General features: G+C 44.0%; 1 protein-coding gene across 1 annotated transcript; it reads left to right on the top strand.

The window, feature by feature from the left end:
* Positions 1 to 8,697: 8,697 nt before the first annotated feature.
* Positions 8,698 to 51,859, top strand: LOC112224755 (SRC kinase signaling inhibitor 1-like). Its single transcript, XM_042306287.1, has 18 exons — positions 8,698 to 8,746; positions 9,383 to 9,696; positions 20,916 to 20,942; positions 30,042 to 30,243; positions 33,229 to 33,358; positions 33,596 to 33,767; positions 36,912 to 37,870; positions 37,993 to 38,082; positions 38,612 to 38,652; positions 45,001 to 45,161; positions 45,443 to 45,618; positions 45,795 to 45,925; positions 48,056 to 48,203; positions 48,514 to 48,811; positions 49,045 to 49,372; positions 49,466 to 49,599; positions 49,766 to 49,918; positions 51,093 to 51,859. Exons 1-18 carry the CDS (start codon positions 8,698 to 8,700, stop codon positions 51,249 to 51,251), a joined length of 3,672 nt encoding a protein of 1,223 aa, XP_042162221.1. The 3' UTR covers positions 51,252 to 51,859.
* The last annotated feature ends 6,991 nt before the right edge of the window (positions 51,860 to 58,850 follow it).

The raw sequence follows: 58,850 nt of genomic DNA, 5'->3' as shown, positions 1-58,850 counted from the left end.
CACCTTACATCAGTGGGAATTTGGTTTTAATATAGAATAGGGGATATCATTACTACCCACACTTTCTCCTTTTTGTTAAACAAGCACAACGTGAGTCCAAATACAGCATCGTTATCTATTGCCTATATCTACATAGGTAAAAATGTAACCTTTGATTGACACAGTGCTAACACTTTCTGCCAGTTTGATTCTGTTACAACCTTAAGGCTCTATCGCTCCCCCATAATCATGATGAACTACAAATTAGATGTGGTTGTCTATCAACATCACAAGACATTATTAGTGTGTCATAATGTGTTGTGTTATGTATTGTTTTATCGTATGTAATTGTGATTGGACCTCAGGAAGAGTAGCTGCTGCCTTGGAAGGAACTAATGGGGATCCAGAATAAATACAAACTATGTAAAAATAAAAAAATGTCCCACTACTTAGCTGTGTAACCGCACTACAATAGTGGGTGGGCAAATACCATTCTTACATCTATTAGCATTATATTTGAGTCGACGACCAAGACAAACAAACGCAATATTGACAGTAAACCAACATTCCCAAAAATATGCTCTCATCAACAGTGACTGGATGTGTATGTACGAAGTAAACATCCCTTTCGTAAATGTGGACTTACAAACAATCTCTGACTACATAAACATCCCTAATTGAACGGGCATGTGTGTTTCACCTTGGAGTGGATGTGTAAACAACATGCATGTATAAATCCGACAAAAGAGTGGATGTCTAATCGAGTACACGAGGGTACACAAGGCGTTTGCGGCACCGACAGCGAGGGGGACACCGAGACGCATTGAAAACCAAAAAGAAAAGTGGCAGAGAAAGAAAGATACAGTTATAGTCATTAATAGAGAGAGAGAGAGAGAGAGAGAGAGAGAGAGACAGCTCTCTGCATCCTGTGTTATCTGGCGAAAGGTGGAGGCATGGGAGGATCATTGTACTGGAGGCTCATGTGCGAGTCTGAGATACAGTGAGAGAAGAGGGGGAGAGGGGAGAAAAAAATAGGCTGATTTGCAGCTTGTCCCTGAAGACGGGGAAAGGATTATACTCACAGAGAGAGAGAGAGAGAGAGAGAGAGAGAGAGACACACACACACACACACACACACACACACACACAGTCTCAGCAGCACAGTCACACACCCTGCCTACCTCCAATCTCCAGCTCTGCACTTTGCACTCCTCCTTAGCTCTTCATTGGCGCTCGATACACACACACACACCACACACACACTCCACTGCCATGTAGAGTCTCTGCAAAGAATACACCGGCACAGGACCAGTCAGGTACGATCCATCCATTCCTGCTGCTCTATAATTGACAAATTCCGCATCAGTGGACTGAATGAGTGGTGCTGAAATGAGCCATGCAGGGCAGTCAGCTCAGCTGCGTACAGTAGCAGACCTTCTTCTTGCAAGCTGCATGCACCAAGATTATCTGGCTTTTGCATAACCCAGGAAGAGAAGCAGAGGGAGAGGGGCTGGATGCTCGAAGTGAGGTGGAGCCCAAATCCTCCAGTGCTCCACTCTGCTGCCCAGGGAGAGAAGTATGCGGCAGCCAGGCAAGGCACATCAGCCTTAACCCGGATTGACCTTGATAAGTTAATGGACTATTAGACACCATGTGGAGCACTAGACAAAGTCTCGCCTTCTTAAACGGCACAGTTAGCCTATTGCCAGTCCATTTCTCAAGTGGCTGAGGCAGCCACGAATATGAATGAGGTTGTAAACTAATAGACATGTCAGAGCAAGATGCAAATGGTCATGTCGTTTGCATGATCTATTAATCTTGTATGTTGTTGTGAAATAGCCATGTAGACAATTTTTGAAGGGGGGAATTCTGATGAGCATGTTGGATGATGCCCTCTGGCTTTTTACGCTGATGGCTTCTGATAATATCTTACTTTATTTTTAGCATACTTCGAGGTTTTGCTTCGTATATCGGAAAGAGCTGCAGCTTTGGTGATATATAAGGGGTTGTCTATACAGCCCAGAGAGAGTATTGCTGACTCCAAATCAATTTGATGCTTTTGAAGTTGATGTATTTTCCAAATTCCCCGACTTACAGAATCTGAGACTTCCGAATCCTTTTGATATCAGTTTGTAAATCCCCAGATATCTAGAGCTTTCTTTTCTTGAAAACAACTTTCAATGAAGTGGTGGTGTACTATTGCAGCAGAGAATGTCAGCTCCAAATTGAGGGGGAATTTGCGTTTCGTTGTCATTCCTTTGATCCAGCTTTTAATTTTTTTAAAGAATTGTTTATCTTTGATATAATGTCACCCATCTCGCAGAGCACTTAATTATGTTTTCGCTATGATGGCTTAATTTCTCAGTACATGTGTTCATCATCTAGTATGTTTATAGCCAGGTTCCCATCAGAATACTCATAAACACTGCAGTTAAGGTCAACTTGACAGACATAGACCACCCTTTTGATACACTCTCAAAGCTGTCATTTCCCTATTACAAGATTATGTATTTTTTCAAAGCTGATGAGAGAGGGGTAGGGCTGGTCTGATTGTTGTCTGTCTAGTCTGGCTGTGGTCTGTCTGTGGTCTGGTTGTCGTCTGGCTGTGGTCTGTCTTTGGTCTGGTTGTGGTCTCTGGACTGGTTATGATATGGTTGTGGTCAGTGGCTGTGGTCTGGCTGCGGTCTCACTATGTTCTAGCTGTGGTCTGGCTGTATGGTCTAACCGTGTGGTCTGGTTGGGGTCTGGCTCAGTGGTCTTGCTGTGGTCAGACTGTGGTCAGTATTTATGGTCAGACTGTGGTCTGTATTTATGGTCTGGCTGTGGTAGGGCTATGGTCTGGTTGTGGTCTTTCGGCGGTCTGACCGTGAGGCTACAGCAGGTTGGTTGTGATGGAAACTCTGACACCCAGAGCTGACCCAGTGGACCACACACACACACACACACACACATTTCTTTCTGTTTAATTGTCTGCTAGACTGAATCAATTTCACATTAGCCTTCCTTTTCCACTGCGCATCAGTCTTTTTAATTGCTTAGCCTACTTCACTTTCCATGAAGCAGTTGACTTATGACCATTGTTGAATATTTATGTAAAATGTTGCCAGTTATGAACTGCTGGCGTGTGAATGCATCCCGTTTGCAGTCAAAGCAATTATGCTTAAGCAAAATGAGTGGATTCAGCAAATTGCTAAAGATTAACCAAAGAAGTGCCGTCATGCAGTGATCTTTACGGTACATATGCTATCCATAGAAAATGTTTCCCTTGGTTGGCATAGTGTAGTATACTGATGTAGTATGCTTGTGTTATGACCCCAAAAACAGGGCTATTCGATTAGGGTCTTGCAGGACTGAAACTCTCCTGGTCGCGATCCAATCAGGGACCGTGACTGAACTTTGTAGCTAACGAATGACATCCATTTATCAATTAACTGGCAAGCAGTGAAGAAGCCAGCAATACTTCAGTCCTGCAGGGCTGGTAATTAAATAGCCCATCTGCTCCAAAATAATGCACGTTCCTCACTCCAAGGATGCAATAATATTACGTTATTTGTGTACCATAAGGTATTGTATGCCCTAAGTAGGCCTCTCTCATCACGCCTACTCCTCGTATTTGTTTTATTGAACCTATAGTAAACCCTTATTCATGACATTGTGTACACGCTCCACCCTAATGCTGCTTGGTTGCACCTCATTCACAGAGCTAGCTGCCTGGCTGAATCCCAGTCTTAATTAGTCTGCATTAATAATTAGACTGCGTTAATAGCTCACAGACTATGACTCATCCAGCCCGGGCTTTCAGTCAATGACACACATCACTCAGCAAGAACCTGTGTCTGAACCCAGAGGGAGAGAAAGTCTCCTCACTTCCAAGCATAGATCCTAGCCTGGGACAATGTTCGCAATAGCAAATGACTGTGGCCATGGTTAACACAGTCTGCATTGTCAAAACCTAAAAATGACACGCACCAGCTTAGTGCTGTATAAAACTGTATAAAACTGTACAGGTACTGTATAAAACATATTCCAAAACATAATCCAAGGTATAATCATAAAGTGAATTGAGGTCCATACGATATGCAATGGAATATCGTCATCATTATGTAATTATCATTTCAACCTTTCTATCTGAAGTGACTCATGGGAGGTGGGGTTGTTATTTGGCCCCCCATGTTTTCTTGGCAAAAAAAAAAAAACACCCAAAAATCGGTTCCCATGTATTCCCATGCATAATAAGAGATGTGATCGTGTAAGCAAGGTTTGAAACAATTATGTTTTAGTCAAATATTATGAAACTCTTTGAATTGGGGTCAATTCGCAGTCTACAATTGATCTGGAATTATGTTCCAGCCCCCTCGACCATCCGCTCAAGAAAAAATTGGCCTGCGGCTAAATCTAGATGATGATCACTGATGTACAGTTTCCGCTGACAAACGGTCACAAATTTGTCTCAGGTCCTCCCAGTGACACTTCACTGAACAATCTGTTCTTGATTGTAATTACAGGGTGTCATGTGCTTAGCTCTGTGACAGGCTGTCGGCTGATGGACCGTGGTAAACTGTGGTACTGTACTGTAAGATGTGGGTGGGATCTTTAGAAGAGAAAGTGGTATATGCTATGAATGTACGGTTTGGGCCAGAGGCCATTGGAATATGAATGAATTGTGGTGGAGAGAGAAGGAATAGAATGAGAGGAGGAGAGAGCACAGTAATGAGAATCTGCAGTAGTGTTTGTTTGTGTGTGTGTGTGTGTGTGTGTGTGTGTGTGTGTGTGTGTGTGTGTGTGTGTGTGTGTGTGTGTGTGTGTGTGTGTGTGTGTGTGTGTGTGTGTGTGTGTGTGCGCGTGTGCGTGCGTGCGTGCGTGCGTGCGTGCGCATATATATGTGTTGAGGACATTGAGTTTTCATGGTGAGATGTTTATCTCTGGCAGAACCAATTCCCCCTGCTGGGAGCACAGGGACACACTCAAATAATATATTTTTCATAGAGCACCAATATATTTCAATATTTTGTCCCTAAATGGATGCACACAATTTTCGTGCTCTTCATAATTCTGAATAATACATGCAGACAAACACGACTGCCTGTACTTGATGACAGATTTGTTTCAATATCCTGTACTCTGGACCCAGCACCCAAAACATTGATAATCTATTATTTTCCTATTTGCATTACTAATGGTTAACATGTCAAACCCTCCATTCACATTGACTAGAATTAAACAGTGGAGTCGGTAGGGTTCAATCCCCTATGTTTCCAGTGCTATTCTGAGGGGTCAGTCATGCTCTTCCAGTAACCAAGCTCTTCAAATACAGGAAGAGCTAACTGAATTCTAACTGTATGCAGTCCAGCTGTTGGGTGGAAGGAAGCAGTGTATCGAAGCCTGGTCCCAGATCTGTTTGTGCTGCCTTGCAAACATTTGACAAGACAGCACAGACAGATCTGGGACCAGGCTAGTATGTCCATGGTTCAGCAAGAAAATGTTTGAGCCAGAGGCTGTCAGAAAGCGGAGATAGCTGTGTGATATCAAGTTGTGAAAGTAACATGGCTGACATCAGTGACCGTCGACCAACTCAGGGAGGGAGTAAATGAAGGAAGGAAGGTTGGTGAGGGTAGCTAACAACATCTCCACCCCACTGATCCTCAACACTGGGGCCCCACAAGGGTGCGTTCTGAGCCCTCTCCTGTACTCCTTGTTCACCCATGACTGTGTGGCCATGCACGCCCCCAACTCAGTCATCAAGTGTGCGGACGACACTACAGTGGTAGGCTTGATTACCAACAACGACGAGACGGCCTATAGGGCGGAGGTGAGGGCCCTCGGAGTGTGGTGTCAGGAAATTAACCTCACACTCAACATCAACAAAACAAAAGAGGTGATTGTAGACTTCAGGAAACAGCAGAGGGAGCACCCCCCTATCCACATCGACGGGACAGTAGTGGAGAGGGTAGTAAGTTTTAAGTTCCTCGGCGTACACATCACGGACAAACTGAATTGGTCCACCCACACAGACAGCGTTGTGAAGAAGGCGCAGCAGAGCCTCTTCAACCTCAGGAGGCTGAAGAAATTTGGCTTGTCACCAAAAGCACTCATAAACTTCTACAGATGCACAATCGAGAGCATCCTGTCGGGCTGTATCACCGACTGGTACGGCAACTGCTCCGCCCACAACCATAAGGCTCTCCAGAGGGTAGTGAGGTCTGCACAACGCATCACCGGGGGCAAACTACCTGCCCTCCAGGACACCTACACCACCCGATGTCACAGGAAGGCCATAAAGATCATCAAGGACAACAACCACCCGAGCCACTGCCTGTTCACCCCACTATCATCCAGAAGGCGAGGTCAGTACAGGTGCATCAAAGCAGTTACCAAGAGACTGAAAAACAGCTTCTATCTCAAGGCCATCACTAACATTGAGTGGCTGCTGCCAACATACTGACCCAACTCCAACCACTTTAATTATTTAATGTTATTAAATAATTTAATAACCATCTACTGCATCTTGCCTATGCCGTTCTGTACCATCACTCATTCATATATCTTTATGTACATATTCTTTATCCCTTTACACTTGTATATATAAGGTAGTAGTTATGGAATTGTTAGGTTAGATTACTCGTTGGTTATTACTGCATTGTCTAAACCTAGAAGCACAAGCATTTCGCTACACTCGCATTAACATCTGCTAACCATGTGTATGTGGCAAATAAAATTGGATTTGATTTGGAGGGATAGGGAGGAAGGTGGAAAGGAGGGAAGGAAGGAAAGAAGTGATTACTTTAAGGAGGGAAGGAGCTATGAAATCATTTTGATAGAACTTGGCCAGAACACAAACTTAACACTCCCAGAGCTGAGCAGAAATAATCAGGAGTCAGTGTGAGGAAATCATTTTTTTTTAAATGGCCTCTGTCACACCTCCCATGTCAGCAGCGACCAAGGTTGTTGTGTTTGCCCCATAATGAGAAATGTTTGGCCACAGCCTTGAGCCAAGCCATTTGGAATTTGTCCAGACTCCTGGTTGGCTGAAATACGACGGCGCCCGGGCAATGACTATCACTCACCGCGTCTTACGTTCCGCTTTAACTCTAATGAACACTAGCTCCGATGATGAATCTTCGGCAGCCTCACAAACTGTACCGGGATGACGACACTTTATGGACGAGATAGGTCGAGGAGAGAGGGAGAGTAGGAGGGGTGAAGGAGAGCGATGGCCTCCCCCTACAGTGACAAAGTTGACATAAAAGATTCAGTGGTGTGAGTAGGAGAAATTAAAAGGATGTTCGTCACCAGTATTAATGGTGTAATTAACGTTCCCGTAACATTTCTAATAACAGGTGAGGAAGGGACCTGTGTTGGAGGTGACGGGTCATTAAGAATCCCACTGCTGTGGGTTATACTGCCATGTCAGGGGGTGGAAAAGCACTGGGGAGGTACAAGGTTCCTTGTATATAGATGGATTGAACTGGTTTCATTGCAAATGTCATTTGTTATATTAATATGATTTGAATATCAAATTAAAAGTGAATATGCCATCTATTCACATCACTTTAAGAATAGAATAGAACTGTCAATACTATTTTGTCCAATTGATGTGAAAATATGCCTTTGGGCTTCACACATGTTCCATTAGAAAACCTTCAGCCTACGATAGATTTTCCCTGTCTCCTCTAACAGATCTTTTGCTGCCATGGCTGCATCATGGAATCCCTGGATCCCTGCCCTACTCCACCACAAGATTTACATCTGAAACCAAATCAATCATACCAAACCCTGCAAAAAGCATCATCACAGTTATTGCTATGTACTGAACGTCTTCTACGTTTAAACAACAAAAAAATAGACTGCTGACATGCACGATTTTGGGGAATTGTGGACTAATGAACGAAATGCTGAAGAGTGTTTTTGAGTGAACTATCCCTTTAAACTGGGTGCAGGGCACCAGCCCTTGACTGTATTTACCTTAAGAACATGTGTGGCGTTCGGAGAACTTTAACAGCTGTGTGGCTGTGGCTCTCTAACCTTGAGATAATCACATGTAGAGTTGCCCCGCCACAGACTAAGTAATGGGGCTAAACTGCAGAAGATCAATATGGATCCCTCTAAAAGCGTGTTCATAAGACATTTGATTTACTGTATGGATTCAGTGCTTTCAGCTGTTTAGATACTGTAGGCCGACGTGCCAAAACAGAGGGGAGTGCAACACTGAATGGTTGACGGCTCAACGGCTTATGTAACATTTTGAAATAATGCATTGACGCATGCACTGCTATGGTTGATCATGTTATCTGACATGGATCGTTTTCTCCTTTATTTATGAGTTGATGGTGGACTATATTGCGTCCAATTCTGGATGCACAGCTGCGGTTGCAGACGGAGAGTTTGTGTGGGAAGAGCCTGTGTGTGCGCGTGTGTGTGGGACTTCTCTCTCTCTCTCTCTCTCTCTCTCTCTCTCTCTCTCTCTCTCTCTCATGCTCTGCCCATTCAATTCACGGGAGACAGTGGAAAAGCTATTTTCTACGGTCTGGTACTGCCTAGCCAGCAGATCTAGTTACTATGGATGTTCTGAAAAGGGACATTCACTGGGTTTCCCCAGGCAGCTCATTTAGCTCCTTTAGTGACCATCCTTGGTCAATTTATTCAAGCTATATACCTCCATGGCCAGAAGGTGGCGCTCTGAAGGAACAGCTCACAACCAATCACGGCTTCTAACACCGAATGGTCCTGACACGCATGGGTGACAAACTTGCTGTCATCGCCAAGATTTGTGACCTCACCCTCTGACAGTAGTGTCCCCTTGAGGCCCCAACAAGATATGCTTGACTGTTGTGGGCTTTGGCAGATGCTACAGCTGTTGGGGCTATATATATACATTGTTTGTGTGTGTGTATGTATGTGTGTATGTATGTGTGTGTGTATGTGTTTAGCTGAATGAGATTTCCTTTGGCTCGGGGATTATTGGTAGCCAATGACTGGATCATACGTACATGTCAGATGGCTCTGAGAGAGTCCTATCTCTCCAAGCAGCTCCTCCACAGGAGGTTGGTGGCACCTTAATTGGGGAGGACGCGCTCATGGTAATGACTGGAGCGGAATCAGTGGAATGGGATCAAATACATTAAACACGGTTTCCAGGTGTTCGATGCCATTCCATTCGCTTCGTTCCAGCCATTGTAATGAGCCGTTCTCCCCTCAGCAGCCTCCAGTGATCTCCTCCTCTAACACCCAACATACATACAGCAATATCTATCCTGTATTTACCTTTATGGAAAAGTAATGATGATATCAAATATTTTGCATTTGTTATTAAATCTATGTATAACCAGAGCACATTTTCTCACCTTTCACTTCCTCTCTCCAATCCAACCCCTGGCCCATGTTTCCTTACTTTTGACCCCTTCAGGCCGGGATAGAAGAAAGGGTCACAAGATCTCCGCTGGGGATGCCGAGTTCCCGCGGGAGTACCACACCCTGGGCCACGGTGGCACGCGTCGTTTCCCTGACAACAACAACGGGGGGCAGGAACCCACCTCGGGGGACCGCCAACGCCACAACGACATCGCTGCCAAGAGCCTGGAGGCCCTTACGAACCTTCACAAGGCTGACATAGAGCGCCAGCGCGGAGCCTTCATGGACCTCCAGAAGAATCAGAAGTACCCGGCCAGCCCCTGTATGTCTCAGGGCCAGGGCTCACCTAACTGTGGCCGCCAACAGCAGGTAACATCTCAATACTCTCAACACCATGGCCAGAATCAACCCCCCAGCATCTACCCTGATCTCTTTTCACTTTGTGAAAGAATTGGTGTAAAGAATATGGTGACAAATTATATTACTTCTCAATTTCTTTAAGATCTACCTTGGCCATAGCCGTTGCCCATCCCAGGTACAAAAGCAGTTGAGAACCACAGGAGTATCCAGGTGTCAATTCATCAGTTCATCATGACATCGTTGGCTAGTAGTTACCAGAAGGTGTCAGAGGGAGAGGGAGATGGAAACAGAGATTTGAGATAGGAAGGACAAATAGAGATACTGTATATACCCTTATCCCTTGCCATCCCTCTATCCTGATCCCTCCATCCCTCTACCTCAATCCCCTCCCTGAGAATTCTGCCGTCTCTCCACACTCTCTCCTCCATCGGGCCAAGTATCCCTCCATCCACTTCTCTCTTTCCTCCCCAGCTTTTCATTTGCTCTGTGTATTTACCCTGGCGCAGCCATTTATCTCTGTACACAAGCGAGCGAGAGAGAGAGAGAGAGAAAAAGAGGGAGAAAAAGAGGGAGAGATGGAAAGACAAATAAAGAGAGAAACAGGTGGAGTCCGTGGTTTCCATGGCAACCCCCCATTCCCATATAAGGAAGTCAATGATATCATATGGCTGGTAATGCCTAGGCAAGAAGAGAGAGTGGAAGAGAGTACGGATGGCAGCAGCAGAGAGAGGGAGAGAAACAGAGAGGAATGAGTTGTGAGAGAAAGACTGAAACTGGGATTGGGCTGTAGTGGTATAGAGACAGAGAGAGAGAGGACACTCTACTCTGCTTGGCTCTACTTTGTATATAACCAGACCAACACTGCCTGGGATTTACTGATTCCTCGGGGGCTCGTGGGAGAACAGAGCGAATGCCGTCAGAAAATGGAGAGGGGGGAGGAGGAAGGAGAGGGAGGCATGTGGAGCAGCATGCGAACCGACGAACCACCACCAGTCACCAGCAGTAGCAGGCTCGATAAGTAGCAACAACGGTACCAGTTCTCCCTTTCATTATTTAATGGAGACGTGCAGAATCCTGTTTGTTCTGGTGTTACTGTGGGATAGATGACATTCTGCTGCCTCATGTGATGCAGAGAGAGGGAGAAAAGGATAGACAGAAAGGGGTGAGGGAGAAAGAGAACGCGTGCAAGAGAGCTGTATCTGTACCTGACTGCGTGCGTGCGTGTGTGCATGTGACCATGATCAGCAAGTGTCTGTGTGAGTGTGTAGGGGAGACCAGTGCAGGTAAGACATGATGTAATGGGTATGCCTCTCCTCTACTCCCTGCTTTCTGCAGGGATCAGAGGATGGGTGTGTGAGTGTGTGTATGATATGTGTGTGGTGTGTTTTGGCTGGCTCATTCCGGGGTGGTACTGGCATGCAGGTGTTGGCCAGGTGTGGATGTGGTGCCGCAGTGTCTGAAAGACTAGGAGGGGGGACTGTGTGTGTGTGTGTGTGTGTGTGTGTGTGTGTGTGTGTGTGTGTGTGTGTGTGTGTGTGTGTGTGTGTGTGTGTGTGTGTGTGTGTGTGTGTGTGTGTGTGTGTGTGTGTGCGCGAGAGAGAGACAGAGAGAGAGAGAGAGAGAGAGAGAGAGAGAGAGAGAGAGAGAGAGAGAGAGAGAGAGAGAGAGAGAGAGAGAGAGAGAGAGAGAGAGAGAGAGAGAGAGATTAGCTGCTTGGCATGCAGGTCAGGCATGCGTCTCTCTCTCTCTCTCTCAGTACATGTCCATCGTGGGATTCAGCTTGTGTGATTGAGAAATATGGCAGCCCATATGGGCATTGTGTCACGGTGCATAGGGGCTCGGGTTTATTGTGTGTGGGGCAAATGTAATGTTCTGAAACGCCCTCTTGTTAGTGCATATTGGAGGAGAGGTGGGCGGGGGAGGCTGAGGTAAGAGGGGTGAAGACAGAAAGGTGGATGAAGACATGAATAGAAAAAGAGTGGGATGAGGGAGAATGTTTTCAAGAGGATGCATATGCATAAGTCTACTGGTCTGTTAGCGGGTGGAGTTGAGAAGAGTATGTGCGTCTAGCGGTAGGTGGTAGTGAGTATGTGTTGAGTTCAGGTAGACGTGTATGCTGAGTTCCACATCTGACCATAGCACCTACTCCCTAGGGGGTAGGGATTGATTTGGAATTCAGCATATGGTTAGGAGTAGAGTGTTCAAGAGAGATCTTCTTCAAGATGCGAGCAGCGTCCCAGTCCTCCAAGTAGATATACACAGTAGGACACATACATGACATCCAAAACAAACCATGTGAGCAACTATTCTCCACATCATACTTCAATTTCAAGTTTAAGTAAAACATGTACAAAGTAGACACTGATATACAGTGTAGTTATATGGTAATACAAAGCAATAAAACACCATTTAAACAGAAAAACACAAGAGAGGTGAGGAAATAGAATCCCTAAAATAGGGGTCCTAGTGACATTTGTCAATAAGAGCCTTGTGTCGAGGCACGGCCAATAGAATGGGGTCTGATTGGTGGTAGTATGGCCGTGCAGGCTGACAAATGTTCAGGTAGACACATGATTGCTAGCTCCCACTCGGACAGAAGCCTGCAGGACACACAATGCTCTATGTATCTGGGTCACAGGAGCCCGCAGGCCTCTGTTCTGTTGGTTTTTTATCCCCAATTCGTATCTTCCTCCCCTCCTGCCTATGCTCTGCTCTGTCTATCCTCATCCAGCTTTTCTCCTCCACATCCTCTCTCAACAGAGGGTAGGAACTCATTGAATATTTCCTCTCAAACCAGTGTAGGACAATTTTGACTTTGCAGCTTGCCCATCTAGCGGAGTCAGTTCTGCCTCAAGGACATGACTCATCCCAATAAACGTCAACCTGCTCAAGAGCTATCTATTGCAGGATAAATCAATGTTAGATTTTACATAGCTGGCCATAAATGGATGTTACAATTCACTTTATGGGTTGGTTCTGTAGGCTTCTACTACAGATAGTAATGTGATTAGACTATACCTTCATATAAAACAAAAAACAGAGTTTGTCAGATTTCCAGTCATTGCAATTAATGTTATACCCCTTGATCTTCAAGAATAGGACTTGGAAATATGGAAACATAGATTAGCCAAATTGTTTTACCTGAGCGTAAGCCAAAAACGAAGGACTTATTAGCCAGCCCTACTCTGTTGTTTATGATTTTGTTGTCATGGAGGACTGATTGGGCTCATTCCTTCGAGTTGAAAAATAAATGCTGCTTTTGGGAAAAGTGCTATTTGCATGTGAAAAATGAGCGCAGTATTCTGCATTTGCTATACTGTAGGCCTATTGTTTATGTTTTTTGTTGGTGACACTTTGATATCTTGATCATTTACAGCTGTTTAAGTCTATCAATAGTACACAAGTTTGAGCATGTGTCTGTTAAGCATAAGGGAATCAGCACAAATAAGATTGAGAAATAAAAGCTCTACTTGTGGTCTTCTTAAAAGAAACTACTTTTGACAGTATGGAGCACAACACCACGTGGGGTTTAGACAGGATGAACTCCCTTAAACATTTTATTCCACAGGCTGGTATCTGCACTGCAGCTGTTGCAAGAGCACATTTTTCACTAGCTAGGTGTCCTCTAGTCGCAAATATAATGATTGATAGGCAGCTTAAACGTCTTCAATTCAACCATTATTGGGTTCAAATATGCATGTACAATTGGGAACAGCCATCCACAACAACCACAATCTGAACGGTGCAGATTGCTAAATGATAGAGCAGCAGTGTGATTCACCTCAATTCGCTATGTATATCCAACCCAGTATCACAGATTATTGTGAAATAGACACAAATTGCTTATTGGAAATGTGTGATATGCGCACGAAAAAAAAAGAAACAAAAATGGTATACAGTGCATTTGAATCCCAGATAAAAACAGTAGGTTACTTAAATTGAATTGAAGGAGTTTAAGCTGCCTATCAATCATTCTGTATATTTCTGGCCCTTCTTTGGGAACTGTGTTAACCTCCAGACGAGCTTCAATGCCATACAACTCTCCCTCCGTGGCCTCCAACTGCTCTTAAATGCTATTAAAACTAAATGCATGCTCTTCAACCGATCGCTGCCCACACCTACCCACCCATCCAGCATCACTACTCTGGACGGTTCTGACTTAGAATATGTGGACAACTACAAATACCTAGGTGTCTGGTTAGACTGTAAACTCTCCTTCCAGACTCACATTAAGCATCTCCAATCCAAAATTAAATCTAGAATCGGCTTCCTATTTCGCAACAAAGCATCCTTCACTCATGCTGCCAAACATACCCTAGTAAAACTGACTATCCTACCGATCCTTGACTTCGACGATGTCATTTACAAAATAGCCTCCAACACTCTACTCAGCAAATTGGATGCAGTGCCATCCGTTTTGTCACCAAAGCCCCATATACTACCCACCACTGCGACCTGTATGCTCTCGTTGGCTGGCCCTCGCTTCATATCCGTCGCCAACCCACTGGCTCCAGGTCATCTAGGTAACCAGTGGGTTATCTCAGCTCACTGGTCACCATAGCAGCACCAACCCTCAGCACGCGCTCCAGCAGGTAAATTTCACTGGTCACCCCCAAAGCCAATTCCTCCTTCGGCCGCCTTTCCTTCCAGTTCTCTGCTGCCAATGACTGGAACGAACTGCAAAAATCACTGAAGCTGGAGACTCATGTCTCCCTCACGAGCTTTAAGCACTAGCTGTCAGAGCAGCTCACAGATCACTGCACCTGTACGTAGCCAATCTGTAAATAGCCCATCCAACTACCTCATCACCATATTGTTATTTATTTTTGCTCCTTTTCACCCCAGTACCACTACTTGCACACTCATCTTCTGCACATCTATCACCCCAGTATTTAATTTGCCATACTGTAATAATTTCGCCACTATGGCCTATTTATTGCCTCACCCCCCTTATCCTACCTCATTTGCACACACTGTATGTAGACTTTTTCTATTGTATTATTGACTGTATGTTTGTTTATGCCATGTGTAACTCTGTGTTGTTGTTTGTGTCTCACTGCTTTGCTTTATCTTGGCCAGGTCGTAGGTTCTCAACTAGCCTACCTGGTTAAATAAAGGTGAATTTAAAACAATTAAAACAAATGTTTTTGCGATTGGAGGACAGCTAGCTAGTAAAAATGTGCTCTTGCAACAAGCTGCAGTGAGGATCCCCAGCTTTGGAATAAATGTTTAAGGGAGTTCCTCCTTTCTAAACTCCCCTGTTGCCACTGTCACGTCCGTCGTACGAAGGAGACCAAGGTGCAGCGTGGTATGTGTACATTCTTATTTATCTAATGAATGAACACTGAACAAACAAAATAACAAAATAACAAAATGAACCGTGAAGCTATATGGATAGTGCAGACAGGCAACTAAACATAGAATAAGATCCCACAAACAACAAAAGGGAAATGGCTACTTAAATATGATCCCCAATCAGAGACAACGACAAACAGCTGCCTCTGATTGGGAACCATATCAGGCCACCATAAACACACAAATACCGAGACCTACAAAACCCTAGACATACAAAAACCCTAGACAATACAAAGCCCCTAGACAATACAAAAACTAACGTATCACACCCTGACCTAACCAAAATATAAAGAAAACAGAGATATCTTCGGTCAGTGCGTGGCAGTACCCCCCCCAAAGGTACGGACTCACGGGCATAAACCTGAACCTATAGGGGAGGGCCTGGGTGGGCATCTACCCTCGGTGGCGGCTCTGGTTCTGGACGCCCCCTCTTTACACTGATCCCTCCGCCTTTGTAGAACTGGACCGTGGATCATCGCCGGAGGCTTTAGACTGTGGATCATCGCCGGAGTCCCCGGACTGGGAACCATCTCTGGAGACCCCGGACTGGGGACCATCGCTGGAGGCCCCGGACTGGGGATCATCACTGGAGACCCCGGACTGGGGACCGTCGCTGGAGACTCCGGACTGGGGATCGTCGCTGGAGGCTGCCGGGCTAAAGACACGCACCTCAGGGCGAGTGCGGGGAGAAGGCACAGAACGTACTGGACTGAGGCTCCGGACTGGGGATCGTCGCTGGAGACTCCGGACTAAGGATCTTCGCTGGAGGCTCCGGACTAACTGCTGGTGGTGCCGGGCTAAAGACACGCACCTCAGGGCGAGTGCGGGGAGAAGGCACAGAACGTACTGGACTGGAGGCTCCGGACTGGGGATCGTCGCTGGAGGCTTCGAAATGGAGATCGTCGCTGGAGGCTCCGGACTGGGGATCGTCGCTGGAGGCTCCGGACTGGAAACTGTCGCCGGATGCTCTGGACTGTGGAGGCGCACTGTATACCTGGTGCGTGGTGCCGGCACTGGTGGTGCCGGGCTAAAGACACGCACCTCAGGGCGAGTGCGGGGAGGAGGCACAGAATGTACTGGACTGTGGAGGCGCACTGGAGGTCTGATGCGTGGTGCCGGCACTGGTGGTACCGGGCTGAAGGCACGCACCTCAGGACGAGTGCGGGGAACTGACTCAGGTGGCATCGGACGGCTAACACGCTCCTCAGGGCGAATGCCATGCATACTACGCCAAACCAACAGCTCTCTCTCTCTCTTCACTTTCCTCCCCTCGAAGGTTTTTAACTCTCCCCTCCGTTCACTTTCCTCCAATTTGTCCAATAACTCTTCGACAGTCTCTGACTCACACCTGAACATCGCCAACCACTCCGTGTGCCCCCCCCAAAAAAATTATTGGGGTTTCTGTGGCCTACCTCTTTGGTATAACTCCTCGTAACGTCTCCGTTCCGCTTTCGCTGCCTCGATTTCTTCCCTCGGACGGCGATACTCCCCCGCCTGCGTCCAGGGTCCTGCTCCATCCAAAATCTGCTGCTTGGTCCTTTTATGGTGGGATCTTCATGGGAAGAAGTGGACCAAAGCACAGCATTGTGAGCGTACATTTTCTTTTAGTTATATAAATGTTGCCAACAAAACAAGAAACAAAGAAATGACTGTGAAGCTTACAAGGGCTATAGTGCCACTAACAAAGATAACTTCCCACCATAACACCAAAAGGGAAATGGCTACCTAAATATGATCCCCAATCAGAGACAACGATAAACAGCTGCCTCTGATTGGGAACCATATCAGGCCACCATAAACATACAAATACCTAGACCTACAAAAGCTAGACATACAAAAACCCGAGACAATACAAAACCCCTAGACAATACAAAAACTAGCGTATCCACCCTAGTCACACCCTGACCTAACCAAAATATAAAGAAAACAGAGATATTTCCGGTCAGGGCCCTGACCTTAGATATCTCTGTTTTTCTATATATTTTGGTTAGGTCAGGGTGTGACTAGGGTGGGTACTCTAGTTGTTGTATTTCTAGGGTTTGTGTCATCTAGGGTTTTTGTATGTCTATGCCTTAGTGCACATCAGTAGCTTCACGTTTCGTTTGGTTGTTTGTTGTTTTGTTCAGTGAGTTTTGATTTATTAAAATTATGTGGAACTCTACTCACGCTGCGCCTTGGTCCGATCCTTACGATGAACGTGACACCTGTGGTGTTGTGGTCCATAATGTCAAAAATAGTTTAGAAGGGAGGTTGGTCAGGGAGGATGGGTGGGCGTATAACGGGAACGTCTATCAACCCAAAGGTTGTGTGTTTGAATCTCATCATGGATAACTTTAGCATTTTTGCTGATTAGTTACTTTGCAACTACTTAGCATGTTAGCTAACCCTGACCTTAACCCTTTAACCTAACTCCTAAACCTAACCTTTTAAGTACAGCTAGCATGTAAACTAGCCCTAACCTTAAACCCTAACCATACCCTAACCTTAACCCCTAACCCTAATGTTAACCCCTAGCTTAGCTAACATTAGACACCTAACTAGCCTAGCTAACATTAGCCCCAACAAATTGTAGTTTGTGTAATGTATACAAATGCATTATGAAGAAAGACACAAACCGGTGCGCGTGGCACATACTACCATACCCCGTTCAAAGGCACTTGAATATTTTGTCTGGCCCACTCACACTCTGAATGGCACACATACATAATCCATGTCTCAATTGTCCCAAGGCTTTAAAATCCTTCTTTAACCTGTTTCCTCTACACTGATTGAAGTGGATTTAACAAGTAAAATCAATAAGGGACCATAGCTTTCACCTGGTCAGTCTATGTCATAGAAACATGTTTTGTACACGCTTGGAATGTAGCATACAAAAGCCCATTCCTGCCCTTTTCCCGCGATCCATCAAACGCATTTGGTGTCATAGTGGTATCTGACTTGTGGTCAGACTCACTCAGGAGGAGCAAACTTAAACTTGCAATGATGATTTCAATGTCGTTGAGAAAACAGAAAGGTGTCCAATTTTCTGAATTTAAAAGTAATCCTACAAGTAATCATCTAGTTTTTTTAAAAGTATCTTTAAACCGATTATAATATTTTAGCTGGTAACGTAACGGGTTACGGTTACAGTGTTTTGGTTATCCATTACATGTAACGGGTCCACATGTAATCCGTTACTCCCCAACCCTGAGTATGATATATGTGAATGTAGCAGGGTCATTCTTGAATTGCGGTGGTGTTTGCTTCCGTCGCCATGAAAAACACTTGACAAATAGTTACATATACAAGGCATTGTTGAATACTCGTTTCTGATTGGGGTTGAACAGCATTCTAGAGCTTGCATTATTCACCTTCATAAATTGGGTAGTTCGAGCCCTCAATGCTGATTGGCTGAAAGCCGTGGAATATTTAAGCAATATGGCATGGGGGGGTAATATAATATGGCTAAGGGCTCTTCTTAGGCACAAAGCATCGAGGTGCCTTATTGCTATTATAAACTGGTTACCAACGTAATTAGAGCAGTAAAAATTAATTATTTGTCATATCCGTGGTATACGGTCTGATATACCATGGCTGTCAACCAACCAGCATTCAGGGCTCGAACCACCCAGTTTTTAACTTTCTCCCTTTCATATTGAACTGTTTATTTAATCACAAATCATAATGCAAGTCCTTTATACTGCAAAACATTAAGTATATGCATTGTTTAAGGCAAGCATATTGGCTTAACCGAGTAATGATGAGTACAGTTGTAGTGACATGTTTTGGGCATTTAAGGATATTTATCTATTATTTTGAAAGCTAGAATGAAAACATAGTATTTCATACTGTATATTATATATATCAATGAAAACAATAAAGGCTATTGAAATAGAATGTAATATTTGTCCCTATGTTTTATGTAATTTGTGCTATTACCTTGAAAATCACTAATTGCAAAGATATGGAAGGACTTCGACCATTCCTTCCAGTAGCAAACTGTTATCGGGGGAGGGGTCTCAACTTACTGTAGAATACACAAATGCAATTTTTGAAACTTGGTTAATACATCAGCAGTTAGTCTAGCCAGCTACAGTATCTAAACGTAGTAACCATGGCCGAATTACACCCGGGCACGCAGGGAACGTGCCCAGGGGCCCTGACTTCTAGGGGCCCCATTTGATTTTGTTAGTCACTCTCACTCAGATATCATATTAACATGACATAAGTCATGTGTAGAATTGCAGGAAATTAGCTTTTAAAACGGCACAAAAATATGTTTAATGTAACGCACACGTATTTGTTTATTTTTTGTTAATAAAATACTTTTTAATCCCACCGCTGCGTTAATGTCAGTTAAAGTGTAGTGGCTAATTGTATAGCTAATAGGCTATGTGTTTGTAGATTGACTGAGGTGAATGAAGCTACAACAACCAATGTGATAATGGCTGGGATAATTTTTGCTCGTTTTTGCTGTTCTCCAAATTGCATTCTAGTGTTTTAACATTATATAGAAATGCAGTAAATGAGCTTCAACTTTCTTAAGATTTCCCTTCGAACCTCACTTAAACTCAGATCCCGACTAAGAAAAGTATTAGCCAATTCAGGGCCGGCTCTAGCCTTTTGGGGGCCCTAAGCGAGATTTGGTTGGTATTTGGCCATGATTGCCACTTTACAAAATCCTAAATGACCTCAAATTTGTCATTGGTGTTAACATAATTGATGTTACTAATCCTACTGGTGGCACGGTGTTATCATAATGGTAAAAATGATTTAAGGTCATTAAGCTGCCCCCACCCCCCAAAAGTTAACTTTTTCCTCAAATGCCATGCCCAAATGCTACTGCAATTCAAGAACGACCCAGTTGTTTAGATTAGTGATAAACTAGCCAGCTATCATCCCCAATTTAGACTAACCAAAAAAGTATAGTGTACTTGACACCCTGGCACAAGGCCTACATAATGTTGTGACAGTTTCATGGTTATAGCCTACCATTGACACTGTGACTCAAGTACTCTACACACAAATACATACACCAAATACATACTAATAGATTCAATGAACTTTGCCCTCTGTGTTGGAGGCTGCCCAAATTCCCTTAAAAAGCCAAGCTTCTTCAATCCAGTGTCTGTGTATTACTTTAATCCGCTCCTGAATTTGAGCCAGCTAATTGTGTGAATGGTAGGCAGTCAGTTGAATTGCTAGCTAGCTGATGTGGGTGTATTATTGGTATGGGTGTCTGGTGTAGTGTCTGGTAAACATTTGATTAATTGTTCGGAAGCAATTACAAGCAATTAAAAGGCTATTATGATGGCACTGAAGGACATTGGAAATGAATCTGCGCTATCATCACAATAATTAGCCCCTCACTTTCGGACTGGATCTGATGAAGAGAAAAATATGATGATATTTTATACCTCTCCTTTTTTAGTCTTCAGAAAGACTTAAACTTCTCCCTCTCTCTACACCGACAAAGTATACTTTCAAACCTTCCCAACTTTATTTGTCACAGCTGCGTTATCTCTGAAACATCTGACTGGCAGCGGATTGATGGATCTTTCTCACTCACTCCGCCCTTTCCTCCCTCTCACACATTTCTCCCCATCCAACTCGCTCTCTGACAAACTGTTGTCCGGCTTAATGGATGGAAACATATCTAACTTTCTTTCTTTCTTTCTTTCTTTCTTTCTTTCTTTCTTTCTTTCTTTCTTTCTTTCTCTCTCTCTCTCTCTCTCTCTCTCTCTCTCTCTCTCTCGCTCTCTCTCTCTCTCTCGCTCTCTCTCTCTCTCTCTCTCTCTCTCTCTCTCTCTCTCTCTCTCTCTCTCTCTCTCTCTCTCTCTCTCTCTCTCTCTCTCTCTCTCTCTCTCTCTCTCTCTCTCTCTCTTCTTCCCTAGCAACAGCCAAACTACTGGAGCTTCAAGGTGAGTTTGTGTTTTAGTGTGAATCTATGTCTCTGTCTCTGTGGATTGGTCTAGAATGGGATAAACTGTGTGTGCATCTTTGTGCTTCTCTTACCTCAATGTGAGTGTTGTAGTGTTGGCACACACTACTGAGACATATGACTGGTGTTGGAGTACATCTGCTGCTGTGTTTTGAGTCCCTCATAAAGGGCCAAATCCTAACTTGATATTAATTTGCTGAAATTGCTCATCTCGCAAATAATGCATTGATGTCGATGGGAGATTTGTGCGAAAAGTAACTTGTGCCTGGAACTCAAGTTAGGATTTGGGCCAAAGAGAATTACAAAAGCAGACATCCTTGAATAACCCTAATCAATATGTAATATTTTATATAAAAATATATGTAATATGTAAATAATTTGCCTGATTTGCAAAACGTTGGGGTACATTCCATTGCTTATAAATCACCATGGCTGTAGAACAGTTCTGTCTACAAGGTTTAGGTACTCTTAGTGGACACAAATCGCATTCTGGCCCAATATGGCTGCATCACCCAGGTGGGCACTTTGTATTGCTTCCCCCATATTCTGGAATGTCACTATGTAAAGCTGATACAGATCATGCGGAATGGAAGGGCTACTTATTCTGTTGCCTCATCAGATAAGGCCCTATCATATGGAGGGGGCACATACAGTACATATGTGACCAACCGCCTCAATTCGGTCTTATGTAGCAACATTTTAAATTGAGTTTTTTTACATTGGATAAAAGTATAGACTAAGAGCTACAAAATGGTATATCATACACTGCATTTAAGGAACAATGGGAAAGTAATTCTGCTTTGAAAGTTGATCAACTTGCAGCCCCACTTTTGAGAAAATGGCCCTTGAATGTTTTGGTACACCTACTGGATAACTATTCTTTGTCTACACCTATTCAGCATTGTTCACACCCTCACATGTGAGGCCATGTGCTAAACAGAGTGAGTGAAGTAGTGTAGTAAACAACCAAAAATGTCAAGACTAAAAGTGGTGGAAGTAGTAGCCTACAATAAGGAAAACATCCAGGTAAAAATACACTTTATCTTGTTCTTCACATTACCATCTCTGGTAAACACACACTATTTTAAATGAAATCTAAGTGGCACAATATACAGAAGGTGTAACTGTACAGTCAAATAGTTACTTGCAAAGTTGCATAGTATAGCAATTTCAAAAATAGAAAGTGTTCAGATAAAATATTTTATAATTATTAGATGCTTACCCAGACACACCTGTCTAAATTGATGGGTCATGTGAAAGAAATGCTATAGATGGGTCGTTATTGAAATACAACAGATGGCCGTAATCACCCCCAGACACACCTGGCTAACTTGACTGGTCATGTAATCATCTGGTGAAGTGGAGTCTTTTGTTTAGACATGTAACTAGCTAGCTAGCTAGCTAAACAATGAACTATAATTCCAAACCATAGCTGTAGTATGAATCTGCATGTAGCTAAAGCTAACCAACTAGGTTCAATGTTAGCTATCTAGCTAACATTAAGCTATAACTATCAATCCAAATGGCTTTCCGAGATACTTATAATATTACTACACAGATCATACACGTAACATTAGCTAGCGAGCCAGCAAGCTAGCAAACGTTATATGTATATGTAATAACTGCTTTTAACCAGGGCAAGGTGACCGGAAACATGACCGAATACAATGCTTCATTGCAGGCTTACACTTGCAATGAAAGCAACTTTCTGACAAAATGTGTTAAGGCACATGAAAGGTCACGTGTTCCAGTAGGCATTTCTGCCCCAAAACGCATTTTGATCAAAATAAAAAAATGAAAACACATTACGTTCAAATGCCTATCCTGTGAAGTAGTGACGTGTGACATATGCCTAGCTTCTTGAAACAGGTCACATATGAATAATTCCCTATGACAGAGATCTGACTGCTGTGTGTTGCTGACAAAAGAACAAAGCAGGAGAGGAGAAGAGAGGAAAGAACAAGGGATGGCAGGATGTTTGAAGCCCATGTTTTTCCTACTACAAGTTTCTACATTTGCCAGAAGGGCCGAGTTGATGGTTTCAGAATGAATGGATGACCAATAAAAGTTTACAGTGTAGGATGGTACTGTCAGGTATCTGTGTAGCATCTACACAGAAGCCTTCTACACACATTCCATTAGCGTAACAATCTCTCCACTGTATTTCCATTGTAAATGTACAGAATATTTCATAATTTAGTCAGAAAGGCGCATTTCCTATTTGGATTTACAATCCCTGCTTTATCAACTTGCATGTCATACACTACATCCCTCACAATTACATAGCTGGTGGTTTCCTCATATGCCAGCAGTCCATTTCCTTCTTATCTCGTTCAATGTCACACACACTAGCTTTATTGAATCCCATGTTTGCTGTTGGCTCCCAGCTCTAACGGGATTGGTTATCACTCGTCTTCCCTTCCTCTCAGGGAGTCGGGTAGTCTGCTGCTCTGCTCTGCTCTCACTATTCTGCAGCGGTGCTCTTCGCTCGCTGTGTGTGTCTGTGTGTGTGTGTTTGTGTCTCAATGTGTGTGTTTGTAACATTCCCATGCTGGTCTCTTTTGATGTTTCATTGGCTTGCTTACACTCCACAATGAGCATGTGCACACGCAAACACACACACCCTGCGGATTATCATACAAACATGCCTACATTCAAATGGAAGGGCGTGGATGGACCCATACTGTAAATACACACACACATCAACACCTGGAAAATAAATCTCCTTCTCAAATTCTCCCACATCCTCCAACAAGACGGTGGGATTGTATGTCCGTCTGTTTAAACTACTCTCCATAGGGAAGGCCCTGCCGTGCATTCAAATGCTTGCAGTGCCCTCTCTCCACCTCTTGACTGCGAAGACTGCTAGGCAGCAACAGAGGAATGGAGGACTGTATAATTCCCTCCCTCTTTGCAAATCTAAGCCTCGCTAATAGAAACGTTAGTACCGTCGTCTGCACCTCATAGGCCTCTGTCTGTCTGGAGCGGGGAAATAATAGCGAGTCCATTGTCTCCTCTCCTCAACCTTACTGCTGAATCAGGCTTGGAAGTCTATATATTATAGTTGATGTGCATTCCAAATGGCACCCTATTCCCTACGTAGTGCATTCCTTTTGACCAGAGTCCTATGGGCCCTGGTCAAAAGTAGTGCACTACAAAGGGAATAACATAAGCTTAGAACCACATAAAGGCTCCTATTCAGTGACACTATCTGTATTCACATGTACAATGAGTCATTCATCAGATCCAGGGGAAGTAATCATGTGTCCTAAAGTACATGGATTCCTTGAGCTCGACTCCTTTCATCCAGAGCTGTTCACCAAAGAAAATGGATTCAATGCAGGAGCTATTGTTAGGTATTCTGTAAGTGGCTTTCTAAGCTAGCACATTTGGTTCCTTGGAAGTTGTGGGAACATATGTTTTTGGTTTCACATTGGTTGTGGGAACAAAGTCATACATTCCCTGACCGGTAAAACGGAACATTTTTAAATGTTCTGAGAACACATGAAAGTGTTGCCTGTTCTGGGAAAGTGTATTTTTAGGTTGCAGGGAGGTTCTGAGAACGTTTTACTCTGGTCCCTTTAAAGTTTTCTTGATAGGTTTTTATTAAAGCTCTGAGAATGGAAATAATAGGTTATTTGGAGTTTTTTTAATAACTTCCTTAAACTTTCACTCTATGTTTCAATAAGACTGGACTGTTAATAACATTGCTAGCTTATTTTGGACACATTTAAAAAAAATAAAAATCCAAGCACAAATAGGACACATGAAAATGAATTCCCTTAGGCATTCATTTTTTTATTGTGAAACGGCATCAGTGAGATTCAAACCTATAATCTTCTGTTCTCTATCCATGAAATTCTGTTCTCTATCCATGAAATTCTGTTCTCTATCCATGAAATTCTGTTCTCTATCCATGAAATTCGTCCACTGCGCCACCAGGATGGAGCCAGCATGCCATGTTTTTTTTTTACGCATACAAAGCTGTTCATTTTAGTCTAACAGACTCCATTTCAAAGGAAACAAGCACTCATTAAGATCAGGTGTGGCCGATTAGTGGGCCAACACACCTGAACACACTTAACAAGATAGAGGATAGAGAGAGTTTTGTTGATGCTGAGAACATAATTGATGTTTTTAAAGAACATTCTTATAACATTCTCTGAACATTACTAAAGATTTCTTGAGGTTTTTATGGAACGTTTTCGTAACGTTTTCAGAACAATTTGAGAACATGACTTTTAATAGAACCATGAGGAAACCTGTAGGTAACGTTTTGCCGAAGTACTGGCATTCCCACAGAAGAACATTGTTTCGTAAAGTTCTTGGAACAATTTGAGAACATTCCAAATGTCAAAACAATTGGAGAATGTTGCTAGAAGATTACCAACATTTAAATGAAATGTAATCATGTTTGAACTTTTAGGAAATGTTCTGTTAAAGTAAAGACATAGCAAAACATTTAAGATTTTTTGACAAGTTCTGTAAATGTGCTGAGAATGTTCCAATGCCAAGCAACCACCCTGCACCATTCACAGAAAGTTGTTGTATGCAAAATAACCATAGGACAACCATGCTCTCACCAAGCACTAACAAAGAAACGTTCTCAGGACGTTATGTAATAGCTGGGTTAGCAAAGAAGCACAGTTGAACACACACACACACACACTCTCTCTCTCTCTCTCTCTCTCTCTCTCACACACACACACACACACACACACACACACACACACACACACACACACACACACACAAACAAACAAACAAACAAACAAATAGCAATAGCAACAACAAAAATGCGGTTTCACGTAGACTAAATCCCTGGACCATCCATGACACCCGTGGTCCTATGGCTAGCTCAGTAGCTAAACCATTTGGACAGCTGCTATTGTTGTCTTTGGCTGTTTGTATGTTGATATGACATTGGGTGGAACATTACTATTCCCTGATATCTCATAGAATGGCCTGAATGGTGTTTTTTACAGCCCTAAAAGGCTTAGGATGCCAGCGGCTGCCATGTTTCCCCTAGTGACTGCCTTATGCTGTGGCACGTGGTCAGAATCACTTATCAAAGTGCTTGACTATGATCCGCCAAGATGCTTAAATTAATAATTTAATGAAAACTTAAGGACTTCTTTTACACTGGAGATGGAAAATAAAAATCTTGTTATGTAACTGTAATTAGATAAATGTTATATGAGGCGAGATCGGCTTTATGTATACAATTTTTGCACAAGGAGTGGTTGTCAGGGAAAATGTATGTATTCTTTAAGAATGTAGTTTCGTAAAAGTTGTCAAAAATCTAAAGAGTAAAATCATGAACGAAACGACATCAGTAGTACTTTAACACATTTTTACTCAAGTACTTTACACCACTGCATTGTACATCATATGATTCGATTGCGCAGGTCAAACCTGTGCTCATAGCCCAAGGACACTGAGGTCAAAGACTAGCCTAACTCCAAAGCATACACTACTTTGCTTTATTGTCCATTACAACACTATTTCTATGGCTTTTCAAAGGCCAAAATCTTCTTCAAGGCTTTGTATTGAGTTCAGTTAAGCAACTTAGGGGTGAGTCCCCACTTCAGTCAAATTTTAAATTAGTCTCCCACTGACATCAATGCATGGCTAAGTGAAAATGTGACTTCAGTTGTCGTTAGGATTTGCCGCATCAGGATGTCCATTGAGTGACTCCTTGGTATTCGCTTTTAGGTAGTTGTATAGATGGGACTCATCCCCCAATTACAGAGCTCACTGGAACGGTATGCCAGGACTGCATGGTGCTAATGCCCATCAAATAGGAGGGGGTTGCCCGAGTTCCACAGGGGGTTCAGGGGGCGTGGGTGGCACAGCTGTGCACAGCTGCCTTGTCAATCATCATTGATCTGAGAAAATCCACTTTGACAAAGCCAGCCAATCGGTGGTGAGAAATCTGTGATGAGGTAGTGGCATTTGGACAGACAGGACTTAGGGGAACAGTAATATAGTGAGTTTAAGGATGGTCAAACAGACCAAGGGCAATGTAACTAGACAGCAGTACATGAAAGACGAGAGAGACATAGACAGAGAGAGAGAGAGAGGGGGAGAGAGAGAGAGAGAGACAGAGAGAGAGAGGGAGAGAGAGAGAGACAGACAGAGAGAGAGAGAGGGGTAGGGGAGAGAGAGAGAGGGGTAGGGAGAGAGAGAGAGAGAGAGAGAGAGAGAGAGAGAAAGAGAGAGAGAGCGAGAGAGGGAGAGACAGAGAGAGAGGGGGGAGGGAGAGAGAGAGACAGCGAGAGAGAGAGAGAGAGAGAGAGAGAGATGACTAAGGCATCATCTGCACAGATAATACCAACTTGATGACATTCTGGTAGAGACGTGAGGCAGTAGAGACACAGTAAAGTGAATGATAGAGACCTAGGATTGTGAATAAATTGTTTTAGCCAGTTGACAGTTGGAGACATACAGTATAGTCATTCAGAGACCCACAATAAAGGACCAAGATGCTGAACATAGAGGTAAGAAATTATTGTGCAAATGAGTGGCACCTTCTCGCTGCTAAACTTACCAGTAAACTTGTTGCCTGTTACTTGACAAATGATTGATTTCCAGTTATACTGCTTATGTGGTTGTCCAGTGTCCTAGATTGTATTGTTTTGGTATTTTCTCCTCACAATGTAAGAGTTATCCATCTGCACAGTTCTTATTGACACAGATAACACTGACCGCATGATATTTGATGCAACATAGTCTTTGTATTTTCAGTAATAAAAGAAACGGCTTTATAAAAGCCCATGAGATCTCCAGTGAAGATTACAGAGCCTTAGCAGGAGTCAGGAGAGAGAAGCACTGTCATAAACCAAGGGCAAATCCATTAGATAGAATGGCCTTATAAGACATAGATGAGGTCATGGGGTAACAGGACACACTAGTTCTTCTCCAGCAGTCATAATGGCTTTGTAAGGCTGTTGACATAATGACGTAACACTGTCACAAAAGATCATAACGGTTTCCGACAACCAAACTGACTTATAACGGTCTGACAGGCTCAGTTGTTATTTATTCATTGGAGGAGACCTTTATTAGAGTATCTATCAAAATTTGATTGCATAGGTAGAAACTTGTTTATGATTGTCGAGGGTGAAATTGGGAGAAAAAAATCTCTCGAGGACTTCACTACTGTGAAATCTCCAGGCATCCCCCCCAAAACATTTTTTGTATTTCCCCTGAGATTTTCACTTTTGAAACCACATTCCCAGGTGTTCCTCCCCGATTCCTCCCCTCTCCTCCCTCGGATTGTGTTGTGGAAGAGGATGGTTGTGTAGAGGTTTATTGGCCGTTATCCCAGTGAAAATGTCAGCTCGTAATGTAGACAGACGCGGCGGGAATAAAACGTGGGCATACAGAGTGCAGCCAAGCTTGTCCTCTGGTTCCCAGGAACACCTGGAGAGAAGGCCTGCCCTCTGAGCCTCTCCACAGCTGCTGCTTTCACACTGAAATGAGAACTAATTAGGAAAGCGCAGAGCGGAAGTCAACCACCATATTGTGCTTTTACGCCTTTTCCTCTCGTTCTTTGTTTGTCTCCCTCACTTGGGCTCAACATCAAGTGGCTATTGCGCTCTTACGGGCTCGCACACAAACACCTGCTTAAACACTTGCACATGCTTATTTGCTACACATTCAAACTCTCTCTCCGTCTCTCGCCTTCGCTCCTCACACTTCTCCCTTGCTGTATGTTTCCAGTCCCAGTCTCAGGCTTCCTCCCTCTGCCCTTCTCTCTTCTTCTCTCTCTCTCTCTCTCTCTCTCTCTTTCCGTCTCTTCTCTCTCCCTCTCTCGATCGCTCTCTCTCTCTCTCTCTCTCTCTTTCTCTCTCTCTCACTCTCTCTCTCTCTCTCACTCCCCCTCTCTCTCTCTCTCTCTCTCTCTCTCTCTCTCTCTCTCACTCTCACTCTCTCTCTTTCCTCTCGCTTTCTCCCCTGCTCCCTACTTCCTCTCTCCAGCTGACTAACCACAAACTTTGTAATTCCCTCGTGCCACCAACTTCTTTGCTCAACAGCTTGATGCTTGTGGGATGTTAGAAGCAGAAGGTGCACTGCTTCTGGCTCACACACATGCCATACATCTCAACACAAATGAGGGGCACCAACTTGCAACCTGTCATCCTATCAATTCACAACAGAAGTGTGTGTTTGTGTGTGCAAGCGTGTGTGTGTGTCCATCTTCACCTACTGTGTGTGTTTCTGTATGTGCATGTATTTGTGTGTGTGTGCGCGCGCATTTGCATGTGTGTGTTTGTATGTGTTTGCGTGTGTATGTGTGAGTATACCCCCATGTACAGCTTGGGTGTGCCTATTGCTGGCACAACAAATCAAAGCGAGCCCAACTGTGGTGGTTGGGAAGACAACAGATGTATAAGTGAATGTGAGCAGTGTTCACAGAGGACTGTCAGAGCTCATTAGTGTAGTCTTTGGGCTGGAAAATGTCTGTCCGTAGGGATTCATTATAAACAACCTGCTCTAGCGACTCCTGCAATGCGCTGCTGTAACGAGAGGTCCATTTCCTCGTATTTCCTCACAGCTTCATCTTCCCCTCCCTCTGGTTGAGAACAAGTTCTGAATTCTGAAGCCTTAGCTTTGTTCGTTAGTGTTCTTTTGGTTCCTCTAATTCTCTGTGGAGTTGATACTGGTGAATCTGGCATTAAACACTCAAGACCACATGATTTACATAGCATTAATAATAGATATTTATATACACCTCAATAGATTTTCTGGAAGCTTTATGTTTCTTGCAACCGTTTTGGTGGCTGCTGCGTCGTTGTGTTTTATGCAGTTGTCTCATCCTGAGGAAACTGCTATGCAGTTTTGTCTCTCTGTCTGGGATTCTTGTGTTGTGTCTGGTGGTTTTATCTCGTGTTATTGGTTGTCTTTCTTGCAGTGCTTCTGTTGTCTTGTCTGTGTTTTTGTGGTTGTCTTTTTTTTGCAGTGGTTGTGTTGTTTTGTGTGTGATGATTTAACTGCAGCTGTGTGGCTTTGCTGTTGTGTTTTCGTTGTTTTGCCGTTTTGATCGTATCAATCTGTCTCTCCCTCTATCCCATAGGCCCGCACCCCCCGTGTGATCCGGCCCAACCCCAACCAGCCGGCTCTAGCCGACCAGGCCAGCAGAGTATCCTTTGCCTCGGCTGAGAGTCTGGAAACCATGTCTGAGGCCGAAGTTCCCCTCGGGTTCAACCGCATGAACCGCCTCCGCCAGAGCCTGCCCCTGGCGCGCTCATCCAGCCAGGCCAAGCTCCGCGCGCCAGGTCCGAACAACCATGGTCATATCAGGGTCATTTCACGGTCATATCAACCACAGTCGTAGCAACCATCTGTGTCATCTTTGTGGTTGACGATTCGCTAGCTCTCAAGGGAGTTCTATTCGTATTCACGAGAGGCATCGGGATCACATTCTCAATATTTGGCTAATTACAGATCTAAATGTGTACGTGATTCTATTTCGAATGAGTCACAGATTCATTTTGAAAAAGCCCGGGCGTACAGGTGAGATTAGTATCTCTGTCCTCTGTCCTGTGTGTAGAAGATCCGTGTGTGAGTGTTAGCGTGAACAATCGGGTCCCAAATTATTCTCACCCTTGACAAAGATGAGCAAAATGTACTGCATGAAATAAAAGTCGGTTGTATATTTTGTATAAATATATTGTATGTATTGTATGCTTAGAAAAATTGGGGAATGTTATTATTTGATACTGATAATAATTGCTCAGAGAGAGATATTTTGTTGAACAAGTAATATTGTTTTTTCTCTAAAAGATAAGGGTAAAAGTTTTTGTCACCCCTCTTTTCACTACCTTTCAATACCTCACTTTGCGAGGATAATGGCCCGGAGACTTTATGACTTGATTGGAGAACACATTGGGAGGGATATTAGAACATTCGTCCATACAGAATCTTTTCAGATCCTTGTTATCCTTCGCCTGCACTTATGGACTACCCTCTTCAATTCAAACCACAGGTTTTCAATGTGATTCAAATGTTGATTTTGCGGTCAATTAGCCATTTATTTGTGGATTTTGATATGTGCTATTGTCTTGCTGGAAGATCCACTTGCGGCAAAGTTTCAGCCTGGCAGAGGCAACCAGGTTTTTGTCTAAAATGTCCTTGTACTGGGTAAAGTTCTTGATGCCATTGGCCTTAAGAAGGCCACCAGGACCAGTGGAAGCAAAATAGCCCCATAACATCAAAGAACCACCACCATATTTTACAGTAAATGTAGGTACAGTGCATTCGAAAAGTATTAAGACCCCTTCACCTTTTCCACATTTAGTTACGTTAATGCCTTATTCTAAATAGATTAAATCAATCTACAAACAATACCCAATAATAACAAAGCAAAAACTGTTTTTTTTAAATGTTTGCAGATTTATAAAAATGTATAAAAAATAAATATCACATTTACATAAGTACTCTTTACTCAGTACTTTGTTCGCGCACCTTTGACAGTGATTACAGCCTCAAGTCTTCTTGGGCATGACGCTATAACCTTGGCACACCTCTATTTGTGGAGTTTCTCCCATTATTCTCGAGAGATCCTTTCAAACTCTGTCAAGTTGGATGAGGAGTGTCACTGCACAGCTATTTCCAGGTCTCTCCAGAGATGTTCGATCAGATTCAAGTCCGGGCTCTGGCTGAGCCACTCAAGGACATTGAGATTTGCCCCGAAGCGACTCCAGCGTTGTCTTGGCTGTGTGCTTAGGTTTATTGTCTTGTTTGAAGGTGAACTTTTGCCCCAGTCTGAGGTATTGCACGCTCTGGAGCAGGTTTTCATCAAGGATCTCTCTGTATTTTGCTCCATTCATCTTTCCCTCGATCCTGACTAGTCTCCCAGTCCCTGCTGCTGAAAAGCATTTCCACAGCATGATGCTGCAACCAAAATGCTTCACAATAGGGATTGTATTGACCAGGTGATGAACGGTGCCTGGTTTCCTCCAGACGTGACGCTTGGCATTCAGTCCAAGGAGTTCAATCTTGGTTATATCAGACCAGAGAATCCTTTGGCAAACTTCAAGCGGGCTGTCATTTGCCTTTTTTTGATGACTGGCTTCTGTCTGCCACTCTACCATAAAGGCCTGATTGGTGGAGTGCTGCAGCGATGGATGTCTTTCTGGAAGGTTCTCCCATCTTCACAGAGGAACTGTGGACCTTTGTCAGAGTGACCATCGGGTTCTTGGTTAACTCCCTGACCAATGCCCTTCTTCTCCGATTGCTCAGTTCGGCCAGCTCTAGGAAGAGTCTTGGTGGTTCCAAACTTCTTCCATGTAAGAATGATTGAGGCCACTGTGTTCTTGGGGACCTTCAATACTGCAGACATTTTTCTGTTCCTTGACACAATTCTGTCTACGGACAATACCTTTGACCTCATGGCTTGGTTTTTGCTCTGACATGCGCTGTCAACTGTCGGGCCTTATATGAACCGACGTGTGCCTTTCCAAATCATTTCCAATCAATTGAATTTACCACAAGTGGACTCCAATCAAGTTGTAGAAACATCTTAAGGACGATCAATGGAAACAGGATGTACCTGAGCTCCATTTTTTGTCTCATAGCAAAGGGTCTGAATACTTACCTGTATGTAAATAGGGTATATCTGTTCCTTGCTAACATTTCTAAAAACCTGTTTTTGCTTTGTCATTATGGAGTATTGTGTGTGGATCGATGACGAAAAATATTAATTTAATCCATTTTAGAATGAGCTGTAATGTAACAAAATGTGGAAAAAGTGAAGGTGTCTGAATACTTTCCCAATGCACCGTTTGTGATTCTTTTCTGCATATGTATATTTTTTTCTACAGATGTGCATGTCCAAAGAGTTCTATTTTCATGTCATCCAACAAATGTAAACGCCTGGAGTTTGGTAAACGGCATTGGCACTTGGATTGAAAAGGGTGCTATGGTCAGATGACTGGAAAATACACAGTAGCTCTTTGGCCATGCACGTGCCACGGGTTTTGCTTCGAAAGAAAGATGCATATGCAGAAAAGAACCAGCTGTGACAAATTCCTACTGTAAAATATGGTGGTGGATCTTTGATGTTATTGGGTTATTTTGCTGCCACTGGTCCTGGGGCCCTTGTTACGGTCAACGGCATCGTGAACTTTACCAAGGACATCTTAGCCAAAAATGTTGGACCTGTCTGTACAGCATGTGCATGTGTTTGTTGAGTCATTACAGTCAAATGACACTCCCCTCCCCTCTCCTCTCCTCCTGCCTCCCTTCATCCTCCTCCTTAGGCATTCTCTTCCTCCAGCTGGGGGAGGAGATGAGGAGGGTGCACCTGACCCACGAGCTGACCAGCCTGGAGACCCTGAGGGCCCTCATCGTCCACATGTTCCCCCAGAGGCTCACCATGGCAATGCTCAGGTGGCTTTATCACACTCTACTAGAATGCCTAGCTATAAAGGCCACATAACACTGTCATAACAATTTACTTTACAAAAAAAAACTCTTTCTAAGCTAATATCAGATGCATTAGCTGATAAGATGCAGATGATCCATGTGAATTGAAACAAAAACGTTTTTTTTTTAAATGATGCAATTAAATTGTAAACGGAAGGTAATGCGGAGGTCAAATGCTCAGGTGTCCATGCCCATGTTCAGGTGCCCCAGCACGGCCCTGCTCATCAAGGATGAGGCCCGTAACGTCTTCTATGAGCTGGAGGACCCACGAGACGTCCAGGACCGCTGTGTCATCAAGATCTACTGCAAGGAGCCTGTCTACGGCAGCTACCCCAGTCACCACAACCCACACCTGGCCAACGGAGACCTCCGGGTGAGAGTAGAATGGGGGTATTTGTGTCTGTCTGTCAGTCAGTCTCTCTGTCTCTCTGTCCTATCCATCTGTATGTGTGGGCGTTGCTCGCCGTCAGGAGCGGTGGTCACTAAAGCTCTCTACAGAATTGAGTACAAATACTGAGCCAAGTACTCCTTTGCCCTAAATACCATTATATTTGTAGTTACTCATACTGTTCTGACATTGATAGGATGTTGTTTACAAATGGGAAAAAAGGATCGTCATTATGTAACCTACTGGAGCACAAATTAAACTCAGCCAGTCTCTATTAAATGAGTCCGCATGAACAAGCAATATGCTAGTACAATAGTAGCACCACTGTTGCTGTTTTTGAATCCATGCCAACCTGTTTCCCTCCAAGGCAAAAAAAAGTATGTTTGCTGACTGATAATGTTGTGTAATGTTGTACATACACAGCTGTTCTCAAATTGTGGGTCGGCTAGAGACACAGCTCTGTGTATTTAATGGGACACTACAAAGTGTGATTTCCTTAGTGTCCACATCACTAAGAACCTATCATGATCCAAACACACCAACACAGTCGGGAAGAGGGTACGACAACACCTCTTCAATCTCAGGAGGTTAAAAAGATTTTGTCATGTGCCATCAGATCCTCAGAAAGTTCTACAGCTGCACCGTTGAGAGCATCTTGACTGGCTGCATCACCGCTTGGTATGGCAACTGCTCGGCATCCGATCTCAAGTCGCTACACAGGGTGGTGAGTACGGCCCAGTACATCACTGGGGCTGAACTCCCCGCCATCCAGGACCTCAATACCAGGCGGTGTCAGAGGAAGGCAATAAAAATGTTCAAAGACTCCAGCCGCCCAAGTCATAGACTGTTCTCTCTGCTACCGGATGGCAAACGATACCGGAGCACCAAGTCTGTGACCAAAAGACACCTGAACAGCTTCTACTAAGACTGCTGAACAGTTAATTAAATGGATACCCGGACAATTTACTTTGACCCCCTTTACAGTTTCTTTCTCTTAATTGTTTTGCACTGGCTCTATGCACACTCACTAGACTCTACCCACACAACCATCTCGAACCACTGCACATTGACTAGGTACTGGTGCTCCTTGTAAAATTGCCTCGTTATTGTTTATATTGTGTTACTATTTCCTTTTTTTACTTAGCAAAAGTACTATTATTTGTCTTACTTTTTAACTGCACTGTTGGGAATGGGATTATTAGTAAGCATTTCAGTGTAAAGTTTACACCTGTTGTATTCAGTGCACGTGACCAATAACATTGGATTTGCTTTGGGTTTTGGTGGACGACAACCCAAATACAGTACGTTGGGAAACGTTGGCATACACAGTATAGAACTGGCATTGTGTCACTCTGGACAGAGAGGAAAAGAAGGAGAAAATAAGACGATAGAAAGTGAGAATATGAGAGGGGGGAAGAGAGGGGAGAGAAAGAGAGCGATTTTCCCACTTCTGCCACTTCCACTCATGTCAATCAACCACCCTAGGGGGCCCGTGTGCATGTGCATCTGTGTAGTGTGTGTGTTTGTGCCTGTGTGTCTGTGTTTGTGTGTCTGTTTGTGTGTCTGTGTGTCTGTCTGTGTGTGTGTGTGAATTGCAGCTGCCCTGTGTGTTTTGGAGGTCAACTATCCCATCTCCCCCGAGCTTTACATTGCAACCACCCTAACGCACAATACAGCTCACCACAACTCAGCTCCGAATTTTCTCTCCACTCAGCTCTGAATTCTCCCTTGCGTTTCATGGCTTTATCAAGCGACTTGGTTTACCTTGGGTTTTATGTGCTGGAGGATAGGAGGAATCTGAGAGATAGGAGCTGAGGTACAGAGGTGAGTAAAGGGGACATTAGACAGCCGAGCAGAGATTACTATCTGATTGCAGAACGTAAACCATGACTGGGACCACCGAGTAGCACTGCACTGAGACAGGGAGGATGGAAGGACGGACAAATGAATGGACGGCATGGCTTAGTGGAGATTGACTGGCATGTTGGTTATGAGGTGACAGGCTAGAGTAGTGGGAGGAGATACAGCGACAGTGTGATCTGCTGTGATCTATGACGGACATTCTGTATGACAGTGGGGCTTGGGGATCTAGTGTGAGATGTGGTGGTGGTCAGCCTCTGCCTAGTCGTTCACATCTAGTGGGATTATTTTCCTGTAGATATAGAGGCAGTTGCTAAGATACAGGATGGAGATGGTGGAGATGAAGGCGCTCCAGTCATTACTCCAGTGTGTGTGTAGAATCCATTGAGGTTTGTATTGTCAGGGAGGTTATTATACAGCATGTATATACACTCAGTCACCAGTTTATTAGGTATACCCATCTAGTACCAAGTCAGACACCCCTTTGCCTCCAGAACAGCCTTAATTCTTCGGGAATGGAACCGTTTCTCAATTGGTATCAAGTTACCTAATGTGTGCCATGAAAACATTTCCCACACCAATACACAACATCCTGTACCATTGACATCAGGCATAATGGGGCCATGGACTCATACTGCTTACGCCAAATCCTGACTCTGCCGTCAGCGTGACGCAACAGGAACCGGGATTCATCGGATCAGGCAATGTTTTTTCACTCCTCAATTGTCCAGTGTTGGTGATCGCGTGCCCACTGGAGCCGCTTCTTCTTGTTTTTAGCTGATAGTAGTGGAACCTGGTGTGGTTGTCTGCTGCAATAGCCCATCCATGACAAGGACCGACGAGTTGGGCGTTCTGAGATGCATTTCTGCACACCATTGTTGTACTGCATCGTTATTTGCCTGTTTGTGGCCCGCCTGCTAGCTTGCACGATTCTTGCCGTTCTCCTTCGAGCCCTCCTCAATGAGCCGTTTTCGCCCACAGGACTGCCGCTGACTGGATGTTTTTTGTTTGTCACGTCATTCTCGATAAACCCTAGACAATGCCATGCATGAAAAGCCCAGGAGGCCGGTCTTTGATGTGCAATCTATAAATCACCTGTAATATTGTGTAGTATCTGCTCTATTGTACTCTATTCTCTTGTACCTTAACCTGTTCTATTCTATTCTACATCACTCTGTTCTGCTTCTGCTCTAACCTCTTATTTTACACTCTATTCTATCGTGAATGTTGCTGTTTATTTCTATCCTTCCTCTCTTCCTCTGGTGACAGAGGGATATGGTGTACACGCCCCAGCAGGATTCCCCGCCCAACCGTCGCCTCAGCAACGCCCCTGCCTCCTCCGCCTCCGCCCCCTCCGGCTCGCCATCCCGCATCCGTCTCCTCTACAGTGGGGGCCGCCCATCCTCTTACGCTGGGCAACCTCACCCCCAGCATCATCCCCAAACCCACTCCCTCCCCCACCCCCACCACTCCTCGCCAGGTGGCCAGAATGCGGCCCACCACCAGCATCACCCCCAGCAGCTCCACCACCAGCCCCAGCTACAGCACCACGCCCAGGCAGGTTTCTCCCCCAGTGCCATCCTGGAGCGTAGGGATGTTAAGCCCGATGAGGAGGTCCACGGCACTGGCTCCAGGAGCATAGTGCTCCTGCGGGGCGATGCAGGGGGGATCTATGCTGACCCCTATTCCCTGGGCCAGGAAGGAGGCCGCCTCAGCCTGGCGGGCCCCCACTCATCTCTACCCCCGAGAGGGGACGCCTACGGCTCTCTCTACCGGCGCGGAGGAGGCGGAGGGGCCGGAGGAGGGCTGGGACCCGGCTCCGTGCGCTCCCTCACTTCCTACTCGGCGGCGGCTCTGCAAGGAGAGCTGATGGACAGTGGTGTCCTCTACAGGCCTGGAGGCCCACTGTATAATGATGCAGCCTACGCCGCGTCCATGTTGGCCATGGGCTTCCGGGTGCCACCCCCCTCGTCTCCGCAGAAAATCCCCGACATGAAGGACTCGTATTCAGGCACCATGCCCGGCCGGGGCTCCCCTGCGAGGCAGACCCTGCGGAGGGACTCAGTATCCTCCACCGTGTTCGGGGAGAGTCCCAAAGCTAGGGGTCAGGGGTCAGGGTTGGGGTCTGATCAACTGTGCTTAATGGCTGGACCTGGAGGGGAGAGCGGTGGTTTCAGTTCAGCACCAGGTTTCAGTTCACCTCTACCAGGCAATGAGACAGAGACCAGGTAAGAGTGCCAGTGTGTGTGTGTCTGGTGTATGTGGTGTGTGCATGTACGTTTTATGTGTCTGTGATGGGTATTTTGTGTGTATCTAAACTGACTCACACCCTATGTTTGTCATCGCAAAGGGGGCGCATGGAGGCCATGGAGAAACAGATAGCCAGTCTGACTGGTCTACTGCAGACTGTTCTGACCAGGGGACCAGAGGCCGAGAGCCCGTGAGACACACACGAAAGCATGCACACATGAACACACACAGGCGCACATGTAACGGTGGGGGACAGTGGAGGAAGCTAAACTGTTAGCAGCACACTGACGTCCATTTCACGGGTGCCGTGACCTGGATTGGCAGTTGGGCTCAGCTCAACGGCTGGGTCTCGCTTGCTGCCTAGCGAGTTTAGAAGGGGTGAGTGTAACGCAGTTAAGAACGTTCCCGTAAGCTCACTCCACAGCTAGATGGAATGTCCCCGATAGAGGTATCAAATTAGATCGTTTTCAACCGCTCAAACGGTTGGTACGTTGGCAAGGAGGACTGTCGTGCGTTGCGAAGCAGAGGATCAATATTTAAAGCCCGGTATGGGGACACAGACAGTGGAGGAAGATATACTGTTAGCATCACACTGATGTCCATTGCGCGTGCACACACACACACACACACACACACACACACACACACATACACACACACACACTCAGTACATACAGTACACACGGAGTGGGGACCTAAAGTTATTTTGTCTTTCCCAGGGACAAGATTGAGACAGCCAATGACTGCTCTGAGACAGACAGTAAGTATCAATCAGGGATACCTGAAAACAAATATACATTGACTTTTCACTGTGTCCCATTGACTTATATATATATATATATAAAGAGTAAGGGTTGGGGTTGCAGAGCATTGCAATATAAAGAGTAAGGGTTAGGGTTTCAGAGCATTGCAGTATAAACAGTAAGGGTTAGGGTTTCAGAGCATTGCAGTATAAAGAGTAAGGGTTGGGGTTTCAGAGCATTGCAATATAAAGAGTAAGGGTTAGGGTTTCAGAGCATTGCAGTATAAAGAGTAAGGGTTAGGGTTTCAGAGCATTGCAATATAAAGAGTAAAGGTTAGGGTTTCAGAGCATTGCAATATAAAGAGTAAGGGTTGGGGTTTCAGAGCATTGCAATATAAAGAGTAAGGGTTAGGGTTGCAGAGCATTGCAGTATAAAGAGTAAGGGTTAGGGTTTCAGAGCATTGCAGTATAAAGAGTAAGGGTTAGGGTTTCAGAGCATTGCAGTATAAAGAGTAAGGGTTAGGGTTTCAGAGCATTGCAATATAAAGAGTAAGGGTTAGGGTTGCAGAGCATTGCAATATAAAGAGTAAGGGTTGGGGTTTCAGAGCATTGCAATATAAAGAGTAAGGGTTAGGGTTGCAGAGCATTGCAGTATAAAGAGTAAGGGTTGGGGTTTCAGAGCATTGCAGTATAAAGAGTAAGGGTTAGGGTTGCAGAGCATTGCAATATAAAGAGGGTTGGGGTTGCAGAGGTTAAGGGTTGGGGTTTCAGAGCATTGCAATATAAAGAGTAAGGGTTAGGGTTTCAGAGCATTGCAGTATAAAGAGTAAGGGCATTGTATAAAGAGTAAGGGTTGGGGTTGCAGAGCATTGCAATATAAAGAGTAAGGGTTGGGGTTTCAGAGCATTGCAATATAAAGAGTAAGGGTTAGGGTTTCAGAGCATTGCAGTATAAAGAGTAAGGGTTGGGGTTGCAGAGCATTGCAGTATAAAGAGTAAGGGTTGGGGTTTCAGAGCATTGCAATATAAAGAGTAAGGGTTAGGGTTTCAGAGCATTGCAATATAAAGAGTAAGGGTTAGGGTTTCAGAGCATTGCAATATAAAGAGTAAGGGTTGGGGTTTCAGAGCATTGCAATATAAAGAGTAAGGGTTAGGGTTTCAGAGCATTGCAATATAAAGAGTAAGGGTTAGGGTTTCAGAGCATTGCAGTATAAAGAGTAAGGGTTAGGGTTTCAGAGCATTGCAATATAAAGAGTAAGGGTTAGGGTTTCAGAGCATTGCAATATAAAGAGTAAGGGTTAGGGTTTCAGAGCATTGCAATATAAAGAGTAAGGGTTGGGGTTTCAGAGCATTGCAATATAAAGAGTAAGGGTTAGGGTTTCAGAGCATTGCAATATAAAGAGTAAGGGTTAGGGTTTCAGAGCATTGCAATATAAAGAGTAAGGGTTAGGGTTTCAGAGCATTGCAATATAAAGAGTAAGGGTTAGGGTTTCAGAGCATTGCAATATAAAGAGTAAGGGTTAGGGTTGCAGAGCATTGCAATATAAAGAGTAAGGGTTAGGGTTTCAGAGCATTGCAGTATAAAGAGTAAGGGTTAGGGTTTCAGAGCATTGCAATATAAAGAGTAAGGGTTAGGGTTTCAGAGCATTGCAATATAAAGAGTAAGGGTTAGGGTTTCAGAGCATTGCAGTATAAAGAGTAAGGGTTAGGGTTTCAGAGCATTGCAATATAAAGAGTAAGGGTTAGGGTTTCAGAGCATTGCAATATAAAGAGTAAGGGTTAGGGTTTCAGAGCATTGCAATATAAAGAGTAAGGGTTAGGGTTTCAGAGCATTGCAATATAAAGAGTAAGGGTTGGGGTTTCAGAGCATTGCAATATAAAGAGTAAGGGTTAGGGTTGCAGAGCATTGCAATATAAAGAGTAAGGGTTAGGGTTTCAGAGCATTGCAATATAAAGAGTAAGGGTTAGGGTTTCAGAGCATTGCAATATAAAGAGTAAGGGTTAGGGTTTCAGAGCATTGCAATATAAAGAGTAAGGGTTAGGGTTGCAGAGCATTGCAATATAAAGAGTAAGGGTTGGGGTTGCAGAGCATTGCAATATAAAGAGTAAGGGTTAGGGTTTCAGAGCATTGCAATATAAAGAGTAAGGGTTAGGGTTTCAGAGCATTGCAATATAAAGAGTAAGGGTTAGGGTTGCAGAGCATTGCAATATAAAGAGTAAGGGTTAGGGTTTCAGAGCATTGCAGTATAAAGAGTAAGGGTTAGGGTTTCAGAGCATTGCAATATAAAGAGTAAGGGTTAGGGTTTCAGAGCATTGCAATATAAAGAGTAAGGGTTAGGGTTTCAGAGCATTGCAATATAAAGAGTAAGGGTTAGGGTTTCAGAGCATTGCAATATAAAGAGTAAGGGTTAGGGTTGCAGAGCATTGCAATATAAGGGTTAGGGTAAGGGTTAGGGTTTCAGAGCATTGCAGTATAAAGAGTAAGGGTTGGGGTTTCAGAGCATTGCAATATAAAGAGTAAGGGTTAGGGTTTCAGAGCATTGCAGTATAAAGAGTAAGGGTTAGGGTTTCAGAGCATTGCAATATAAAGAGTAAGGGTTAGGGTTTCAGAGCATTGCAATATAAAGAGTAAGGGTTAGGGTTTCAGAGCATTGCAATATAAAGAGTAAGGGTTAGGGTTGCAGAGCATTGCAATATAAAGAGTAAGGGTTAGGGTTTCAGAGCATTGCAGTATAAAGAGTAAGGGTTAGGGTTTCAGAGCATTGCAGTATAAAGAGTAAGGGTTAGGGTTTCAGAGCATTGCAATATAAAGAGTAAGTGTTAGGGTTGCAGAGCATTGCAGTATAAAGAGTAAGGGTTAGGGTTTCAGAGCATTGCAATATAAAGAGTAAGGGTTAGGGTTTCAGAGCATTGCAATATAAAGAGTAAGGGTTAGGGTTTCAGAGCATTGCAGTATAAAGAGTAAGGGTTAGGGTTTCAGAGCATTGCAGTATAAAGAGTAAGGGTTGGGGTTTCAGAGCATTGCAGTATAAAGAGTAAGGGTTAGGGTTGCAGAGCATTGCAGTATAAAGAGTAAGGGTTAGGGTTTCAGAGCATTGCAATATAAAGAGTAAGGGTTAGGGTTTCAGAGCATTGCAATATAAAGAGTAAGGGTTGGGGTTGCAGAGCATTGCACTATAAAGAGTAAGGGTTAGGGTTTCAGAGCATTGCAATATAAAGAGTAAGGGTTGGGGTTTCAGAGCATTGCAGTATAAAGAGTAAGGGTTGGGGTTGCAGAGCATTGCAGTATAAAGAGTAAGGGTTGGGGTTGCAGAGCATTGCAGTATAAAGAGTAAGGGTTGGGGTTTCAGAGCATTGCAGTATAAAGAGTAAGGGTTAGGGTTGCAGAGCATTGCAGTATAAAGAGTAAGGGTTGGGGTTTCAGAGCATTGCAGTATAAAGAGTAAGGGTTAGGGTTGCAGAGCATTGCAGTATAAAGAGTAAGGGTTAGGGTTGCAGAGCATTGCAATATAAAGAGTAAGGGTTAGGGTTTCAGAGCATTGCAGTATAACGAGTAAGGGTTAGGGTTGCAGAGCATTGCAGTATAAAGAGTAAGGGTTGGGGTTTCAGTGCATTGCAGTATAAAGAGTAAGGGTTGGGGTTGCAGAGCATTGCAGTATAAAGAGTAAGGGTTGGGGTTGCAGAGCATTGCAGTATAAAGAGTAAGGGTTGGGGTTTCAGAGCATTGCAATATAAAGAGTAAGGGTTAGGGTTGCAGAGCATTGCAGTATAAAGAGTAAGGGTTAGGGTTTCAGAGCATTGCAATATAAAGAGTAAGGGTTAGGGTTGCAGAGCATTGCAATATAAAGAGTAAGGGTTAGGGTTGCAGAGCATTGCAATATAAAGAGTAAGGGTTAGGGTTGCAGAGCATTGCAATATAAAGAGTAAGGGTTAGGGTTGCAGAGCATTGCAGTATAAAGAGTAAGGGTTAGGGTTGCAGAGCATTGCAATATAAAGAGTAAGGGTTAGGGTTGCAGAGCATTGCAATATAAAGAGTAAGGGTTAGGGTTGCAGAGCATTGCAGTATAAAGAGTAAGGGTTAGGGTTTCAGAGCATTGCAATATAAAGAGTAAGGGTTAGGTTTCAGAGAGCATTGCAATATAAAGAGTAAGGGTTAGGGTTTCAGAGCATTGCAATATAAAGAGTAAGGGTTAGGGTTGCAGAGCATTGCAGTATAAAGAGTAAGGGTTAGGGTTTCAGAGCATTGCAATATAAAGAGTAAGGGTTAGGGTTTCAGAGCATTGCAATATAAAGAGTAAGGGTTAGGGTTGCAGAGCATTGCAGTATAAAGAGTAAGGGTTAGGGTTTCAGAGCATTGCAATATAAAGAGTAAGGGTTGGGGTTGCAGAGCATTGCAATATAAAGAGTAAGGGTTGGGGTTTCAGAGCATTGCAATATAAAGAGTAAGGGTTAGGGTTTCAGAGCATTGCAATATAAAGAGTAAGGGTTAGGGTTGCAGAGCATTACAATATAAAGAGTAAGGTTTGGGGTTGCAGAGCATTGCAGCATAAAGAGTAAGGTTTGGGGTTGCAGAGCATTACAGTATAAAGAGTAAGGGTTGGGGTTTCAGAGCATTGCAATATAAAGAGTAAGGGGTAGGGTTGCAGAGCATTGCAATATAAAGAGTAAGGGTTGGGGTTTCAGAGCATTACAGTATAAAGAGTAAGGGTTAGGGTTGCAGAGCATTGCAATATAAAGCATTGCAATATAAGGGTTAGGGTTGCAGAGCATTGCAATATAAAGAGTAAGGGTTAGGGTTGCAGAGCATTGCAATATAAAGAGTAAGGGTTAGGGTTGCAGAGCATTGCAATATAAAGAGTAAGGGTTGGGGTTGCAGAGCATTACAGTATAAAGAGTAAGGGTTAGGGTTTCAGAGCATTGTAATATAAAGAGTAAGGGTTAGGGTTGCAGAGCATTGCAATATAAATAACATGATCCATTGCGTAGAATTGTAAATGTTCTGTAGCTGAGCTGCTTACCGTATGTGTATTGCTCACGTGTGACCAATGTGCACGAAGAACCATCAAGTGTGTGTTTGCTTATGCTAGTAATGGGTGCCATGCTTCTTGTGCCTTATTTTAGCTGGACGGTTAAAAAACAAGAAAGGTATCATCTTGTCCGAAGTCGTCATCCTCTTTCCCCTGTGTGTCTCAATGACAGACTGCTTCCCTTATAGTTGGTGTCTCTCGTTTGATGCACTTTTGAGTTTTTTTGAGGATTCTGTTTTTGATTCTCTTGTTCTTTTTGTCTGCGTTCAGTGTCTGGATTCAGGACTGGGCTCAGAATAATGTTTCCCAATCCCTACTGTTCATGCTGGAATGTTATTTCGCTCGTCTTGTTATCATCGGTAATGGTATGGTTAGGTTACTTTGTGTGCATATTTGGTTCTTTGGGTAGATCAAGATGTATTTCTACTCCTGATTACCGTTCACACAGACCTGCAAAAACATTGGTTAATTGCAGGAAGTCGTCTGTGTGAAAGGGGATTTTGTGCTGTCAGATGAAAATAGGCCATTCACCTCTCTATCTACGCCCATTCCAGACAGGTGTTAGAAGGTCAGTTATTAGTTAGACAATGAACCTAGAAATACACAGTAACTGTCACATGCCCTCCCCCTAAAACAAGGTGTTCTTCTACAAGGAGTTGTGCCAAGCTCCAATTTCTCTGTCTCCCAGTAGAGGTTAGAAATCTTCCAGGAAGTCAGTTGAACAGTACACTGCAAGCACGTCTGCTCCTTCGTTGAAATTGTAACGTGCTTTACGACCTTGTGTTTTAACCATCTCCTCTGAAAGAATACTTCACCTAAATTACAAAAAACAATTTTACGTTTCTTTGCCCGGAAAGTTATCAATGCTAATGGACTATTTTCAAAGCAATTCAATTATTTTCCGTGTCAAGCAACAAAGTGATTTTTTTTTAGTTCGGCTGAACTCTAAGTTTGTGAGTGACTTAGTCTTACCAAACCAGTCCCTTTATTTTGTTATGCATGAGAAAATGTGCCTGAGAAATTGCCATATAGCAAAGCTATTTGTTCATTGTCATTTCAATGGACCATTGTGTCATTTTCAACCCCAAGCATCAAAGACTTGCTCGCTTGGGCTTGTTGTCGATGCTCTGTTGTTGCCCCTGGAATTTAAATGTATGTAAAGAAATATAGCTTTGGATATGGCTCTGTGTGTCCTAAAAACCTCCCCATTCTGTCAATCACCATTACACCAGTGAGTAATCCTGTAGTCCCTCCCCACTTTACGATGGATGATATAATTGGCTACATTAACAGTAGAATGCACCGTCATGAGACCCTAATCCCACTTTCTGATTGGCCAGCCCTGACACCGTCGGCTCCATTGGCCCTGATGCCGCCACCACTCATAGGGTCCTCCCAGCCACTAATGGTGTCGCGGCTGCAGATGCAGATCCACCTGCATGGCCTGCAGCAGAACACCAGCGAGCTGCGCAAACAACTGTCCCAGCTGCGCAACATCCAGGTGAGCACCAGAGAACAGTGTGGCAGTGTATACACACACACACACACACATTTCTCAAGGCAATGTTTGTTTTTACATGTGTTTATGTATCAATCACTTCTCTTGCTCGTATCACTGCTCTTTAGTAAGCTTTACGTATCGGCCTCAAGGCCTTCGACAGAGCTTTGTGTGTGTAGACTGGACTTTGTTCTTGTTTTGACTTAGGCTTGTTTGATGTATTGTCTAAGTGCGTGTATGTCCCAACGACATGTATTTGGGTCTGTCGACGTCTCCCCTACCAGTTGGAGAACCAGGACTCAGTACAGTCCCTGCTGAGGCAGACCGAGTCGGAGCTGAGCCTTATGATGCTGGATGCCATGCGGACCCAGGAGGACCCTTTGCAGAGGCAGCGCCTCCTAGTAGAGGAGGAGAGACTCAAGTACCTCAACCAGGAAGAGCTGCTCATCCAGCAACTGCAGTGAGTTTAGCCTTTAATTCAGGGTCTCTAACTCAAGATAGGGTCAGTGTGAATGAAGAAAGAGTGCAAACTGCTCAGATAGAAAAAAAGATGAAGGTGTGTTTGAGCTGGAACTGTGCAGTGCCTGCATACTTGTTGGCCATGCTATACTGATGTCATTTTTTTGGTGCCCACAGTGATCTGGAGAAGTCAGTAGAGGAACTGCAGAGGAACTCGTCAGTCAACCACGGCCTGGTGACTGAGCAGGAAGTGGAGCAGAAGAGTATGGAGCTAAGGTCTCTGGGAGAGACCCTCACAGAGCTCAAGCGTAAGCATACAGTACCAGTCAGAAAATTAGATACATACTCATTCCAATGCTTTACATTCATATATAGTACCAGTTTGGACACCTACTCATTCCAGGGTTTTTCTTTATTTGTACTATTTTCTACACTGTAGAATAAAAGTGAATATATCAAAACTTTGAAATAGCACACATGTAGTAACCACAAAAGTGTTAAACAAATAAAAACATATTTTGTATTTGAGATTCTTCAAAGTAGCCACCCTTTGCATTGATGATAGCTTTGCACACTCTTGGCATTCTCTCAACCAGGTTCATGAGGTAGTCACCTGGAATGCATTTCAATTAAAAGGACTGCCTTCTTAAAAGTTAATTTGTGAAATGTCTTTCTTGATGCATTTAAAGCAATCAGTTGTGTTGTGACAAGGTAGGGGGGTATACAGAAAATAGCACTATTTGGTTAAAGACCAAGTCCATATTATGGCAAGGACAGCTCAAATAAGCAAAGAGAAACGACAGTCCATCATTACTTTAACACATGACGGTCAGTCAATCTGGAACATGTCAAGAACTTTGAACGTTTCTTCAAGTGCAGTCGCAAAAACCATCAAGAGCTATGATGAGACTAGCTCTCACGAGGACCGCCACAAAAAAGGTAGACCCAGAGTTAATTAGAGTTACACGCCTCAGAAATTGCAGCCCAAATAAATGCTTCGCAGAGTTCAAGTAACAGACACATCTCAACATCAACTGTTCAGAGGAGACTGCTTGAATCAGGCCTTCATGGTTAAATTGCTGCAAAGAAACCACTACAAAAGGACACCAATAAGAAGAGACTTGCTTGGGCCAAGAAACACGAGCAATGGACATTTGATCGGTGGAAATATGTCCTTTGGTCTGAGTCCAAATTTGAGATTTTTGGTTCCAACCGCTGTGTCTTTGTGAGACGCAGAGTAGGTGAACGGATGATCGCCACGTGTGGTTCCCACTGTGAAGCATGAAGGAGGAGGTGTGATGGTGACACTATCTGTGATTTATTTAGAATTCAAGGCACACTTAGCCAGCATGGCTACTACAGCATTCTGCAGCGATACGCCATCCCATCTGGTTTGCACTTAGCGGGACTATCATTGCTTTTTCAACAGGACAATGACCCAACACACGTCCAGGCTGTGTAAGGGCTATTTGACCAAAAAGGATAGTGATGGAGTGATGCATCAGATGACCTGGCCTCCACAATCACCCGACCTCAATCCAATTGAGATGGTTTAGGATGAGTTGGAATGCAGAGTGAAGGAAAAGCAGACAACAAGTGCTCAGCATATGTGGGAACTCCTTCAAGACTGTTGGAAAAGCATTCCTCACGAAGCTGGTTGATAGAATGCCAAGATTGTGCAAAGCTGTCATCAAGGCAAAGGGTGGCTACTTTGAATAACCTCAAATATAAATTATGTTTTTATTTGTTTAGCACTTTTTCGGTTACTACATGATTCCCATATGTGTTATTTCATAGGTTTGATGTCTTCACTATTATTCTACAATGTAGAAAATAGTGAAAATAAAGAAAAACCCTTGAATGAGTAGGTGTGTCAAAACCTTTGTCTGGTACTGTAGTATATGTACTGTAGTATATGGGTACTGTAGTATATGTACTGTAGTATATGTACTGTAGTATATGTACTGTAGTATATGTGGGATAACGATACAGGAAGATGCAACATTGAGGCAATTAGCTGTGTGAAAGCCTGCTACGTTTGGATGGAATAAAATTGACCCCTCGTGTAATTACCTTTCTAGATAATTGCAATCTGTCACATCGTGTCAATGGTGTCAGGGATTAGGCAGGTGAACATCCATAATAGGAGTGTCTGATTAAGAAAGATGTGCTCGCACATGCAGATGTTCACGTGTAGCATCATGGCTAAAAACCAAACAGTTAGAACGAGATGCTTGTTTAACAACTGATTTTTGTTGTGCACCCTAAATGACCCCACAGGGGGCAGAGAGTACAGCGAGCCCCGGCAGAGAGCATGACAGGAGACACAAAGACGCTGCATGACTGTTTTACAAACAAGCTTGGATATATCCTCCTTCCCTCTCTCCTTCCCTCTCTCGTTGATTTAATTACACTTATTTCTCCCTCCCTCCCTCCAGACCAGTTCCCCAGTCTGCAGAGTAAGATGCGCGTGGTGTTGAGGGTGGAAGTGGAGGCTGTGAAGTTCCTGAAGGAGGAGCCACACAGACTGGACGCACTGCTGAAACGCTGTAACACCATGACCGACACACTGACCACCCTACGCAGGTATGGTTTAACACAACACAACCCAATATACGCCATATACACCTTGTTGTTACGCTGTTGTTCAATTGTTATAACCGGTTGTTACGAGGGACCCATTCAACTGGTGACTTGTTTTTCAAGATAAGTAAAAATGATACTCTTTCAATACAACGAGAAAGCATGTTCATATAAAAATCGTTTTGGAGCAGATTAAATTATTATTATTATTTTTTTGACTGATCCCGGAAATCTGGTCACCAGAATTAGATGCAATTAGGGCCCTGATACTGCTGTGTGTTGTTAGTGTATTGTATGCCACCTGTATGTACAGAAAAGTGACCGAGGGCCTGTGGAAAGGCCAGAATGACATCTCCAGCCAGCCAGCCAAGCGAACGGAGCACACAGGAAAGAGTTTGGACCTCGACATACTGACCAGTCCACCGCTCAGCCTCAATGACCTGGGTGGCAGTGCCAGCCTTGCCAACTGGATGCCCGTATCAGGCAGTGACCCAGATGCTTCGGGAACTGAGCAGGACCCCCACCCTACGGCCAGCTACAGAAGCCGGGTCCTGGACGAGCTGCCGAGCCGCCGCGGTGCTGGCAAATCAGTGTCTGCGGAGGTCAGACTGGTACGGAACACCGCTCCTGTATTTTTACATTCTATACAATCCCCCTTCACAATGCTAAATGTACATTTTTACTGGGGAATCGGTACATTTACCAGTGTGACAATTTCCCTGGAAATGTATAGATGTTCTGATCTGACAAATTTTCCCTATCATGTACAGTATATCCGTGTACATTTCTGCAATATATTTCCAATATACAGTATTTGGATCGACAAATATATGTGTTTGTATAGGCTGCGGAGCGGGACTGGGAGGAGAAGCGAGCTAGTCTGACCCAGTTTAGTGCCCAGGACATCAACCGTCTGCTGGAGGAGACCCAGGCTGAGCTGATGAAGGCCATCCCAGACCTAGACTTTGCTGCCAGGCAGATCAACAAGCCTGCTGTGCCCCCCAAACCCCACCCCAAACCTCAGTTCACCACCCCCATCACTACCTCCACCACCACCTCCACCACCACCTCCACCACCACTAGCACAAACACCACTACCAGCACTGAGCACCAGCCCAACATGGTGCAGGTCACTGCCCAGAAGCTGGAGGGGGGCTCACGTTGCGGATCTGGTGAGACTGAATACGACATGCACATTATATTATTTGTGATTTAGTTATGACTGAGCTGCCCTATAAAGATATAAATATTTCGTGTTTTTGCAGAGCTGACTGTTACCAGGTATCGCACTGAGAAACCCTCTAAGTCTCCGCCTCCACCCCCTCCTCGCCGCAGCTTCCCATCAGCCCATGGCCTCACCACCAACAGCACTGGAGAAGTGATCGTCACCACCAAGAAGGTACAGTAAGAGAGAGATGGCTGAGCAAGAAATAACTGCAAAGCACAAAAGTATACATGAATGTTTTTGAAGATACTTTGAGATAGGCTATTTGGATGCATGGATGTTCTAAAGATCTGTCACATACTGTAGACATGTTGCCAACCCTGTTTGTTTTTGTAAGAAGCTGGAGCCAGAAGACGGAGAGGCTCCGAAGACTCTGGTCAAGCTGAGAAGGACACCGTCTGACACCCCCCGCCCCACCTCCACTCCGCCCGTCATCGCCGCCTCAGCGATTAAAGATGAGGACGACGAAGAGAGGATCATTGCTGAACTAGAGGTAGGCGTCCTTTTTGTTCCCTGATGTAATTTACAGCGTGTTACACTGGTGCTAAATTGTATACCTCGAGTAGCTGCATACAAAATGTATAAGAATGTTACATGCGGTGTGTATTTTGTCCGTTGCAGTCGATGTTCGGTGTGCCTTAGCAATGTGATAACGTTGTCTCTACGACCCTTTCCCCACACGACACCACTCACCATCCGCCAAACACCACTTGACAGATATTTCAGCGAACCACTGTCAAAGTGTCCCCTCCCCACTCACTGCCCAGCACGATACCGAGGCCTACCCCTGCAGCCCGTACCCTTCCTTGCGCCTCAGGCTTCCTGGGAAGAAAGGTAAACCTTAAGCCCCCCCTCAAAATGCCCACTTTTTTTGCAGTGCCTGTCTCCTGTCCTCTTCCCCTTGCTTCAGTCACTGCTGTTCCACTGCACTTGTTTCTTAGAGGGCCACTAACCTGCCTGTTGATCCTTCCGTCTCCTCTAATTCTGCCTCATGCAGAAGTTCTCTGGGCTGAAAACACGACATAGTGCTTATCTTTGTCGGATTCGACTACCAAACATATACTGTCTAATTCCATTCAATCTAACTCCCCTGTCTCACTTCGCTAACGACTACCCTCCCCCCTCCCCTGCTAGTTCCACTGACTGCATTCTACATTCTGATCTGCATTCAGTATTCTAACTAAGCTGGGCTCTAATTCTCTAAAAACGAACTGTTACGAGGACTGACAGTCCTACACTTCTGGCGTGCATATTGGAATTACATGTAGACTGCATGGAGTGTGTTAAGGTGGAATAACATATTTCAATTCAAGGTTTGCTGACAGACTAAGGCAAATGTCAGAACTCTCTTACTGCTCAAATAACACATTTATCTCTGTAAAGGGTCTCGTTTTATCGCTCCCAGATCAAAACAAGACACATCGCACTAGGAGGGAAGCTGTCAAAAACAGAGGTGGTACAGCCGCTTTCAGGTTAACAGAATTGGTCTGCTGGATTTGGACCAGCTTTCAAAACACAAAAACTGGCCAAAACGGATCAGCACCAGTGAGACTGTCTGCACCCAAAATGGAATCCTATTTCCTATATTGTGCACTGCTCAGGGCTCTAGCCAAAATGTCATCTCAGATATGACCATAACCTTCCTCATGCTCATTGTCCTTCCGTAGAATGCAAGCAACTCACCAGGGGGATCCAAGGGACCCCAGTCAACTGTAGCGGCTAGACTGAAGAACCTCCAGCAAGGCAGCCTGGAGAGGCCCAAGACCAGGAAGCAGAGAGAGGACTTCCCCAAGATCCAGGGCCAGCAGCAGGTATTCCACTTCTAGAATGCCCCTCAGGGGAGTAGCCGTCTTCAGAACAGCTCTGGTGGCCTTTGACTTTGACAACATCCCCGTCTCACAGCTGTCTGGGCAACTAGTGGGTTCTTTCGGGACTATACTGGGATACAATATGTTATCAGTGGGAATGTAGTGACGCGAAAAGGATTGGGCTCATCGGAAATCACCAATGTTGGTTGTTATATTATTTGACTTTGAGCTGTGGTTGGATCCAAAATGGATTGTGTACTGAGCGGGCTCTATTATCCCATTGGCTGGCATTGATGTTTCTGAGGAGGGTAAGATCATGGAGGTATTGTGCACTTAACAAGCTAAGTGGCACCTAAACTGCACTTCTCGATTATGCCATGGAATAGTTGAACATTTTAATGCCGAACCCCTGACTTTTCACCGAGCAGATGATGATCCTACAGTACCACGGCTGTCTGACTCGGCTTCCTTTATTTGAACCGCTGAATCATTCTGTCTCCAGCTGAGTCATTGAAACCACAGTCCAAAAGTGAGAGGGTCAGGCGATGGAAAAGTCATACTCATTCCAGGGATTTTCTTTATTTGTACTATTTTCTACATGACATAACACATGGAATCATGTGGTAACCGAAAAAGTATTAAAACAAATAAATATTTTATATTTGAGATTCTTCTAAGTGGCCACCCTTTGCATTGATGACAGCTTTGCACACTCTTGGCATTCCTCCAACCAGCTTCATGAGGTAGTCACCTGGAATGCATTTCAATTAACAGGTGTGCCTTGTTAAAAGTTCACTTGTGGAATTTCTTTCCTTCTTAATGTGTTTGAGCCAGTCAGTTATGTTGTGACAAGGTAGGGGTGCTATACAGAAGATAGCCCTATTTGGTTAAAGACCAAGTCCATATTATGGCAAGAACAGCTCAAATAAGCAAAGAGAAACGACAGTCCATCATTACTTTAAGACATGAAGGTCAGTCAATGCGGAACATCTGAAGAACTTTGAAAGTTTCTTCAAGTGCAGTCGCAAAAACCATCAAGAGCTATGATGAGGCTAGCTCTCACGCGGACCGCCACAGGAAAGGAAGACCCAGAGTTACCTCTGCTGCAGAGGATACAGTTCATTAGAGTTAACAGCCTCAGAAATTGCAGCCCAAATAAATGCTTCACAGAGTTCAAGTAACAGACACATCTCAACATCAATTGTGCAGAGGAGACGGCGTGAATCAGGTCTTCATGGTTGAATTGCTGCAAAGAAACCACTACTAAAGGACACCAATAATAAGAAGAGACTTGCTTGTGCCAAGAAACACGAGCAATGGACATTTGATCGGTGGAAATATGTCCAAATTTGAGATTTTTGGTTCCAACTGTCTTTGTGAGACACAGAGTAGGTGAACGGATGATCTCCACATGTGTGGTTCCCACTGTGAAGCATGAAGGAGGAGGTGTGATGGTGACACTATCTGTGATTTATTTAGGATTCAAGGCACACTTAACCAGCATGCTACCACAGCATTCTGCAGCGATACGCCATCCCATCTGGTTTGCACTTAGCGGGACTATCATTGGTTTTTCAACAGGACAATGACCCAACACACCTCCAGGCTTTGTAAGAGCTATTTGACCAAGAAGGAGAGTGATGGAGTGTTGCATCAGATGACCTGGCCTCCACAATCACCCAACCTCAACCCAGTTGAGATGGTTTGGGATGAGTTGGACTGCAGAGTGAAGGTAAAGCAGCCAACAAGTGCTCAGCATATGTGGGAACTCCTTCAAGACTGTTGGAAAAGCATTCCACCAGGTGAAGCTGGTTGAGAGAATGCCAAGAGTGTGCAAAGCAGTCACCAAGGCAAAGGGTGGCTACTTTGAAGAATTTGTTGACCACTTTTTGGTTACTACATGATTACATATGTGTTATTTCATAGTTTTGATGTCTTCACTTTTATTCTACAGTGTAGAAAATAGTAAAAAATAAAGAAAACCCCTTGAATGAGTAGGTGTGTCCAAACGTTTGACTCTGACTGAAGCCCTCCTCCCTCCTCTCTGAAGCAGCAGTCTTACGTGGTTCAGCAGGCACTCCAACCCAGTAGGCTGATCTGAATGGCCCTATCCCACCTCAGCCCAAACTGTCCCTCTCAAAGGACCTTCTGGCAGCTCTCAAAGTCAGGTAGAGATAACACAGAAAGCCACTCCGTTCCAGCTAGCACCTGTCCTGAGCCAGTCAACCCAATCCTCTCATTACCCTAACGGGGATAATCCACACTCCATTAGCTAACTAAGATAGAGGCCACCTCATTTGAACTCTAAGAAACAGCCCCCATGTGGTGCTCTTTAGGCTTAGGGGGTCTATTCACAGGCTATTCGAGTTGAAAAGACTATCCGTTGGACTGAAAAAGAGCCCCAAAATGTTGCCATGGTTCAACTCGCTTCGGATGGCTGGATTGATGCACTTCTACATTCATCTTGATCAGATCTGAAAGGTTTTTACCTTGTGTGAGGCAAATTAATCTCATCCACCACCAAAGCTGTAACCACATCTATTTTGGTGAAGCACAAGGTTTGCACCAGAACAAAAACCATACTTCACTCTTTGGGGTGAAAGTGAAAGGAGTCAGAAACCACTTGGAATCTGTGTAAAAAAAAACATAAAAGTATCATAAAAGTGCAGAAGATGACCTCCCAGAGAGGTCAGTGCGCTTCCCAACAATGCCCATTAGTGAATACAGTAGTTAGCACATGGCTAACATGTTAACCTTTATTTGACAGTGGAGGAATACACACCAAGCATTAGTATTCATGTCTATTTCCAACCTGGTCTCAGAGCATTTCGTATTACTCTGTACATAAATCGAGAACTCCATTTATTATGATATGTTGCGATTTCGTACGGGAAATCAAATCAAATCAAATTGGTTGGCTACACATTTTTAGCAGATGTTATTGTGGGTGTAGCGAAATGCTTATTTTCCTAGCTCCAACAGTGCAGTAATATCTAACAATACATGTAAATCTAAAGAGTAAAAAGTTGGTATGTATTTATTTGTGGATGTCCTTCAACCATTTCGTATGATATTTAACCAAATTGCTAAATGTACAATATGTTACAAATTTGCAAAATGTAGGTTATGTTACGAATTCCAATTTGTTGCTGCTAATGTTAGCTAGGTGGCTAACATTAACGTTAGTTAGCTGGCTAACGTTAGCTAGGGTTAAGAGTTAAAGTTGGGGTTAAGGTTAGGTTAAAGGGTTAGGGTTAGGGTTAGCTAACATGGTAAGTTGTTGCAAAGCTGCTAATTAGTTCAAATGCTAAAGTTGTCCATGATGAGATTCAAACACACAGCCTTTGGGTTGCTAGACATTTGCGTTAAACGCTCACCCTTCCACCCCAACCAACCACCCTCCTTTCGTTTTTGCCTTAAATGTCACCTTCTGTCTTATGTAACCATCCTAAATGTAACATATCATACTAATTTAATGGTCCCGCATTTATATTTACTATGTTAAATCTAGCCTATGAGACCAGGCTGCTATTTATGCTGTTTGCTGGAAACCACTCAATTGTGTGAGATTGCGTATGCCTCCAAGTGTACCTTCCTTCCCTATCTCCTTTTTGTCATGATGTCAAATATGCCCTCGGAGTCTGCGGATGCTGTTTATTAGGGTCATTACACTGTGCAGATTTTTTTGTGTGTGCAGATTACGCTCATGGCAAGAGTGAGTCCTCTTATGATGCAGATGATGTATTTTATTAAATGTCTGACCTGATGTTTGTAGCATACAGTAAATACAGTAATATATATCTAGGCAATTGGGTCAGTAAAATGTGGTAAACTGTCTGTGATCAACCAAACAAAGGACCTTGTTCAATTTAAACTATATGTTTAACATATGCAAATAATATGAATTAATATACTGTATGTTGGAGTCAGTTGAATATATTGGACATACATGCATCTGTGTGACCTGTATGTACAGTGTGGGTAAAATAAAACCCCATGGGTAGGCTATTTTGTGTACTGTGATGCATCATGTTAGGTTAACTCTTTCAACAATACAGGACTGCTTCAGACATGAACCAATGAGGTCATTTTTGAACCAATAGGATTTAACCAAGACCGTACCATTTTATACTGAGGGGAAAATGTGCACGAGCTGAAAAATTGTTAACGTCAACAAAAGTGAAGTTTGTGTGTGCACAACATGTGCATGCCTTGGGGTTATCTGATTTTAAAAAGGCTTAGTTGGTATTCTGCTATTTGATATCTTAGCCCAGTGCCTGAGGACATTGTGTTGGACATTGTCTCAACACGGTGCTATAGCTACATTCACTGTTCCAATACCTGTCCAGAAGGAATGACAACAGGCGAAGGCCAGGTGCTGTCCTTTATATCTCTCCTGAATAGGTGGACTTTTTGTTTGGCCCCTGAATGGATGATTTTGGCATGAATCCTTTTTTAATGATCCAATATGAATGTGATTTATCTGGGGAATGGAGGATCTCGTGGATGGCAGAAAGTGGGAGGATCCCTCAATCTTCTGCGGGGGGGGGGGGGGGGTGCACCTGTCTGTTCATGTCCGTGTAAAGGATATGTTGTGATACAGGCTCCAAGAGATACAGATATACCGGTGTCCCTCAAGTCAAAATTAGAGGACGTGTAGTACCATACAAATTGTACGACCGGGTTAGGTGAAAAGGGTTAAGGTTCTAATTAGGGTTTGAGGAAGGGTTAGCGCAAATGCTGCAGTTGTCCCCGGGGCAACTCGAACATGTAGCCTTTGGATTGCTAGTCTGCCACGGAATACGCCCACCCATCCTACCCGACCAACCTCCCTACTTCCGTTTCTGTCTAACGTAACTAGACCATTAGTACAGATCGTATGTCTTGAGAGGGGCTCGGAAATGTGTATAGCATATTCAGATCAAATCAAATGTTATTGGTCGCATACACATATTTAGCAGATGTTATTGTGGGTGGCTCTGCGGCTCTGAGGCCAGGCTGCACTGCTTGCCCCTAGTGCTCCTTCCATAATTACAAATGGCTCCTTCCTCTCCCCACATTGAATGAACTGAATGTACATATCTATAACCTCCATGCCCCATGTAGACCAAAGCTAGTGTAGACTTCTACTGCTCTTCATCCCACCCAGTCTATCTCACTTTGAGCAGTGGGCCTCCCAAGGACACATCCCAGCCCCATCTATCATGAGGAGAATAGAGCCAGAATATAGATGACATTGATCTAAATCTACATCAGTGCAACCAGCTCTCTTGGCATCCTTAAAGGCACGCCTCTCCTCTCTTCTCCTCTCCTACCTCCCTTTGTCTATGCTCTTGGCTTAATAGGAAGTCTGCGTCGTTAATCTTAGGCTTTTGTCTTGTTTCTCCCCTTAACCCTTTTGCCCCGTTGAACGGTTGGATGTGTAAACCAATGTGGCAGCGGTGTGGGGGCCCTCAGACATCTAATCGGAGGAGGAAATCTCTTGTTCGCTAAAGGCCAAGGCAATTCATTAGCAGTGGCATCAAATTGAGCTTGATGTTGTGTCCAAATGTGTCAGCGAGAGAGGCTCAGTGCTGGCTTTTCCCTCCTTGAGTTTGTTTGTTTGGGTCTCCAAGGCTCTTATGGAGAAGCCCCTGTAGGTGCAAAGTGATGGGAGGATAATTCATTTCCATTCATTTAGTCTGGGAGGCAGCCCACTGTCTGGACAAAGAAAGCATCTTAACTGTTTCAGACATGACCAATTCATTGAAAATGTGTGTTGTTTCAGGGGTGAGGATTGTTTGGGTTGATCCTAACAGCCAATAGTAGCTTTGGGTTTTTAGCCCTGAATGTGTCCAAACGAGCCAGCAGCCGACGGCAAAAGTACAAACAAAAAACATAATTGAGCAATCACAGAGCAAGAAAGTATGCCTAGGGTTAACCAGGGTAAAAGCAGAGTTCAGCCTTCACTTATAAAGATCATATAACTTGAGGACACCTATTATCCTGTACTGTAGAGTATAGCTCCTCCATTACCTACTCCTTTTCCTATCCTTCTCTTCCTCTCTCCTTCTGAAATCTCAATCTGTATTGCTTCACCCCTCCCTTTCCTCTCCTCTCCCAACTCCCCTTCCTCTCCTATCCACTGTGGAGAAGCTGCATCGGGACAGGTAGCCCGTCCTCAAGTCCTGACAGCAGTGCAGTACTGATCACAGCATCACTTCCTCAGTTTTGCTTAGCGACAGCCACATGGCTCAGATCTTGACAGGAGCAGGACGACTGTTGGGCTGATACACCAAACACAGCATACCCCTGTGGCCAGTCAGGGGAAATGCGTTGCACTGGCTGAAGCGTACAGTAGCACCCCATGTGACCACATAGATGTAAGATAGCCAATGACCAAGGCCGTAGCTTGACCCTGGTCTGTCTCTATCTGGAAGGCATCACCAAAGAACAGAGAAAACAAATGTGATCTTAAAACACTATTAAAACCCTTTAAAAAAATGAGAATGCAAACAGAAAAAGCTGCAGACTGCAGACTTTTCCCAGACACCCTATTGCAGTAGGTTAGGTTAGGAGTTAGATAGAGATCATGTGAGCAATGTTCTCTCTTCTTCCAGGTCCTCTGCTATCATGGTCAGTATGAGTACTGGGATAAACACTGAAGGTAAAATGGTGGACAAGATTCAAGCACAAGATCCCACTTCTGACACCAAATGTTGCAAATTGAACACATAACGATCCTAAAATCCCACAGTAAACACGGGTACTCTATCCATAATGTGAAAGGTTCTGGACTCATTAGCACCGTTTTGTACATTAGCCACCATTGTCATCATTGCCACAGCAATATGAAGATTTCCATCCCAAGGTTTTATGCGTTACAATTGTTTTATTTTTTTATTTTACCATGCCACTAAATGCAAGTCAGATAATCCCACAGAAGAGTTATGTGCTGTCTGAAACTGCTGGGGAAAGTGTAAAAATATTGCCATGGAAGCTCTCTGTGCACAAATATATACCACTGGCACAAAAAAACATACATAACTGGAGATAAAACATCACCCTTGGTATATCCTAGACATTAATATAATGTATTATTCATTTTAAATATAGAAATAAGAGCTAATGTGAAAATAAAGACCACGCAATTAACCTAAATCATACCTAAATCATATCAGAGATATACTGTATTGTGAGAAAATAGTATACTACCCGATAGTTATTGTTTGCAGTGATTATATCATGTACATAATTCAATCTTCATCTATGTTTTATATTATCAAGACTGTATTTTTATACTTGAAAAGAGGATTCATAACCACATTTTAGAAATGTATTCTGTAAATTAATTTGTGTGTGTTTTGTTTTCTATTGCCATCATTTTGGTTCCTTAGTACTTACTTAGGCCATTGAGCAAATTGTTTCTATCATTTCTTGTCATAGACTAATATGGTTCATGGCAGGATACAAAGAAAACATGCAGTGACATTTGTGAAAAATCTGAAACCTTTGGGAGGCTTGTTTGGGAAACAATAGAAATCAATGACGAAGGGTTGTGAACTACTTAAAGTAGCACTACAATCAGCTTGCACGGATAGAGGGAACGGAAGAAATAGAGAGACCCAGAGCACATTT

The sequence above is a fragment of the Oncorhynchus tshawytscha genome, linkage group LG25 (assembly GCF_018296145.1).
Source record: "Oncorhynchus tshawytscha isolate Ot180627B linkage group LG25, Otsh_v2.0, whole genome shotgun sequence".
Classification (NCBI taxonomy): Eukaryota; Metazoa; Chordata; class Actinopteri; order Salmoniformes; family Salmonidae; genus Oncorhynchus; species Oncorhynchus tshawytscha.
Note: the sequence above shows the minus strand (reverse complement) of the source record. Positions and strands in the feature narration are given on the sequence as shown.

Coding starts and splice junctions, on each gene's coding strand:
- LOC112224755 (XM_042306287.1), top strand. CDS start 8,698: ATGGTCCTGACACGCATGGGTGACAAACTTGCTGTCATCGCCAAGATT. Junction 33,359..33,595: donor CTCACCATGGCAATGCTCAG/GTGGCTTTATCA, acceptor GCCCATGTTCAG/GTGCCCCAGCACGGCCCTGC. Junction 37,871..37,992: donor GGCAATGAGACAGAGACCAG/GTAAGAGTGCCA, acceptor GTCATCGCAAAG/GGGGCGCATGGAGGCCATGG.